The 72,089-nt window shown below is 32.1% G+C and overlaps 4 protein-coding genes across 9 annotated transcripts; 1 reads left to right on the top strand and 3 right to left on the bottom strand.

Moving 5' to 3' along the window:
- Positions 1-16,576: 16,576 nt before the first annotated feature.
- Positions 16,577-32,241, bottom strand: LOC123206386 (fanconi-associated nuclease 1 homolog). Of its 6 annotated transcripts, XR_006500003.1 has the most exons (16): positions 31,961-32,225; positions 31,720-31,861; positions 30,557-31,062; positions 30,363-30,467; positions 29,749-30,010; positions 29,596-29,658; positions 28,591-28,665; positions 28,390-28,505; positions 27,495-27,565; positions 27,178-27,265; positions 26,939-27,079; positions 26,635-26,861; positions 18,880-19,153; positions 18,487-18,720; positions 17,330-17,873; positions 16,577-16,872 (listed from the first exon to the last, which is right to left on the bottom strand). XR_006500003.1 is itself a non-coding variant. In XM_044623579.1 (15 exons), exons 1-15 carry the CDS (start codon positions 32,051-32,053, stop codon positions 17,421-17,423), a joined length of 2,838 nt encoding a protein of 945 aa, XP_044479514.1. In that variant the 5' UTR covers positions 32,054-32,230; the 3' UTR covers positions 17,146-17,420. The 6 variants fall into 6 exon arrangements, 5 of the variants coding, with proteins under 5 accessions (XP_044479514.1, XP_044479513.1, XP_044479515.1 ...); XM_044623579.1 differs by lacking the exon at positions 16,577-16,872 and having other exon boundaries at positions 17,146-17,873; positions 18,487-18,708; positions 31,961-32,230; XM_044623578.1 differs by lacking the exon at positions 16,577-16,872 and having other exon boundaries at positions 17,146-17,873.
- LOC123206387 lies at positions 21,946-22,988 on the top strand. The gene is made up of 2 exons (XM_044623583.1): positions 21,946-22,470; positions 22,755-22,988. Exons 1-2 carry the CDS (start codon positions 21,978-21,980, stop codon positions 22,790-22,792), a joined length of 531 nt encoding a protein of 176 aa, XP_044479518.1. The 5' UTR covers positions 21,946-21,977; the 3' UTR covers positions 22,793-22,988.
- A 6,504-nt stretch (positions 32,242-38,745) lies between the features above and the next one.
- Positions 38,746-63,106, bottom strand: LOC123206389. The gene is made up of 2 exons (XM_044623586.1): positions 62,440-63,106; positions 38,746-38,921 (listed from the first exon to the last, which is right to left on the bottom strand). Exons 1-2 carry the CDS (start codon positions 63,104-63,106, stop codon positions 38,746-38,748), a joined length of 843 nt encoding a protein of 280 aa, XP_044479521.1.
- Positions 63,107-67,682: 4,576 nt separating this feature from the next.
- Positions 67,683-69,260, bottom strand: LOC123206392 (probable xyloglucan galactosyltransferase GT12). Its single transcript, XM_044623589.1, has one exon. It carries the CDS (start codon positions 69,255-69,257, stop codon positions 67,698-67,700), a length of 1,560 nt encoding a protein of 519 aa, XP_044479524.1. The 5' UTR covers positions 69,258-69,260; the 3' UTR covers positions 67,683-67,697.
- Between the last annotated feature and the right edge of the window lie 2,829 nt (positions 69,261-72,089).

The following is a 72,089-nucleotide window of genomic DNA, read 5'->3' as shown; positions in this document are numbered from 1 at the left end:
TGAAATTTTAATTAATAAATACAAATTATAAAACAAACAGGAAATGTGAGACATGATATATATATTTATATATATAAATGCATGAGAAAATAACATGATGTTTGAGAATGAATGAAAAGAATAAGGAAAAATAACAAATGCGCATATTTCATATTATGGTTATATATGCATACATGAGGAATCATAACATATGCATGATTTAGAAAAAAAAATAAAGAAAAAGGAAAAATATTTTCTAAGTCATGCATGCTTTTAGAAAATGGAAAACAAGTATTTTTGGTTTTATAATGACTCATATGATACAGGAAAGCAGAAAACATACTTACAATCCCTACACGCCAGCTGTACTGTGTGGACAGCAAATAAAATAATCGGTTGTACTGTGTGGACAGCAAAGAAAAAAATATCAGCTGTACTGTGTGGACAACAAAGAAAAATATCAGTTGTATTGTGTGGACAACAAAGAAAAATATCAGCTGTACTGTGTGGACAACAAAAGAAAAATATCAGCTGTACTATGTGGACAGCAAAGAAAAAAAATATGCGTGTAAGAGAGAATTATACTTTGTATGGTGACTGCAAGTAGTATCATATGTAGTCTAGAACGATCAATGAGAAGGAGAGAGAAACAAATTAGTAAATATTTTATGAAAGTAAATTGCATTAGAATCATACATACAAGCCTATGTGGCCGATAAAGAATTGAGAAAGATGTATGATCAGAAAATAGAAAAGTCATGACACTCATACATGCATAAATCATAACGAATGAATCATATTTGTATAGTAAGAAAATGAATAAATTGGTGAAAGAAGAGAATTCTGATATGTGTTTAATGCGTGTCCGTGTCAATAATTTTATATATGAATAGCCCAGACACGTTGAGTATGAAAGAGATTAATACTGGTATGAAATACTTTAAGTAATTAGTATGATTTTCTTACTGAGCCATAGTTGCTCACTCCGTTTAATTTAATATTTTACAGGTAAAGAAATGCAGCAAAGGTTCCCGGGGAGCACTAATGAGACATAAGGCTAAGGGAGGAAGGCCCATAATTTTGTGATTTAAATGTTAGGATGTATATGTAATATATATATATATATATATATATATATATATATATATATATATATATATATATATATATATATATATATATATATATATATGACTAGTTTTGAAAATTGGTTATAAAGTTCTGTAGGTGATAATTTTTATAATTGTTATTATTATGTATTTATTTTACTAATTGTGATTAAGTTGATAAAAATCCAGTCGATTGGTAGGACTGGTTTGTGTGAATTATAAATTGGGAGTGTTACAGGGTATAATGAAAAAGAGAAAAAAAATTCCCTGGGCCCTCTAAAATAGGGGAACTTTTGCCATTTTTTCTGTAACACACCCAATGGTTAGGAGAGGTTACATTTGGCATTGACGCTTTGGACACCCTCATGCAAGTAAACTCAAAAACATGTTTCAGTCCAAAGTTCTTCCTGTTCAGTTAAATGTTAACTTTGATTTTTTAAAATAAGATTGTGAAAGTTGTTCTCTTGGCAAGGCTGCAAAGTTACCCTTTTCTCCTAGTTCTTCTAATGTTGAAGCTTCCTTCGATTTAATACATACTGATTTATGGGGTCCGTCACCATCTTTGTCTAGGTTAGGATATAGATTTTTTGTATTTTTCATAGATCATTACACACAGTTTACTTGGGTATTCTTTTTGCATACTAAATCTGATCTTACCAATATTGCAAAAGCCTTTATCAATATGGTTGAGACACAATTTGGCAACCATTAAGATTTTTCACTCCGATTTTGGCAAAGAATTTTGTTCTTCTCAACTTACTAATTTTTTTCAAGAAAAAAGAATTTTGCATCAATTCTCTTGTCCTCATACCCCAGAACAGAACGACGTTGTTGAAAGGAAGAATCATCATGTCGTTGAAATTGCTCGTACTTTCCTACTTGAATCTCATGTTCCATATAGTTTTTGGGTATAAGCTATTCATACAACTGTTTTTCTTATCAATCAACAACCTACCCCTGTGCTTAAACATAACACACCTTGGTTTTATCTGTTTAAGAAACGCCTTAGGTACTCTTATCTTAGAGTCTTTGGTTATGTTTGCTTTGTCCTCCTGCCTCCAAATGAACGCACAAAATTATCTCCTAAAGCAGTGAAATGTGTATTTCTTGGTTATAGTGACAAACATAAAGGATATCTTTGTTATGATTTTCAAGCAAAAGGAATGCGCATTTCTCACCATGTCATTTTTTTTTTGAGAATTTGTATTATTTTTCCTTTTCTGTTGTGACTTTTAACTTATCTCTTGATAACTGCATTTCTTTTCTATTTTCATTTTCTGATAATAATTCTACGAATGGTTTAGAAATTGATTTTTCAGGTTCATCAATGAATATACCACAAATGCCTTAACCTGATCACAATTATGAAGGTCCACAATCTTTGCAATCATCAGCCACACAGTCTCATTCCTCTAACTAACCACATCACTCAACCTGTTCTAATTTTGAATAGCTTCCAAACCAGTATGGTTACTTTCCAAAATGGTATGGTCATTCTATTGCTTATCTTAGTACTCTTGAATCCATTTCCATACCATCTACCTATAAGCAAGCAACAGATAATGCATGTTGGAAATGTGCCATGAAAGACGAAATTTTAGCTCTTGAGACAAACCATACTTACGACTTAGTTCCTGCTCCATCTGATGTCTCTTTAATTGGTAGTAAATGGATATATATTGTTAAACTCAAACATGATGGTTCTCTTGATAGGTATAAAGCCAGATTAGTGGCTCAAGGCTACATACAAGAGTACGGTATTGATTATGAAGAGACATTTTCTTCGGTTGCAAAGATGACCATAATTAGAACTCTATTAGCTATTGTATCCACCAAAAGATGGCCTTTGCATCAGATGGATGTCAAAAATGCTTTCTTGCATAGCGATTTACACGAAACTGTGTACATGAAGCCTCTACCAAGATACCTACTCTTTAATCCAAATTTGGTGTGTAAACTTCATAAGTCTCTTTATGGACTCAAACAAGCCCCTCGTGCATGGTTTGAGAAATTTTCATCTACAATCAAACAAGCTGACTTTCAACAAAGCTCTAATGATCACTCATTATTCATTTCTCATTCCTCTAATGGTATCATTGCATTGCTAGTATATGTCGATGATATGGTTATAACAGGTGATGACCAGAAAGGTATCAACAAGCTCAAACATTTTCTTCAGTCCTCCTTCCATATGAAAGATCTTAGGAAATTGACTTATTTTTTGGGTTTGGAAGTCTCTCAATCAGAAGATAGGGTATATCTCAGTCAACAAAAGTATACTGCAGATTTAATCAAATTGGCCAATCTTCCCAATAACCAATCTTGCGCTACCCCAATGGAATTCAATTTGAAATTAACCAAGGATGTTGATCCACCATTGCCTAATCCTACTATATACAAACGTCTTGTTGGCAGCCTCATATATCTTATAATCACTCGACCCGATATTTCATATGTTGTCCAAGTGGTGAGTCAATTTGTTTCTGAACCTCGTAAGTTACATCTCTCAGCCCTTCATTGAATCATTTGGTACCTTAAAGATACTATGGGACGAAGCATATTTTTTCCTTCCACTTCTTCTCTTGAACTAGTGACATTTGCTGATGTTGATTATGCTGGGTGTCTTGATACACGTCATTCTACTACTAGTTGGTATGTCTTCTTAGGGTTAACACCTATTTCATGGAAATGCTAAATATCGCTCCATGTCATCAGTTAGTTCAAAATTTGTTTGGCTTTGTCTAATTCTTTTGGATTTTGGTGTTTCATCTAATCAACCTACTTATCTTTATGTTGATAACATCAGTGTTATTCGCATAGCCACTAATCCTGTTCACCATGAATGTATAAAACATATTGAGGTTGATTGCCATTACATCTGTGAACTTGTGCAAGACCAAACTCTTCAACTTCATCACGTGCCTTCTCAAGATCAAATTGCATATTTGCTAACCAAATCTATGACATTTGCTCGACACAAGTATCTTGTTGACAAATTGTTGCTTGTTGACACCTAACATCAATTTGAAGGGAGGTGTAAGCTGTACTACAGCTTATTTAGGTTATAATACAACCCTGATTTTTACACAAATTATAACATATCAATAATCCCCACAATCATGTAACTTTCCTAATTTTTCTGTTTTACTTTCTATGTATAGTTTCTTGTTGTATATATTTAAGGCCAAACGACTATTTCCCACTAGGGATGGCAATGGGGAGGGGCGGGGAGGGGATATCAATCCCCGTCCCCGCCCCGTCCCCATTACGAGGATAAAAAATAATCCCCGTCCCCTCCCCGCGAAGGAAAATCCCCTCCCCATCCCCGCCCCGTCCCCGCGGGGAAAAATCCCCTCCCAATACCCGTAAATATAAATTTTAATTCCTTTATGTATTTCAATAAATAAAATAAATCATATTCTCCCAAAATATCACTTGCTACAAGAGCTACAAAATATTCATTATTATTTAGTTCAAATACAAAGTTTTCATAAAATCTAACAATATGCAATAATCAATCTCTTCATTAGTAGCTCTTCATATATGTGATTTAGGGTAATTTTATAATAACATTAAATTTAACACTTTTCATTCACTTCAATTGATTTTATCAAGTTTATAATTTATTTTTTTTTGTGTAAAACTTGGTGGATTGACTAACTAAGTTTTGAAGTTGAAATAAAATTAATTTGGTGCATTTGCATTTTATGATAATGAGATTCTGGGGTCTTTTTAATATATTAGATTAATAGTTCAGAAATTAGTAAAAGCTGATAATTGATAATTCAAAAATTAGTAAAATTAAAGTTATAGTTTTAATAAATCATAATGTAAAAATTTCTAGAACTTAATAGTTTAGAAATTATTATATTAATATATTTAACAAATCAACAATTGTATTTGTAGTTCAACAAGAAGCAACAGAGCTTATGATAATGACTAACAATCCAGTCTCTACAATCGCACAAAACATATAATAATTGCAAGTATCACTTTCTAGAAGAAATTGAAGCCAACAATTGTAAAAATAATATTTGTTTGTTTTTACCTTGAGAGCAGAGCTAAATTATTATTGTGGCATTTTAGGAGTTTTAGTAGAAGTACAGAATATGTTAATTAGGGTTGTGCACAATCCGATTTGAACGGCTTTAGAAGATTTTTAGGACAAAATTGAAAAAAAAAAAAATTTGAAAAATTTTAAACGAAGTCAAACTATGTTGTGCTTCAAATCAAACCAAGGTGGAAAACTGCGGTTTGGTTTGGGCTGGACTTATAATTTTTTCTAAATAAATTAAATTATTAAAATATGAATATCCTATCTTTTATGTCTTTGTAACAACCAATGAGTAGTAATGTAGTATTGAAGTTTTGAAATTGCTCACTGGGAAAGGGGAAATACCTGTATCTCAGAGTGAAGAACACCATGAAATGTCATAACCTCATAAGCATCCCACCTTAACATGCTCAGACCATGGATAAAAGAAGTGTCAAAATTTGCCATTTGGTAGTTCCCATTTTGCAAAAACACCCATCATATGAACCACTAAATCAATGTTAGTGTCTTCACTCTTTTATTATATGAAATATGTTGAAGGAAGAAAAAAAGAGCTAAGACCAAATATTTATATGAAATTTTAGGCTTCTAACCCTTCAGGCACATTGGAGGTCACATACTTACATGAAATTTTAGAAAAAGAGATTACAGGACTCGAAGTTGTTTAACTTCTTCACTTGTTTTTCTCTATTACAGGACGATGGTGTCGTGTAAAGAAAATTAAAAAATAAAATGGTTTACGGTTTGGTTAATCATTATTTCAATTTTTCTCAATTCAAACTTAAATGTTTTGAAAACTAAACCAAGTCAAACTATATTTTTCACACAGTTTAATCTAATTTTATTATTTGAATCATATTTTGCACGCCCCTAGTCAAGCCAACCTAAGAGAAGTGATCATGAAAAAATCCGCATTGGAAGATTTTTTTTTTTTTTTTTGGAAAAGGAATAATTATGACTTGAAACTGCTTTTTAATCAGTTATCTTTCAACACAAAAAGGTCTTCAATTTTGTGTAACTAAATGGGTGAGAATCAATTAATCTTGGTATTACTTATTATAATACATATATTAAGTTGTTGCTCTTATATTAAATTCTTATCCAATAATTATTTTTTCATATCATTAACTAAAAGCAATATTAATGTCTAATCTTTCTGTATATATAAACAAAGATAAACATCTCAAGTAATGCCAAAATTTTAATTTTTTGGAAAACAAGTGTATTGAAAAAGCATTTGTTTTCTTTTTTTAGTAATATCATACCCATACATTTTTTATATACAATTTGGTCAAAGGATTATTTTTCATCCAAGTTTTAGTCTATTCTCAAAAGCATACATGTGGCATTTTAAAAATCTAAACATCCACTTATGAGTCAACTGTTAGAATTTTTAGTTAAGGTAAAGTGTAAAATCGTTATTTTATCAATAATATTAAAATAATAAAGTTCATTTTATATTTCCCCTAGGTTCTAAAAAATAACAACTTTACCTCTGTCTAAAATTTTTTAATTTTAAAAAGTTACATTTTCCCCCCAAAACCTAGAATTTTGTTCTTCACCCCCCCCCCCCCCTCCAGCCATCATTTTTTATGCAAACAAACAACTTCCCCTTTTCACCCTAAACCATCATCATCTTCGTCTCTTCACCTCTTTGGCCAAATTTGCTTGTCAACAACATTATATTTAAATGATAAATTGACATCCTTAAAATTGATAAATGACATTTTCCACTTTTCGTCCAAAATCAAATGTCATTTTTAATAGTCACTTTTGCTAGGTTATAAAATATATAAATATCATTTGCATCTCTAAAATACAAAAGAACTGTATTTCCTTTCACTAAATTAAAAATTTATTACTTAGAGTCTTATATTCACATGAAAAAAAATCAAACTCCTAACTTTAACTGTGATTAGTCTCAAACTTGTGCAATTATAATTGCACTAAAATGGTGAAATTCAATAAAAAATTGCACCAGAATGGTGTGATTCAATCGCTTTGAAATGGTGAGATTCAATCAAAATGGCGTGATTCAATTGAAATTGCACAATCTTAGTGTGATTCCTACTTAATCACATTATTCTAGTGCAATTTTCATAGATTTAAGGGGTGGGAAGGGGTGGGGTGGGGTGGGGTGGGGAGGGGAGGGGAGGGGCGGGGCGGGGCAGGGCGGGGAGGGAAGGGGAGGGGAGGGGAGGGGAGGGGAGGGGCGGGGTGGGGAAATATGTATCCCCATCCCCGACCCGTCCCTGACTACGGGGATTTTTTTCATCTCCATCCCCGCCCCTTTCCCCGTTTTTATCGGGGAATCCCCTCCTCGTTAGGGTCGGAGAGGGTCGGGGCCCCTAAAATCGGGTCCAAATTGCCATCTCTATTTCCCACCCAAGGTTTGATGTTTTCTCAAGTTTCCACCCTTTAACTATGGAAACACCAAACACCCACCCATGGCCGGTTAGATTTAACAAAACCCTAATGGTGGTAAGGGTAAAATCGTCATTTTTGCTATAATATTAAAATTAAACTAAAATAGAATCTATTTTGCCCCCATAAACTTTAAAAACTAAAATTTTCCCCTAGCCTAAGTTTTAAAAAATGGCAGTTTCACCCTAGGGTTTGGTTTTGAAATCTCCGACGACCGTTCCGGCTCTATTGCCGATGGTCTCTCCCTCCCGAAGTAGCCTCTCCTTCCGACAAATGTTTTCCTCCCATTTGGAGGCTCGATCGGCTTCGTCTTCGTCTTGGGAGAAGAAGAACTTCGTCGGGAAAGATGAAGTTCTTCGTCTTCCCAGGCGAAGACAAAGTTCTTCGTCTTCCCAGGCGAAAACAAAGTTCTTCGTCTTCCCAGGCGAAGACGAAGCCATCATCTTCGTCTGGGAAGATGGTCGTCTTCCCAGAGGTCTTCTTCTGGGAAGACGACAACTTCGTCTTCATCTGGGGAGACGAAGAACTTCGTCTTCCCCAACGAAGTTCTTCGTCTCCCAAGGCATCTCCGACGTCGATCAAGCCTCCAAATGGGAGGAAAGCATTCATCGGAAGGAGAGGCTGCTTTGGGAGGGAGAGGTCGTCGGTAATGGAGCCGAAACGATCGTCGAAGATTTCAAAACCAAACCCTAGGGTGAAATTGTCATTTTTTAAAACTTAGGCTGAAGGAAAATTTTAGTTTTTAAAGTTTAGGGGGGCAAAAAGAGATAAAATTTTCAGGCGTTAGGGTTTTGTTAAATCTAATCGGTCATGGGTGGGTATTTGGTGTTTCCATAGTTAAAGGGGGCACATTTGAGAAAACATCAAACCTTAGGTGGGAAATAGTCATTTGGCCTATATTTAAAGGGTATAATGTATACAAGAGGTACGCAGATTCAGATCAACATTCTTTATATCCTAAAATAGTTGTCTTTCTTATAATTATCAGGCCTATCTCTAAAACCTAAGTAAGACTGGACAATACCCTCAAACCGAAAATATACGATTTAGTTTGATTTAAATTAATACATATTATTAAATTATAGTTATTTAAGACATAAAATAAACATATAAAATGAATATGAAATACACATACAATAAATATGTAAAGAAAAAATAAATAAATAAAAAAAGTGATGTAAACCTCTAATTTGTTGCATTTTGTTTAATTTTTTAGGATAAAACTGTTACCTTTGAAACTATTGAATACTATATAAAAAATTAAAAAAATTCATAAACTTCTCAATCTTCTTTTGAATATTCAAAAATCCCTTAAAAAATCATTAACACCCTTAGAATTTTCAAAAAATTTCAAAACACCTTCAAATATATGATTATATATATGTCATTGATACCTTTATCTACACTTGTATTTGTAATTTTTTTAATTTTTAATTTTTAATTTATATTAATATAAATTAGAGATAGAAAAATTATTTAATAAAAATTTGGGAACAAATTTTTTTTGTCTTTTTAATAATTTTATTGAAAAATTAACAATTGTTTTAATAAATTTAACATATGGGTGAGAAAATGGTTTTTTCAAACTTAAAGAGTGAAATTTGCATTTTATCAAATCTTGAGTGGAAAATATTTATTTGGCCTATATATAATTTTAAAAAATAATATTTGATTTAGTTTGAAGAGCACATAAACTATAAACAGTTTTTCTAAAATTTATCAACACAAAGCAAATTGTTTTATAAACTAAACAAAACAAAACTGTAATGTTAAACGATTCAGTCTGATTTCATAATTTGAACTTAATTAGACACACCCCTAATAATAATGCCACTTATATTATACTAAATTTTTTAATTTAATCGTTATCTAAAGATGAAATTATTGCAAAATTGTATGTCATAATTATGATATTATTATTTACATAAATAATTTTTTATGGAAAAAAAAATCCTTTCCATACTAGGCCTAAATAAAAATTTATAGGGATTTAAGTTTTTACTTTTATTTTTTTTTTACAATACGCTAAAATTATTTAGTCAACAGTGACACTTTTACAATTGAAAGGTAGTTATATGTTAATCTTAGGATGCATTTTGTTTAAGTAATGTTTTATTATCAAATATGAAATATTACCATAAAAAAATAGATTATATTGAAAATTATTAGATATAAATTATTATGATATTTGATAAAAATAGATAAGTATAAATAATTATGAGATTAAAAATTTTGCCACATTTTGGGCCTGCCTATACAAATCTACTACACTCTTTATACAATAAATATTTATACCACAAAGTTAGTTGAATGCTTAAACTACCATTGTCTTCGACTTTATAAACACAAAGAAAAGCCATCTTTTTGAACACAAAAAAGCAAATTTTTTTTTAGAGATATTGTAAAAAATTTATCTTAATCCAAGTCAGTGTTAATCTACACCCCTTATCTTACATATTATTTCATATAAAAATTGAAAATCAAAGATTGTATATTAAAGTAGATGATTTATGGTAAATTTATGTTAATATATTGTTAAATGTTGTTATTCATAAGTTAAAGTAGTTGGAGTATTGTTTTATAGTTCAAATGGGACTTAGATCTTGACTAAATAATGGATTTATATATTGTTAAATGTTTTTTGTTTTTTTTTTTAACTATGATTTAGAAATTGTAGGAAGAATGAATAAGCGAGATCGCCTAGTGTAGGTGATCTCACTTATCCATTCTTTCATAAACAAATTTGCAATTTACCATTCAGAGGTTTGTTTTACATTGCAAGTTTTAAGGAAATGAATGGAAAAGAGTTGCATTTAAGATTTGTTTTGAAAGATAATGGATTACAGGTGATGACAATGTAATGAAATATATCGGTGGGAATGAAAGACTGATCTATATTGACACAAGTGTTGATTTTGAAGGATTTGTGATGAAAATTTATTATAGTCTCAGGATCAATCGAAGTTAGTCAAATGTCCACATATTTATCCCAGGTGATGCATCGGTGGGTCCAATTGAGATTCTAGACGATGATGATCTTAAGTATATGATGGTGGTAATAAAAAGTTTATAAAGATCAATAAAGCTTTATGTTATCAAGAGTCCTATTAAAGGAAAGACAATCAATAAAATGGAGAGGTTCATGAGGAAGAAAATAAGGATCAACTAACATACGATTGGGCACAACAACAAAATTTCCAAGAGTATAGTGTGAATCATGGTGATGATGATAATGCTAACAATATGGATAAGGATTATAATCATGAGGGTAATGATGATGAATTTTAAGGGTTTGATGATGCTGACGACATTTACTGCGTACCGAGGCAAGATGTTGTGAGAAATCAAACCATTGCTTATAATGATGGGGCTGAGTTAGTGTGGTACGTCATGGTTTCATAGATATTGAAGTATATACAAGTCACATTCATAATCCTAATTTGTTTTAGTGAGTTCTTGAGCCTACCGTGGATATTGAGAATACAAATATTAGAAATTAGGAAACAAAAAAAGACAACAGTCTAAAAGTAGTGAGTTTTCATGATTCAAAGGTTGAATTGTCAGCTTTATTTGAAAAATATGCTTTAGAGATAGGTATTCAATGGAAATTTGGTTTCTCTAATAGAAAACTTTATGAGATTAGATGTATACATCCTTAATGCCAATGGCGAGCATGAGCCAAAAGGGAGGAAGATGGAGATTATTGGGTGTTACGACATATGGATAATGCATACACTTTTCTAAGGGATCAAATATTGCCACATTATAGATAGGCTGGTGCAGATCATTGGGTACCATCCTTAAACCAATGTTTATAGTTGATCACATCTATCGACTAAAGGAAATTATTTCTAACATGGCAAGTAGGTACAAGATTGACATTTCATATACAAAAGCCTAGCGTGCGAAGACATACACTTTAAATGCATTACATATATTGATATCGACATAGAAAATAAGTTTCAATTTTTCTTCATGGCATTAGGTTGTTCAATAAAAGGGTTCCAACAATTTTATCGTCTAGTGATTTGCATTAACGTTTCACATTTGAAGAGGAAACACCTAAGGTCTCTTTTGATTGTTGTTGCAAAAGATGACAATAATCAAATTTATCTACTTGCTTTTGGTATCGGGCACAAGGAGGGAATGGGTAAATGGAACCCGTTCTTAAGGTATCTACGTATATGCATCGATGATGTTCTAAACTTGGCCATTATTTTTTATCGACATCATTCAATTATTGCATCAATGGCAAACATAATGCCTCAGGGCCGCCATGGTTTTTGTAACTACCACATAAAAGGTAACATGCGCACATAGTTAAAAAAACTAAGCATATTCAATGGTTAGTTTGGAGAGCTACGAAGGCATATCACATCAATGACTTTGAATCTACAATGAGTATAAATAATCAGTAAATGTTGCTGCAACAACCTATTTGGTCAATCTTGGGTATGAAAAATAGGAATATGCCCACTTTGGAGGATGATAGTAAAACATTATAACAACCAATATTGTTGAGTCTTTCAACACTTTGACATAGATTGCTCGCACTTTGCCTATCACCATATTGGTTGAGTTTCTTAAGAGCACAATATGACATTGGTTTTACGATTGCCAAAACCTGATAGGTATATTTGCCTAAAATTGGTATTTATTTATTTTTTATTACAATGGATTTTATTAGTTTTTTTAACAGGTGAGATATCTCACCTATTAACACCATAGACAAAGGATAAGATTACAAAACAATCCACATAGTATGACGTTTTTGTATCATGCTTGAATACAAAACCAGTCACAAAAGCAAACTCTACTAGACTGAAACAAACATCCATGTTGTTTAATATGAACTATAGTTCTCTATTAAACGGAACAACACCACATGCATAAGAATAATGCTAAATCGATCTCCCCCAATCCCAAAAAGGGGTCAAAACAGGTAGTCTAAAACATCTCTTATTGCATCATCGTTAGTTTCTTGTTTATGATACTTACTACATCCATCTTCATACAAAGCATCACTTGCACTCGAAATGTGAAGCTTCGTGAAACCTGTATGCTTTCTCCTAATTATTGATTACCTGTTCCTGACAAAATGACAACACCAATAATTACTTTTTTTGAACACATCTTGTGAACAATCATGAAAACAAGTAGGTCTGGTAGCCTAAGGTAGGTGACGTAGGTGATACATCACCTACCATAGGCATCACCTACCTTAGGCGACTGTAAGCGATCTCGACTATGGTAGGTGAGGTATAGGTCACCTACGAGTTCTTCTTACAAAACCCATACCATAAACTGAAATCCAAGAATCCAACCACCAAATCAACTATAAAAGCTCCCACATCTCAACCGATTCATCAACCCACATAAACCCTTTATTTCTAACAAAAACTTTTCATAATTTTGTTATACCCAAACTCTAAATCCCTAAATCTAACAAATAAATAAACTTCAATCATCAATAATAATTTCAAAATGAATATTACTCACTTGGCCTACCATTAGAATGTCATCGACTCTGTTAGAGATCGTTTACGAATCATCATCAACTATGTGAGAGATCGTTAATCATTCGTTATGTTATGGCTATCAACTATTGCATCATCCTCAGTGGTTGTGCTTGGTCAAGTTGTTGGTGGTTTTGTTCAGTCATGTCATCGTCAACTACAAGAGTTTTGATTTAGAGAAGGTGGGTTCTCCTTCAAATTTTGTCAATGGGTGGGTATTACCAACTTTTGTTGCATTTCACCTACCAATTTTGCATATTTGCATGAATAATATCACTCAGAAAGTTCACATGTGATATGTTAGTTTGTACAACTTTTGCTTCATGGTCAAATGAGGGGTGTTTTAAGGAATATGCTAAACTTGTGGTAACATTATTTAAGGGTTTTTATGAGTGGTAGATTTGTATAAATAGACCCAAAATGTGGCAAATATTTTAATATCTCAATAATTATTGTGTTTAGTTAGAAATAATAAAACAATATTAAGATATAATCTTACTTAAATAACCTTGAGTATAATTATTTTAAAATATATTTCATATTACTTGTTATATTAATTAAAACTGAAGATATTTTAGTCCTAAAAAGTTAATAAGTAAGAATAAAATTATAATACAATCAATATTACCTTAAAAATCTTTTAATACATAAGGTAGAGGTGGTAATCAGATTATCATCTATATTATATTTTACATCATCATTGATAATAGAATATTACTGTAATCTTTCAAAACTGTCAAACATGATAAGACAATGTAAGTAATAAAATATAAATTATTAAGATAATCTTTCTTTACCACAAACTAAACGACCCCTTATAATAATTCAAGTTATAATAATACCACTTGTTGAAACTCAAATTTGGCCATCTCGCACTTCAACAAAACACATTAGACTTTATTTCAAGATATAACCTCTCAGCTCTTTTTTGAGAGATTGATAGGCCCAACCTATTTCTTCTTGCATTTTAGTAGGTTATTGTATGACAGGATACCATTGGATATGGTGCCCAATAAGACTTACAAGGGTTAGTGTATTTATTTGAATAATGTCCATTTAGAGGGATTCTAATTGAACTTCTCAAACTTAATAACCCATGAAACTTGAGTGAAAAACAAAACATTCAAACAATAAAGAGGGTATATATTTGAAATCTGTTAGGATATATCAAAATCAAAATTTTGACTAATCTAATATAGTAGTTATATGATTGGACATTGGACCTTATGTTTTACATGTTTGGAATTATTGTTTTAGTCTTGATTAGCTCAAAAAAAAAAAAAAATCCTAACTAAACTAATGTGAAAAGGATAATCTTATTCAAATAAGGATTTATGGTTTAGTCCCGAATAGCTCAAAAAAGATAATTCTTGACTAAACACATATGAAAAGGATTACATTATCCCACTGAAATAGGAAATTTTTTTACAATCATATGATGATAAGGGATAGAGATGAAAAATCATCTCTTGACATTAGGTTATTGGAATGACATATTGAGGAAATCATAGAAAACTGTAGAAATTGTCAAGTCTTTATGTTTTTGTTGTTTATAGATAAAACATCTTTTACAAGCAAGAGACTCAAGCTTACCAATCCATAGTGAAAATGACTTTAAATAATTGTTGTAGTATTTAGAATCAAATTTATTATTAAAAGACCTTCCTACTTATGTAGGATTTGGTATCTATATATGTGTACTTAACTCAAGTTTCAATATTAGATCCTCTAAAAATATAGTATGTGATATTGAGTGTTTGTGAGTATAAGAATGTCGATGACTTGATAACCACACTTGGACTTCATTATGGTTTTTATACACGAATTGGAGTGTTAATGACTTGACGACCACACAAAGATTTTGTTATGGTTTCTATACGTGAATTAAAGTGTTGACTCCATAAAGGGTTAGTCTATATCAAATGGTGGTTAAACAGGTTGACCAGTGATTAGATCGATAAATTGTTTATGAGTGATATACTTAAGAGTGATTTTGTTGCTTTCGTTTTGTGTTGGGATCAAAGTGATATTTTTGAGGGGTGTATTAAAAGAATGTGAGATATAAAAAAAAAAAAAAACCCCAGCTACAGACCACACAAACTTTAGTCATCGATCTCCTCTTTAGTGCCTCTTCTCAACATCGATCTTGTTATTTTTAGCTCCTCCTAATGTCAATATTGTCATTTTTTTGGTAATGAGAAAACTTTATTTAAGTTGAATTGTTCTTTCAAAGTAAAACTAATCACACTAAATAGGTGAAACTTCAGGTATATTAAGAGTTTAATCTTGAAATATTACTGGTGAAATTTGAACCCTTACTCTCATGCTTGGAACCTTCTTCTTTGCCACTTGAAGCTATCCCTTTGGGAAATATTGTCATTTTGGACTCCATCCCGTGCCAACCGCCCCTTAGAAAACTCCTCCCAACACCAATCTTGTCATTTCCAACTTTATCTCGCATCAATCCCCTCTCTTGTAGTTCCTCTATACATCAATAACACCGTTTTAAGTCTCTTATAATGTCAATCTTATTATTTCAAGTTACTCATTCCTACAATTGATCCAATAGTTTACCCATAACCTGATACGACTTTCTCAATTAAATCATAATTTAAGCCATTGGACCATTACTCAAAAAGTGCTATTATCTTTGGGTCCTAATCCATCTGGTTGAACCAACGATATGAGTTGCAAAATCATTGCCGTAATATTCAAAGGATATACAAATGGTGAAAGTTCCGAATGTATCATCTCATCACTAATTAATTAACTTTTATAGATACTAAATGAAATTTTCTCTATAAAGATTAATGTAAGATATAAAATACCCAGTAGCTGCCGGGAATTTATAACTGATTATTATTGCAACACTGAGATTATAAATTATACAAGCGAAGACAAGGTTTGATTGGAATAGAATGCATGAAGTTGTTTATGAGGTGGCGTTGAATTTGAATGAAATTATAGGTGGGGTTTGTGAAGGGTCAAATGTCAAATCATAGAAATAAGGTTAAAAGGTAATTGATGCAAGGCCATGCATGCGTGGTTTCTAATTTCAAGAGCACTTTAATTTGTAGAATTTCTAGTGAATTATTATGCCCAAAGCAAGTAGCCACCTATTCCCTCATTTTAAGTTCCAATGCATTATGTGATTCCCCACTCTAATTCATAAATAAATAATTATCTTTGTACAATGATTTTATGCTTGTGCAAGTTATGATGCTCATCATATTTTATATATGAGCAATATTATGTGTACCCACTTTGGATACACAAATATATATATACTCATATGATTGGTTATTGTTTTATTTTTAATTCAAAATCATCAAATCATATGATGACACATATAAATGTGTACACATTTTGTACCCAAAATAGGTACACATAGTTTTATTGATGCAATTAAATAATGATCATACATTTTTTTTAAATGAATTATACTTTTCCACCCAAAAACATTTTTCTATTCCTTGATAACATAAATCAAACTATTTCACCCAATTTGAACTCTATTAACATAAAAGAATTCTCACATAAGAATGTTAAATTATCATGTAATGTTTAACTATTTTACTTTTCAAAATTACATTATCATCCCAAATAAATAAAAAAAATTAAAAAATCTTTTTTAGATATCAAATTTACTCAACATCCTCTTTTCTCATTTTCATTTACTCTTCCCCTTGCATGCTCAGGTTGGCTCCTATCACTGCCAATGAGCTACCATCGCCTTAAATTGACAAGCCACCATCTTGAAAAAGCAGCAATTGGAGCTAGGGTTTCCAAACTAAAATACAAGTTTTTAACCGGGTTAGTTATCATGATTAAAATATTAAGGTTAAATCCATAAAAGGATTATTCTTTTTTTTTTTTTAAATTTGGATTGTAAAATTACTAAATTTTCCCTATAATATTAGTGTGAAAAAGTGTTTTTAGACTAAACTTTGGGTGGGATAATTAACTCTTTCATTATTTTTATAATCATAAAAAAAAAATGTTATTATGAAGTATCAAACCTCAACCTTTGAATTATAAGCAAATTAGATGAGACTACAACAGATCAAATGAATTGTGTTCTCACATTTACATAATCAGGATCTTATAAACCCAATACAAATTAGGATCAGTTATAAAACAACCTATTACTACTTGAAGGATATGTAAGTACAGATCTTTTGACTAAGGTAATGAAAGATAGAGACAGAAAACTAAAAAATAATGAATGATAGACACAGAAAACTAACCAGATATTTCTTTCAATCTTCAAATTTCAAATGGCAGAACAAACTTCCAACGTTTGTAAAACTCAATGTTCTTCAACTTTCTTCCAAGCAATCACAGCAATGAAGATTTTGGTGTGGTACTCACTTTACAGACCTCAACTTTGAACCCACTATCCATTAACACAAGTAGCCATGCTCTCTGCTGTTCAGAGAGTTTATCCCTGGGGCCTTTAACTTCAACAAGCTTCGCTTCACCTCTGTATTCTCCATGGAAACGCCATAACAACAAATCAGGCATTCCACTTGACCAACTCTGGTAATCTTGAGCGAGATGTCGGCACAATGAGGCCAAACAAGGGCCACCAATGCAGGTAACCGCTGCTCGAAGCTCAGACAGGGAATGTCGATCCCAATTAACTCCTCTGCAAGCTGTTCCCACATTTGATTCCCATGAAGTAATGAGGATCTCCTCAGCCATACCATCATGAACTTTTTGTAGCTGAGATTCTATTAGGTTCTTTCTAACTGGGTAAAAGCTATCTGTATCCAAATCCAAGGGAGCATTCTGCAAAATGAAAGATGAAAAAATAACAAAGGTGTTTATATTATGAGAAAAATTAAACATGAAACTGCAGGAGAAATTTAACTGTAATAATCAATATTCATAAGCAAGTTTGAGGCTTCATAAAAAGATATATAAGGCAGTAAAAGCAGCCAACAGGCTCTAGGCAGATGTTAGCAAGGGAAGCAGCAATGAGTGTTGTGTTGGCAAAAGTGAATATGATGATTTTAGGGAAACTTCTGTTTGGTCAGGAGAAGTTATACGAAGGCAAACACATGAAACTTCATTTACTCTCAATGATGACACTGACATATCACTCCCATGTATATAGAACGGATTTGCAGGTCCAGGGTAAAATATCTAACTTGTAAAGCACAAATCATGGGATAAGAATTACAACCATACAAACACAGGTTAAGTGTAGGGAAGAAACAAAAGAAAAGTTCTTTTCCTTGTTCATTTTATAGCTTTTATTAATACATCTTCCATAGTTCTTTATCCAAAAAAGAAATGGTAACCAAGTGCTAAGACATCACTGAGTAAACATGTGAGGCAACATGGTTTTTTTTATTTTTTTTTATTTTAAATATGAGAACTGAAAAGCTAATGTAGTCACCTGAAATTTGGAGCGAAAAACATCAGGTACATCAGAAAACACAATATCCCACATGAGAAGCCCAAAAATAGTCAACCAAATGCCACTCTCTGTATGAACACCCTCCCATCCACCGCCTTCCCCAGCATAATATTGTAAAGCAAGCTGCTCCACTCCACATTGTTCCCCATCTTCTCCATAAAATCTGCTTTTCATACCCATTTCACAATTTAATGGTCTCCCCTGAATATGGACCTAATTAAGTTTCTCCAAAAATGTCAAAATTATTAAATCGGTATTAGCTCAACTACAACTTAATTGCAAATTATCTATCAATAACAATATTTTGCAACCAAGTTCAACTTCAAGAAGCATGTCACTCTCAAAATCCCTAAAAATAAATTAATCACTTACCTCAATGATCTTCCTTTTAATGGATTCTGAAAAGCTAGGGGTTTTCCACCGCCTTGGTGGTTTTCCCAGGCGAAGAACCCTCCTTTGCAGGGCCATTTTGGAACCAGCACGAACCCATGGATCCAATAACCCAGCTTCAGCAACTAATAGGCTCTCATTTGAACACCCCAGATGCTCTAAATCAACTGACAACCTCAGTGTCCAATATCCTCTTCTCCCGTCACAAGGGAAATTACAAAGCAACCGTTTCAGTAAATTTACAGCATCATGATACCTGAAACAGAGAAAAGATACTTTTGGCAGTCACAGATCCCAGCTAAGTGCTTGAAATGCAGCAAAAACCTTTCCCTAAGAAGCATGTTTCCAACCAACTAACTGACATAAATTGTCCTAGTAAATTAATCATGTCATTGATGATGGTAAGAAGAACACTTCATCAAGATAAAGAAATTACTGAAGAAAGAATAAGGTAATATTCTAAAAGGTTTTCTAGAAAAGAAGAGGGCCAGAGTTTGCTCATGTTAACATCTATGCAAACTCAGCATGTGACTTCATTCTTCAAAGGCTAATTCATGTAAATATAGGGTTCCTTTCTGAGAAGCAGTGTCAGGTTTGTCGAAGGGGACAGAAAAATCTCCAATTGATTGCATGCAATATAAAGGATCCAACTTTCATGAAATTACCACTTAGGCAGTGCACTAAATATTTTCAACTCTTTCCGTACAAATCAATCAGGTCAGTGATGGCAAAGCACATCATCTTAAATAATACCAATACATTACAGAAATGTTAGATAATATAAAAAATATTAATAGTTATAATTGAGGTGAAAAAGGAACACAAGCTTAATTTGTGACCAATTTTAAAACATAATTCACTATGCGACAGTACCTCACCTGATCTATCCTATTAATGTTATCATAAGTTTGTAAATGCTTTACACAGGAGTATCAAAAAGAAGCAACATAGAACAGGACCATGCACTCTTAGAAATCATGCAAAGCTGAAACATCAGAATAGTGAAAATGTAAGCAAGCGGAAGAAAATCCTTTTCCAACAGAGTGGAAACGAAATGAAACTAGGAAGTAGAATTTGGAGAATGCATGTTTTAAATGGAAAAATAAAAAGAACAGTGATCTACCAAAGCAAGGCAAAAAGATCTTCTGAATGATCTAAGGACATTCAAAGTGTTTAGCTTGTGACATCCCCATCAAAAGCTGGCATAAGACAACCCAACCGATTTGAAAGAAAGCGATCAAACAAAGCAATCCATGCCTAATATGTTGACTTCAGCTATGATATGGAACAGGCAATAAAGAACACTACGCTTCAGCAGATTATAACAGCTAGAATTTCCTAAGAATGACCAAGGATTGAGAGATCCAGCCCATTTACATTAGTGATATCCCCAATTTGAGCCACTTAAACCAAAAACTCTTTCAACTGTCCTAACCACGGGGTGAACACAGGCCTCCTACCATGAATCCAGTGACTAAGAACAAAGATTATTATCTTCTAAAATATTATCTTATGTGACATCCATTAGTTCAGCCAACATTGAATTATTTTAATTCATGCAGAATCTATATCTACATTCAGGTTCTAAAAACAAAGTTATGAATGTTAAGAAAAATATTCATACTATTTAATATGAAAAGAAAAGCAATTGATCACAATGATCATGTGCAAGCTTCTTGTTTAATTAGACCAAAATCATAAACAAAGTACAACTGCCCAAAGAGCTGGTACAAAGTGATATAGAACATATAGGGGTGGATGCAAGGAATATTTAGTCTATAGTTTTACATTTTAGGGTACTTTTTTCCAAGTTATTTTAGTATTTATTTCGTTGTTCTATTAGAATTAGCATTATGCTTTCATTATTCTACAAGGATTATAATATATTTTGAATAGGATTTGGTTCCTTAAGTCTATAAATAAAGGCCTATTTCACTATTGTTGACTTGCTTGGTTCATGAATAAAATTAATTATTAGTTCTCTCCCTATTGATTATCTCTCTATGTCAAAGGAATTAGTTGGTCATTCAAGGCTAGCAGATTTTATGGCTGATTTTATGCCATTCATTTTATGGCAGATTTTATGTTTTATGGCTAATTTTATGTCATTCATTTTATGGCTGATTTTATGCCATTCTATGGCTGATTCTATGGCAGATTCTATGCCATTCTGTGGCTGATTTTGTGGCTGATTCTATGCCATTCTGTGGCTGATTCTGTGTCATTCTATGGCTAATTCTGTGGCAGATTCTATGGCAAATTCTATACCTTGTACAGCTGAAATTATTGTTGTAAATTCTCTATATTTTCCTTATTTAGGATATACTAGCTGTAGGCTATTTTTAGATAGATTTTGTATATGGTAGTTTAGCTATTTTTTAGAACTAAAATTTAGCTTGTATTCATAATATATAATAGCATTCTTCTCCAAGAGGAGGACACCATTTTTTGCTCAAAACTTTCTAAGATTATCATGGTATCAGAGCTTTGGTTCTGAATTCTCCTGTGTCTCTTCGTCTTAAATCCAACTCAGTCCTAGTTCAGTTCTTTGCTCTTAGTTATTTTGATCAAGTTATCTCAGCCTCATGTCTTCAGACAAGTATGATGTCTTCTTGATTCGTTTTAATGGCAAAAACTACTCAGCCTGGGCATTTCACTTCATGATATTCGTCAAAGGCAAAGATTTATGGGGTCATATTGATGGCAGCAAACCTGCACCTGACAAAGACAAAGACAAGGATGAGCACTCCAAGTGGGAAGTCAAGGATGCTCAAATCATGGCATGGATTCTAGGATCTGTGGAATCCAACATCATCTTGAATCTTCGACCCTTCAGAACTGCAGCTGAAATGTGGAATTATCTAAAAAAACTCTACAGTCAACACAACACTGCTCGTCGATTTCAACTTGAACATGAGCTAGCAAATCTTCAACAGGGCAGTCTCACTATCTCTGATTTTTATTCTAGCTTCATAAATCTTTGGGCTGAATATACTGATATTGTCTATGCTACCTTATCGCCCGAAGGTCTTAGCTCTGTTTAATGTGTACATGAAATTACTAAGAGGGATCAATTTCTTATGAAACTAAGATCTGAATTTGAAAGCACCAGGTCTAATCTGATGAATCGAGAAACAGTCCCATCCTTGGATGCATGTCTCAATGATTTATTTCGCGAAGAGCAACGACTTCTTACTCAAGCCACCATGGAACAACTTAAATCCACTTCTGTTCCTATGGCTTATGCAGCTCAAGGTAGGCCAAAAGGTAGGGACATGAGTACTATTCAGTGTTTTTGTTGCAAAGGATTTGGCCATTATGCTTCAAATTGTTCAAAAAAATTTTGCAACTACTGCAAAAAGGATGGGCATATCATCAAGGAATGTCCTATTCGACCCCCCAAGAGATCTGGAACAGCATATACTGTCTCAGTTGGTTCCTCTAGTGCTGGTAGTTCTGTGGATACAGCACATCTGACACAAAGTGCTCCTGCTCCTGCTCCTGTTCAATCTGTGACACCTGAAATGATTCAACAAATGATCATTTCTGCATTTTCCGCATTAGGACTCTCAGGTAAACCCTTCTCTAAACCTTCTCCTTGGTACTTTGATTCCGGGGCTTCCCATCACATGACAAACAATGTTAAATCTCTTACCAATGTGAGTAAATATCCTGGAAATCTCAAGATTTATACAGCTGATGGCAACTCTTTGCCTATCACTGCCACTGGTGATGTTTCTTCGTCTATAACCAATGTCTTTGTCTCTCCTAACCTTACCACTAATCTTGTTTCTGTCGGACAATTAGTTGAAAATGATTGTAAAGTGGAATTTTCTAAATCTGGTTGTGTTGTGCAGGATCAGCAATCGGGGAAGATGATCGCAAGGGGGCCTAAAGTAGGACGACTTTTTCCTCTTCAATTTCCTATGTCTCCATGTTCCTCTTTACCTGTTATCACTTGTAATTCTACTTATGTTGATTATCGAGCATGGCATAAACGTCTTGGACACCCAAACTCTAATGTACTTCATGCTTTGCTAAATTCTGGTTTACTTGGGAATAAAGGATCACCATCTCTTAGTACTGTTCAATTTGATTGCAATTCTTGTAGGCTTGGAAAAAGTAAAGTTTTGCCATTTCCCATTCACACACCTAAGATAGTCCAGCCTTTTGATTTGATACATAGTGATGTATGGGGAATGGCACCAATTACTTCCCATGCTAATTACAAGTATTTTGTCACTTTTATTGATGACTATAGTCGCTTCACATGGATTTATTTTCTGCATTCTAAAGATGAATTGTTTTCAGTTTTTAAGTTTTTTCATGCATATATTCAGACCCAATTTTCTGCCAATATCAAAATTCTTCGTTCTGATAATGGGGGTGAATACATGTCTCATTTATTCCAAGAATTTCTGCAAACCAATGGTATAATTTCTCAAAGGTCTTGTCCTTCAACCCCTCAACAGAATGGGGTGGCTGAAAGAAAGAACCGTCACCTTCTAGATGTTGTTCGTACCCTTCTATTAGAGTCATTTGTACCCCCTCGTTTTTGGTGTGAAGCTCTCTCCACTGCTGTCCACCTTATCAATAGGTTGCCTTCTCCCACCTTAAACCATGTTTCTCCTTTCTTTCAATTATTTGGTCATACTCCAAATTACTCTAACCTTCGCACCTTTGGTTGTGTGTGCTATGTTCATCTTCCTACACATGAACGCACAAAACTAACAGCTCAGGCTGTTCAATGTGCTTTTCTAGGATATTCGGTGCACCAAAAAGGTTTTCTTTGTTATGATCCCAACCTTCGACGTATTCGGATTTCTCGAAATGTGATTTTCTTTGAAAATCAGTATTTTTTTTCCACACACAAGGATGACCTTTCTCCTTCATTCTCTGTTTTGCCAATATTTACTAACTCTTCTACAGATTCCGTACCTTCTAAGCCTCTCATAGTTTACCAACGACGCAAGATTTCAGCACCTTTTGGGCCTCCTCCAACTCATTCCCTTAATGTTGATCCTGTTCCAGCAACTGCACCAACACCTCTAAGACAAAGTACTCGAGTTCGTAAACCACCAGATAGGTATGGTTTCACCTCTCCTTTATCTTTGACAGCCACTGTGTCTTCTATTCCTATTCCTTCATCATATAAACAGGCAATGGAGCATGAATGTTGGCGGAGAGCTATTGAAACAGAACTTCTAGCACTTGCAGAAAACCAAACCTGGGATGTTGTTCCATGTCCACCATCTGTGAACCCTCTTGGTAGTAAGTTTGTGTTTTCTATCAAGCTTCGTTCTGATGGATCCATAGAACGTCACAAAGCTCGGTTGGTGGTTCTTGGCAACAAGTAAGAGTATGGTCTAGACTATGATGAGACCTTTGCACCGGTAGCCAAAATGACCACTGTACGAACAATCCTCGCCCTTGCTGCATCACAATCATGGTCTTTACATCAAATGGATGTAAAGAACGCTTTCTTACATGGTGATCTCAAGGAGGAAGTTTACATGAAACTCCCCTACGGTATGCCTACTTCTTCCCCTAATGATGTTTGTAAACTAAAACGCTCTTTGTATGGATTGAAGCAGGCACCGCGAGTATGGTTTGAAAAGTTTCGATCGACTCTCCTTGGTTTTTCATTTACTCAAAGTCAGTATGATTCCTCCCTTTTTCTCCAACGGACATCTAAGGGCATAGTTGTTCTCCTTGTTTATGTGGATGACATTGTTATCACCGGTTCTGATATGGAGGCTATTTCTAAACTTCAGAATTTGTTGCACTCTACTTTCCACATGAAAGATCTCGGCCAACTTACCTATTTTTTGGGGTTAGAGGTGCATCATCAGCCTCAAGGTATCTTCTTGAATCAGCACAAGTATATTATGGATTTGGTTGAACTAGGTGGACTCACAAACACTAATTCTGTTGACACCCCAATGGAAATTAATGTGAAATATCGGCGTGATGAAGGAGAACTTCTTGAGGATCCTACTTTGTATCGGAAGCTAGTTGGAAGTCTTATTTATCTAACTATCACCCGCCCAGACATCTCTTATGTTGTCCATATTGTCAGCAAGTTCATGCAAGCTCCTCGACATCTCCACTTATCTGCAGTCCGCCGCATCATTAGATATATCCTTGGCACACCTAGTCGTGGCTTATTCTTCCCTATTGGTTCTTCCCTCAAATTACAAGCCTATAGTGATGCAGATTGGGCTGGCTGCCCGGACACAAGAAAATCAACTACAGGATGGTGCATGTTTCTTGGTGATGCTCTTATCTCTTGGAAATGCAAGAAGCAAGACTCGGTCTCCAAATCATCCACCGAGGCGGAGTACCGCGCTATGTCTACTGCATGCTCCGAGATCATTTGGTTACGTGGTCTTCTAACAGAGCTTGGTTTCTCCCCAGATCAACCTACTCCCTTACATGCTGACAACACTAGTGCCATCCAAATTGCTGCCAATCCTGTCTACCATGAACGCACGAAGCACATAGAGGTTGATTGCCACTCTATCCGGGAGGCCTATGATCGCCAAGTTATCACTCTCCCACATATCTCCACTACTCTTCAGATTGCAGATATTTTCACGAAATCCATGACACGTCAACGACATAACTTTCTTGTTAGCAAATTGATGCTTGTTGACTTACCAGCATCAATTTGAGGGGGGATGTCAAAGGAATTAGTTGGTCATTCAAGGCTAGCAGATTTTATGGCTGATTTTATGCCATTCATTTTATGGCAGATTTTATGTTTTATGGCTGATTTTATGTCATTCATTTTATGGCTGATTTTATGCCATTCTATGGCTGATTCTATGGCAGATTCTATGCCATTCTGTGGCTGATTTTGTGGCTGATTCTATGCCATTCTGTGGCTGATTCTGTGTCATTCTATGGCTAATTCTGTGGCAGATTCTATGGCAAATTCTATACCTTGTACAGCTGAAATTATTGTTGTAAATTCTCTATATTTTCCTTATTTAGGATATACTAGCTGTAGGCTATTTTTAGATAGATTTGTATATGGTAGTTTAGCTATTTTTTAGAACTAAAATTTAGCTTGTATTCATAATATATAATAGCATTCTTCTCCAAGAGGAGGACACCATTTTTTGCTCAAAACTTTCTAAGATTATCACTCTATACCTCTCAATTCTTCAAGTTTTCTCCCCTTTCTTCTTGTTCTAACTAATTTATCCTTCTCTATACTCTCTAATTCTCTATTCTCTTTCAGGTTATTGATCAGTGAGTTTATCCAAGAGAACAGTATATGACTTAGAAGAAGCTAATTTAATAAAAATTACTACATTACCCTCAAAAGTTTTGTATTTGCAGGTAACTACATACACCCAATATAAGGAGTGTGCAATTACATAAGTATATGACTTAGAAGAAGCTAATTTAACAAAAATTACTATATTAACCTTAAAAGTTTAGTATTTGCAGGTAACTGCAGACACCCAATATAAGGAGCGTTCAATTACATAAGTAGTACAAATTAGTCTTTCAAGTTATAATAAATGTGTACATGCTAAGATAACAGCGCCAGCATTGCTTGAGGACAATATTTTACAAGGAAAAGATGTATAAAGGCTATGAAGGAGACAAATTAGAATGGGAAACTACAGCAAAGAGCAATGATTATAACAAGAAAAGAAGCAAGAAAGAGGTTTAAAAAAATCCAAACGAGATATGCTATTATATAGTAACTGTAAAATGCCATACCGATGCTCACGTTCAAGGAAGGAAATTCCTAACAAGACCACTTTAGAGTACACCCATGATGCTGAAAAGCGGGAATGAAATGTACTAGCTAATTCAGAAGTTGTAGATTGAATTGTTTCTGAATAAGTGCAAGGCATAAAGGAGTCAGCTATCATAATACATCTTGACACTAATTCAACATTGTTTTCATCCAGAGATTGATCCATTATTTGCGCTAGTTCAATAGCCTGCAATGCATAATCCATTATCTCGTCAAAAGACACATTATGTCAATAATTTTTCCCACATACAAACAAATTGAAACCTCTTCATAAGCAAGAAGGTCACTTAGACTTGAGAAAATCTGTTCCGAAATTATGCGGTTGTAAGCTGGATATTTGACTATCCCTAAATCAACTAGCAGAAAAGCTGACAGATCCTGCTCTCCATTGAGGAAGAAAAGCCTCTGCACAAGCAGTTCATAGATAACTTTCAGATGTAAACCACACCGACAAATTTGGATTAACTCTAGCGCGTAGAAAAATGTGGAAGTCGTAAAGGCACCTCAGCACGCCAGATAAGGGACTCAGCTTTTGAAGATATTCTAATGCAGATGCCTGTTCTATCAAGAATCATGTCTGGCAGGAGCGTGCTAAAAATTAGAAACAAAGGAAACAATAAATTTATTAAATACTCAATGACCGATAAATGTCCCTGTATCTTCATAGTCTTTTCTCTTAATCTTTTTTTGGAAATAAAAATAAGTGCAAGAGTGGACTGGATGTCCACTATATAGACAGAACCCTCAATGAAAAGGGTCAAAAATCAATACAAAACCTTACAAAGCAAAAGATCAATCTCTTACGGTAAATCATTCATACCATAAACCATCTTCATAGGAATGAAGAAGAAACATGGCAAGATCCTGCTTTCTTGAACCACGAACACAATTCTGAAACCTCAATACAAGCATATTGAATAGACCCATTAGCAGAATAATAAAGACAAAATAACTATCATGTACAAAACAAGTTCACTACTAAAAAATGCAGTATAATTATGTTGATAATCACTCCAGAAACCCATAAAAAAGAGATGATGGAACATTAGCTAAATGCAATGCTTTCATCGCTTAATTAACTTTACAAGATGGGAAGGCCAGGGAAAGAGAAAAAGGTTTCAGATGACGAATGCTGACTACACAAAAAACTCACTTTAGCAGGGCCTGGACTATTGAGGCCTTCTGTGGCAATTACCAACTAAAAAAAGAGATTCAAAATTTCATTTGCCTCTTCCCCTCAAGTTCACCTAATCATTACCTAACTCCTTGGTTCGGAACAGAAGCAAAAACCTCCACTATTCTTTCAGAACAAAACCTTGTCAGAGTGGGCAAGAAAACTACAAAACTGATACAGACTGGTCTGTTTATCTTGCTTCTTAACCTGGATGAAAATATCCCTCATTGGTTATAACCAATAGTTAGTTAGGGGCTGTGGGGGAAAGACTGGACTAGAACCCATTCATGGCAATTCACTGCCTTTGATCTAGTTGGCTACATCCACCCCCTACACTATTTAAAATGTTAGGAAGAGTAAATTAGATTCAATTTCTACCATTGATCATCATATTTTATCATTATATACGTATTTCTACCCTTGCTAATTATGTTTTATCATTATTCTGTTTTTTTCCTATGATATGAATACAGTAGTGAAGATTACATAAAGTAAACATATCTGGAAATAAAATCACACACTAATAATAGCAAACACCAACCTTTTTAAGAACACTTAAAATTTCACGCAGCTCAGAGACAGTGAGCAAATTGCAAATCTCCTTCATGTCATCATGCAGTTCATTTTTGTCTCCAAAAGAGCATATATAGCCATTAGCTGCATATTGACGACATAATAAAAGTTTCCTTTAGAGAACTCATTACCTTTGAGATTGAAAGTATAACTAATGGTACTCAATTACCCAAGAGCTCCTTAACTGCTTCTTGAGAATCCAACACTTCACGATAGGAAATACTGGACAGTCGAAACCATGGACCTAGAGAGAAATCACTCAAGAAAAGCCTAAGATTAAACTCAGCTTATCTTGGGAAATATATATAAATAAATCATAATATTATAGCATCAGAATGGGAAAGAAAAAATCTATCCAAGTATAACATGAAACACCATGTGCACTAAAATTTTAATAAAGTTATCACAAAGTCCTCATTTTGCAATCTGCAAAGATTATTACAGATCTGAAAGGAAGAATATGACAAGTATCAATTTAGCAAATCCATTTTAGTTGAAAAACTCAGCAACAAATTTGCTGTCATCTAAGATGTAAATGACACATAATAGTATTTGTTAAATAAGCTTATTGGCAAAATTTATAGGCAGACCTTGAAAAATGGCACAACAAAGCAATCTAGTGCAATACTTAATCGTATCAAAAGATTAACTCTGGTAGTTGTGTCAGAATACAGTTTTACTTTGAGAATTTGGGTATTCATGTCTCGTTACATATTTCTTCTCTAACTAGATTTAAGTTATTTTCTTATACCAGTGAGGCAAGGGCTCAGTACTTGGCCAACTCAAATTGTCTTATTGGCTTCTCCCTCATTCTCCTTGTTTCTCATGTTCTCCTGTTCTCATTGTCTCCTCTTTTTCTTCCTAGCATTGATTATTATGTACAATCAGGCCTACATCAGTACTATGCTTTGCAAAAACCATAGCATAAGTACAAATGAACAGACTGAACAAAGTCCCAAAAAATTTTATCATTTGGCTGATGTTACTGATTTTTGTGACTTATCATAAAATTGAACTGGTCTATGAGCTTAAGCAATCCTATCTCCAGAGTACACAAATAAGTTCAGGTGATACGTAAAGTTTGTGGAGCATAACAGAATAATAGGATGAATGAGCAGATGAATAAAAGCTAACACCAAAATGCAAAAAGAACATATTCTGGTAGTGGATAGACCTTTCCTTGTATAAAGCCGAATAAAAAGCCTCTGACCATCGGCAGACAGTGTGGAGAATGATTCTGACAATAGAATATGGAGATAAATATCATAATCCAATTGAAAATATATGCTGACAGAAGAAAGAATGAAATTTAGTGATCGATCAATACCCAAGAAAACTCTTTCATCATCAGTGAAAAGGTGAGGATTACTTCTTAGTACTTCTTGTACTAACAGATTGAAGTTGTGCTGATATTTTATCATACTTGATGGATAATTCTTTGCAGATTCAACCACATGTAAAGCCCTTTTCCACAGACAATTGAAAACCTCAATATCATCATCTATCTCACAATCTGATACAAGCTTGTGACATGTAATTTTAATTGGAACAACATCATGAGAATGTTTGGGTGCTGAAGTCACATAACCCTGCAATCATGGTATATTTTGATGTTAACTAAAGGAATGATCATTTTCCCAGCTCCAACACACAAGTTAAACAACAATATTTGGCATCAGAATATTCAAAAAAACTACAGTCAAAAGGATTGTCACAGATGCAATTGAAAGAAAAATATAGGTTCAATCAAATTTAAATCACGCTTGGCTAGAAAAGTTAATTACACAAATGCACAAAGGAAATCTGTCTCTCCCATTACTATAGAAATGTATCCTTCATTATTACAAAAGGCATGCTTATAGCCAAATTAGAACAAGCAGATAAACAAAATGATTACAAAGTTAGCCAATATAACTCTTTTCTACTCAGGAGTTTTATCACCTCAAAACTCAGGCAGGACTTCTCAATTAAAGGAGACAAATATTGAGATAACTCTTGAGGAAGATACCCAAGAACTTTACAGCTTCCAGAATCTGCACAAAGTACCTGCCTCGAATGGACCGAGCATTAACTTTAGGATGAAAATATACATATTTAAGAAACAAATTCAAATTCAAATACATATGAAAATGAACCTTGATAGCATAGGGATCCTTAGGATTTTGAGGGTCTCTTAACAGAGAGATACTAGTTTCAAGATTTATCTCTTTTTCATCGCTAAACCTACGGCCTACAATAAAAGTTTGGAGAGTGGCCCCAGATATGCCATCAAAAGTGAAGTCTATGTCAGGTTTGGGAACCTCAGTATCTGGTGAAGATGAAGGCAACTCATCCTGGCAGTCGATCTTCTGATGGTTAATTTGGTTTTTGGTTAGACCAGCCTTGGAAGTATGCTCCATACATTCAAATTGTAGTGGAGATACTGCATGGTTATTATCATCTTCTTCAACTGCAACTGTGTTTTCCAATCCACAAATGGCATTCGGCACAAGACTTTTAGCAGGATCCTCAGTTACGACATTAGTAGTTTGCCGTTCTGTTACATTTGAATACATTGGACCTTTTGATTGTGTACAGAAGTTCAATTGCAGAAGAGTGCGTTGCGTCAATTTTCTTTTGGTTCCTCTAGACAGGCAGGCATCTGAAAGTCATTTATTCTAAACTATAATCATAAAATAAGGTAATTCAATAACTCCACTTAGCAAAAAACATAGGATGGTGAAATTAGTAATCTTCAAGAGCCTCTAATGATGATACAAATTCCTGGTCTTCAATCACCTATAATCAAATTGAGTTTTTTCCCCACACATTTAACAGTTCATGAGAACAAATATAATTAGTATGCACTTAATAATCCATACTTATAAATGTTCTTATCCCATTAAACCCTAATATATTTTTTTTGGCAAGTAATTTTTTCAGGGTTCCACAAGCCTGGAAGAGGCTTGAACCCAGGTCTTCTACTAAAAGTTTTAATACTCCACAAATTTTGCTAACCCCTGGTTTCCAATTAAACCCTAATATTACAATAGGCTTTCATTGAATCCTGATTCATGTAGTGTCAAATTATTTACATAGTCCAAACTAAAATAAAAAACCTACTTAACCACAATCTAATACTTCAGGAAGAATAAATTTATTTAGTTTCAGGGACCTGCAAAGACCACTAATTTTCACAAGTCCAAAAAAAGAAAAAAAAAACTCCCTCATTTAGACATGATCTAATCCGAAAGTTGCACAAACAATAACGAGTTTAGCAAACAACTAAGACATTAATATTGAGAAGAATTATGCATACCAAGATGAGTGTTGATGATATTATCATCAGCAGAGACATTGTTACCACATATAGGGCACTTTACAACATTAGAAGCTTTGTAATCGTCCGTTTTAGCCGAAAAGATTTCACCATTTTTATCAGTGCAAAGATTCAAAGAGCTCTAAAATTAAAGAAACAAAAAGAATGTAAATTCGAAAATCAGAAGCATTTCAATTTGATTTTGGAAAACACAAAACATATATAATTATTGAAAAAGTACCTGGATAGGAGAAGAGAGAAGAGATTGACGATTTAGCAGAAATCGCCTACGCCTGCCGATTAATCGGACCAAGCTCTCTCTTCCTCTAAGCATTATTTTTTAAAACTTTGATAAATAATTAAAATCTTCTATCATGTTTTATCGGTTGGTCTCTTGTGTCGTAAGAAATGCTGAGCTCCCGTCCCGCCAATTCGGTAACTATTGGGTGTGGCACAATGCATTGGTACAAATGGTTACTCGTACATCTGAACCCTTGATCTGCCAAAATTAGAGAGAGCAGAGTTGGCTCATCACAGTGAACCAGAGAAGCTCTGAAAATGTAATGAAGAATTCTTATTTTTCTTATAGCTTTAATCTTTACAAGCTATGATTTATATACTGTAATTCTAGTCTATATTTAGTAACATAATATTGTACAATCGTATCATGCTCTGAATGGAAGATAGATTGATTTGTTCATGATCTTCAGGGATGTGATAGCAATCAATCTGGGATATGATTTGGGAATTGATGGAGAATGATCTGGAGTATGATCTTTAGGGATATCGTAGGATTTCCAGGGATAGCAGGATTCCAGGAATATATTTTCCAATATGATCCATCCCCGTTTTTCAATCTCATTCTGTTAACGCGTGACATCTCGTTTGGTAATATACCTATTCACTTTGTTAGAAAGAATTAAATATACTCTTTAGTGTTTTAAATTTGACGAATTTTTTTATATTTATAGAAGGATTTTTTTTTTATATAAATTCTTACTAATAAAATGGCTGATATTGAGCTTTACGGTTTCTTCTCTACGTCCCTGAGCTTCTAGTCATGTGTTTACAAGAGAAAAGAAAATGTTTAATGGACATAGATGAAAGTACATATATAATAACACCAAAACTAAAAAGAATAAACAAACTGAACATTAATAAAGAAAATACATAATCAAATATTCTCTAACTGTCCATAATCTATTTTCATTATTTTTTAATAAAAATATTTGAATTTTTAGATGTAAATATACTATTCTAAAATATCAAATTTTGTATTTTAGGATATCTAGAATATAAAATATTTTATTTTAAAATATCTCACTATTTAGATAATCAGTAATTAGGCAAATATTATTTTAAGATATCTCATTATTTAGGAAAATGATAATTAGGAGATAATATATTTTTCATTTTTATTAATTTATATATTGTATAAATATTATACTCTTTCAATAGGAAAGACAAGTTGAAATTTTCATTCACCTCACAATCTTCTTTATGGTATCAAAGACATTTTAGAATTAGTTTTGTAATCGATTATCTCAAAATGACCTACACTTCATCAACATTAGGCAATACCCAAAATGAGTCTAATTACCCTACTTCATCTCAACTCAAGCCATCAATCATCAACTCCCTTGAAAACATTTTTCCTCTATTAATACTGTCATGCAAATATATTCATCAAACTCACACTTTCCAATTACACGTAATGACATTTTCAATTTCATGTCATTCTCCTGGGTTATGATCTTATGGGCTTCATTGATGGCTTACAACCATGTCCACCGCCTACTATCACACTAGACCATTCACTCTAGATTTGTCAAGATCAATTAATCTTGAGTGCAATTGTTGGTTCCAACTCTCCTAATATTGTCCTTTTCATTGCATCTGCAAAAACATAACTCGGGGCTTCAACAATTTTGGCTAACATATATGTCAAACTAACCTGTGGTTGCCTGAATCAGCTTAAGGAGGATCTTCATTTTCTTCAAAAGGGAACAAAATCAATTATAGAATATATGCAAGAAATCAAGGTCATCGTAGACGAGCTTGCCATGTTCAACACACTGATTGACAACAAGAACCTTATGTTAAAAATTTTAGCTGGCCTTGACGATGAGTTACATGAAAATCTCATAAATCATGAAGCATACATCAAGTCTACAGCACAAAAGAAGCAAAGTTTATCAAACATGATCATACTCCAAAATCCAACCCCTCATCCTTTAAAAATAACCACCAATAACGTCTAAATCAACCCTCTGCTTACAACCAAAATTGCATATTCTACCAGAAAAACACTGCCACTTCTTACCTCCCACATAACTCACCATAGTTCAACCTACAACACCTAAACCCTCGACCTTACCTTAGAAAATGTCAATTGTGTGCCAACAAGGACATTTTGCAAAACAATGCTCTACATACAAAAATGTTCCTTGGAACCACACTCCATAATCCAATGCATCATCAACCTACACTCCTCAAGCGCACTTTGCAAACCTTGCCATACCCTTGACCACTAAATGGCTCTTAGACTATGGTGCATCTCATCATGTCACCTTTGATCTTCAAAATTTGCCTCTTCACATTGAGTAACCCACCCATGACAACATCGTGATTGGAGATGGTACTAATCTTCCAATCACTCACATTGGTTCCACATCTCTACCTTTCTCTTCTAAATTTCTTCATTTAAATAATGTTCTTTGTGTTCTATCTATAAAACAAAACTTGACCTCTATTTTCCAATTATGTTTAAATAACAACGTTTTTATTGAATTTTCACCGACATCTCTTTTGTTGAAGGTTCTTCACATAGGGGCAATAATCCTACAAGGGATAACTAAAGATGGTGTCTAAAATTGGTTGTGTTCATCACCATCGAATTGTAGCCTTCTCCTCTCTCAAAGTTTTAGCTAACCAATGACATCACCACTTAGGTCATCCATCATTCTCCATTTTGTGTCAACTTATGTCAACCAAAACATTACTTATGTCAATGTTGATTTATCCAAATTTTCATGTGATTCATGTCATTACAATAAAACTCATAAACTCCCATTTTCTTCCTTATGTCTTACTAATTCACATCCTCTAGAATTACTTTACTTTGATGTTTGGACCTCACAGGTTACTTCCATTAATGACTATAAATACTATATGATATTTATTGATCATTACACTTAGTCCTAGCCACGGTTCATGAACCGACGATTTCGGTTCGAAACCATCGATTCACGGTTTGAAAAAATAAGGACCTTAAACTGAAACCGTAATAGGATGGTTTGTAACTGGTTCAGAACTGATGGTTCCGGTTCATGACCCCGATTTGAAACCGATAGTTTCGTTTCAAAACCGACATTGAACCATCAATTCTAATACATGATTTTGATTTAATTTTTAAATTATTAATTACAATAATTGAAAATTAAAAGAAAGGCTTGGACATAATTTTTTAATTAAGCTTTCTATGTATCTTCTTGGGGTTTAGAATAATCAAAGTCTACGTAGTTCTCTTACCTTTGCATATTTAATAGCTGACAGTACCCTCTTACCTTATCATTCACCTCCACTATCTTGAGTATTATTTCCCATCATCGAACTATCCTTAGTTAAATCAAGTGATTCTTCATTGAAGTCCACTTTTATTTCTTGTTGGCGTAATTCGGCTCTTGTCCAATCATCTATGCATACTTGGGCTTCAATAGATTCAGAAGCCAAACCTGATCGCCTCTTGTCCAATATATTACTCCCTTGACTAAAAGTTTGTTCTACTGCGATAGTTGATACTGGTGCTGTCAGAACTTGTTTAGCAATAACTGCTAATGTTGGAAAAATTGATCCATGTCGACTCCACCATTCTAGAACTGGAAAGTATTTACCTATATTGTTGTCACCAAACTCAAAAATAGTAGTTAAATAAATATCAAGTTCCGAGTTGGAGCCTAATGTTCCTCTTGGTCTTTTGCCCCTTTGCATTATAATACGATCACTATAACTTATATTTTGGATTGATGATGGGGCAATAGGTGGTAGAGAGGAAGAAAAACCACCTTGGTTATCATAAATTAATGAATATTCAATATAAATTTATTTAATTAAATTCATAATATTAATTATAGTTAATGGAATATTAACTTCATCCTCATAATTTAATTGCAAACATTCATAATATAATGTCAAATAATCTGTGACATCATCTAATTTAAATCTAGGATAAAAAAAACATGCAACAAGAAAAAGTTTTGGAATTATTTTATGTAACTTAATCATTTTGTTTTCATTAAAAAAACAGCTTCTTGTAGAATAATATCTTGTTCGGCTTCTTGTAAAGCCCTAATAATATTAATAGCTTCATTTAAAAACAAATGAAAAGTGGGATAATAAACCCAACTTAAAGTATAAGTTGCATTATTAAAATTTCTTAATACATTTAAAATTGTTTTACAAATATCCTAATGTTGGAGATATAATGTAACTTGTGGCACATATTGTGAAATAAATGCGCATAATAAATCCCTATAATCAAAAGACTCGTTAAATAATTCATATGTTGAATTCCAACGAGTCGACACGTCTTTAAAAAATTTTTTTAATCTTTTATTATGTTGTTTACAAAATTTACCTAATTCTTTCATAGTTTAGGAATGTGTCCATAAAAATGAAATTGTTGTTTTTATTGGACTAATATAATTATTAAGACAATGTAAACCATCTTGTACACATAAATTTAATACATGACATGCACATCTAATATGAAAAAATCTATCACCTAAATTAGGTTTGCAAATATTAATTAAATCATTTATTGAGACAATATTTGAACGTGGATTATCAAATGAAATTGAAAAAAATTTATAAAGTAATTTATATTCTTCTAATATTCCTTTAATTATTCTATAAATATTATCGGCTGTATGTCGGTCATCAAACATCCTAAATGCTAAAATTCTTTTTTGTAAAAGAAAATTGTCATATATCCAAGGACAAGTTATACCCATATAAGAGTGAATTTGCTAATAGTCACTTCAAATATCACTACATATAGATACATGCTCATTAAAATTTGTAAAAAATTAAATTATTTCTTTTTTTTTGTTTTCTATAAAAACTAAATAATGTTCTTTTTAATGTGTTTCTTGGAACAGTTTTATGTGCAGGATTTAATGCAGTTTTACAATAATTATTAAAACCTAAATTTTCACCAAAACTAAATGCTAAATGATCTATTGCTACCATTTTTGCAAATTCTTCTTTACTTTTATTATCACTATACATAAATAAAGATTTGTGTGTAGAACCATACTTGATTATTTGTGTTTGACCTCGGTTTTGCCCCATTTTTTTCGGATGCTTTGACTCCAAGTGCCTTTTGAACGTCTCGTATCCACCTCCTTATTTGAATTTATAAATTTGTCTACAATAATTGCAAGTAATATCGAAATTACCATCTTCCTTCTGTATTTTCTTGAAATGAATCTTGAAAATATCGAATGTAGGAATTTTGTGAGAGTGTTATTCTTTCTCCATCTGTTATTGATGTTGTTGTTGTTGTTTCACTTCTACATATTGACTTTCACTTTCTTATGTTGAAAAATCATCTATAAATTGATTTTCATTCACATTTGATATATGTGAATATTGACCAAATCTCCTATTACTGGAAGAATTTTCACTACTTGCCATTTTTTGATAATAAATAAAATTAATTATATAAATAAATTATATGATTAATTATGAAAGTAATAAAATAATAATAAATAAAATTAATTATAGAAATAAATTCTATAATTAATTATGAATTTTATAATAAAAATAGAAATTGGAATTAATAAAAAATTAAGAAAGAATTTAATTAAATTTAAGAGAATTTGATTGAATTGAAAGATTGAGAGAATTGAAAGAATGAGAATGAGAGTTTGAAGGATTGAGTGAGAGAGTGGAGAGATTGAAATTTGAATGGGTATATATATAGAAAAAAAATTTTTGAAAAAAATTAAAAAATAAGGGGGTGAAATGTGATTTTGAACCTCTGCACTTATAGTAGTGAGGGAACCATTGACTCTTTAATAAAAATTAAAAAAATTCAAAAAAAATTCAAAATTTTTTGGTTCAGTACAGTAAACTGCTGGTTTACATGTCGGTTCATAAATCGAGTGTGAACTGGCAGTTTCACGGTTTCATGCTAAAATCTGGTTTCGATTTCAGTTCAGTCCAGTTTTGAGTTTATCTGTTTCGATTCTGATTTTATTCGGTCCAGTTCATAGGCCAAACCAGCCCGTGGTTAGGTCTAATTACACTCATTACATTTGACTTTACAACCTAAAAAAAAAAAATCCGATGTTCACGACATTTTTATAAGATTCAAAGCACTTGTGGAAAATTTTTTTAAAAGCTCCATTGTTACACTTTACACTGTTAATGAAGGTGAGTATATTTTCCTTAAGTCTTTTCTTGCCACCAATGGAATATCACATCTCACCATTTCACCACATACACCTGAACATAATGGCTTCTTAGAACGTCATTATCGTTGCATAGTTGAAACTGGTCTTACTTTTCTCTATCATGCTCACATGCCACTCACCTTTTGGTCTTATGCTTTTAGATCCACAGTTTATCTTATCAATCACATGCTTAAGACCAATCTCTCCATGATGTCATCTTTTTAAAAACTTTTTAGGTATACACCAAACTATCTCAAATTAAAAATTTTTGGGTGTCTTTGTTAACCTTGGATTCGACCATATGGTTCTCACAAACTTGCACAATGCTATCAACTATGCATTTTTATTGGTTACTCCTCTATTCAAAGTGCTTACCAATGTCTTGATCCTTACTCTTACAAAATATTTCTTTCCAAACATGGCACCTTTGTTGAGTCAATGTTTTTGTTTTTATATCAACAATTAAAAATCTCCAATTTTTCATAAACATTACACTAGAATAATGATCCACTACCTAATCTAATATTCTAATTTATTCTCTAAATCGCTCAATTACTTTAGGTTTTCTTTAGCCATAATCAGCTACACATTCCAAGGATGGTGATAACTCATCGACTTCAACAATTCGCCCTTTAAGCCATTTATAAGGTAACCTCGATACTACCAGCCTTTCACTCTCTAAATCCCCATCTTCCTTAAGCTCAAACTCACCAAACTCACCAAATCCACCAATCTTATCACCACCTACCAATATTTATCCAATGCAAATTAGAGCAAAAAATAGCATACATAAGCATATACAGAAACTAAACCCTGTTACACTAACACTATCACTTAAGCCTTAAAACAGCAAGAATAGCATGAAACTATGTTCAATGAGTTTAATGCTCTTCTCCACAATGACACAAAGGATTTAGTTCCTTCTAACTTAACTCAAAATCATGTTGGTTGCAAGTAGATCTTTTGAGTTCAAAGGAATCCTAACAACTTTATTACTCACTCCAAAGCCTACCTTGTCGTAAAGGGGTTCTATCAAAGACTCAATGTTGACTTCCACAAGACTTTTAATCCAGTTATCAAACCTGTATCCATTAGACTGGTACTTAGTCTTGCTTTATCACGTGGTTAGCCTCTCACACAATTGGATGTCAATAATGTTTTCCTTTATGGTCATTTAACTGAAGATGCCTACATGTGTTAACCTCTAGGCTTCGTCAATAAAAATAATCCCAACTATGTGTGTCATCTCAAGAAGGCTCTTTATGGACTTAAATAGACACCTCGAATGTGGTTTATCAATTGGGTTTGTCAACACAAAGTTAGACACTTCACTTTTTGTTTTTCAATAAAAGCACTTGACCATGTATCTTCTAGTGTATGTGGATGACTTCATTCTTATAGGTAACAATGTAACTCTTCTTGTCAACTTCACTACTCAACTTACCTTTAAGTTCTCCATAAAAAATCTTGGTGATCTCTTTTATTTTCTTGGTATAGAGGTACTTCCTCAATCCACTAGAATCTTGTTATCTCAACGAAAATACATCCATGATGTCTTAGAGAAAACAAGAATGCTTAATACTAATGACATCCATACACCCATGTTTCCAAATAATGTTTCTAACCTTCAAGATGATACTTTTCTCATTGATGAAAATGAATATCGGCCCATAGTTAGTAGCTTACAATATCTCTCTTTTACAAGACTAGATATTGTCGTCACTGTCAACAAGTTGTCTTTAATTCTTGCATCGTCCTACAACTCAACATTATTCTATTGTCAAATGTCTACTTTGATATCTTTATGGCATAATCAACTATGGCTTGAAAAATCCTTAAAGGGAAATTAATCCTAAAAGGGGGTTGAATCAGATTATTAAAAAATTAAACATCAAATTTACCAAATTAGATTTTTACTCAAGGTGCCACAACAAAAATCAAATGAACAATCAAAACATAAAGTAAAAGAGAAGAGTTTAGAGAATGTTTATGAATTTAGAGTGGTTTGAAGCTTTTCTTCTTAAGCCTTCTAAGTCCACTCCTTCAAGCAACTGCCCTGAAGTTTCCATTTGAATCACTTTCAGATTACATTAGTTAACTCAAGATTGGGCCCTTTTACAATAGTGATACAAGATTTCATCGAAATGTAATTAAAATGAAGATTTACAAGTAGAAAGTGCCTCTGATAGACTAATTTTACTAATATGTACAATAGTTTCTCTAAAAGATATGAGATTTTGATTTCTAGAAAGAGATTAAGAGCTTACAGACTGAGATAAGATTCTTAAATGCTTTGGATATGTTCTCTAACCTTTTTGACTCCAATACAACTTGTTTATATAGTCTTGAGACTTGAAAGATTTGTTGGAATGATTTTTCTAACCGTTGACTTGTGAAAATGATGTTTTAACCTTGAAAATGCACGAGGATGGGCTTTCTCTTGCACATCCCTACTTTGGTGGCTTCAAAATAAGCGTTCGACAGTTGAATTCTTGAAATGCATCACTCGAAGGATGGGTGTCTTGCCTTGCTCCTTAAAATTTCAAAGAGGACGGGTAAGGGACAAACAAAGAGACTAGCGTCCAAGACCCAAAAAATTAAACATATACATTTTGTCTATCTTTCGGTCATTGGAATTTTATGTCGTGGACATTATTAGCTCAATAATTATTAATTGTCAACTTTAAACTTAGTTTTGACATAATCAAAACACCTAAGGGTTTAACAATCTCCTATTTTTTATTGATGACAAAACTTAAGTTTAAACATTAAAAAAAATTAATTTATACAGCTTATAAAACTTTGGAAACAATTTAAAGCTCCCCCTCACTTTAACAATACAAATCAATTTGGTTTTAGCATATTTCCTTTCAATTTATTTATCCATAAACTTATTTAACTCTTAAAAAAAAAGCCAAACTCGTTTAACTCTTTTCAAATTCATTAAAACATAAGTCATTATCATTTAAATAACAACCAGTCTTTCCCTTTTTTTTGTCATAAATCAAAAAACATTGTGACAAAGTTTCTTCTATTTTTCAAATATCCCAAAATGATAAATAAAAGAAGAATACTCTCAATATCAATAAACCAACTTGTCAATATCATCACCAACAGTCAACCAACTTATCAATATCATCATCAACAACAAATCCATAGTAGTTATAATATGAATCATAACATAGCATCATAAAAAAAAATAAGTTCAATATCCATATAAGCAAGCATAATGAAATAAACAAAACAATGTAATTAAACATGAATCAAAATATGCATCAATACATTATCCTCAAAAGACTATGCAAAATGAGGATGCAATAAGATGAAAAAAAAAATATGAATGGAGAATCATGGCTCATCCTCTGAAGGTGGAGGCATACTGTTGGAATCGGGGTGACAATCACGAATATGCTACTAAATGAAAGATTCCATATAATAGAGACACTGATCATAACCTTGCATATCATGACACAACCCAAGCAATGATTCATTTATGGAGCTCATGAATCTAAGCACATGGTTTTAAAAGGTAGATGACTCAATGTCTGAAATTGAATTATGACAAGGACGCATTTGCCTACAACTAAAGGTAGGCTGAGAAGGACTTAAATGATGAAAATGAGCCTCCTCATCTTAAAGAGTGACAGGTTGAGGATCCGGTTAAATAAGTTGGTCAGGTTGCGGCTAAGCCTAAATAAACTACCACCCTCAACAATCATTGTGACAATAGTACCAAACTCGATAACTCTCTCGACAACATCCTTACTTGAACTGATCTTAGCAACAATCCAATGAGTTGTATCTACCTTATGACCATGAAGGGCTGCATCTAATAGAAAAAGATCTTTTAATGTCACTTGACCATTCGGTTGATCACGTGCATTTAAGGTATAAGTTATCGCATGATGAATAATTTACATGATTGGATTATGCAAGGTGCTCGACTTTATGGTCTTTTTGTATATCCCAACATCGTTTAATGTTTTCTAAACTACTTGAGCATCAAAATTGCTGAGAATATTCAATAAATCCTCATTATCACACTCAAGTCATCAAGCTAAGTCTTCCAATTTCATTTAGTGGCACACGCCTGTGTATATAGATTAGAAGGCACACGAGTGTGTATGGAGAAACACATGACTGTGTACCCTAGACAAAGATAAAAGATTATTATACCCCTAGGCTATGTGCATAAAATGGGAGAGTTAAATAAGAAGAATAATAAGTTATTAGAGGACAAGGAATTCAAGACATATATGAGATGTCCGATTGTATGGATGATGACGCAAACTCAGATTGAATCTAATCTAAGTTAAAAGTTAACGACCTTAAAACAAGTATCATATAACTAGGTAGTGACCAACTATGTGTGTAAGTGATGGTAATTATGAAAGCAATAGAGTTAAATACCTATGAGATGTATCATGCACTTGACTTTAAGACGTATGACCACCTAGTTTAGTTCAGGTGTGCATGGTAAGAATATGGCTTTAGATAGTCCTCAAGTGATTAGCAAGATGCATCATATATGTACCTAAGGTAAGGGTCATCTTTAACGGATTAGTCAATAGTTCTGATCAACTTATGTGGTAAGAGAAAGAGCTACTATAAAAGATTTTTTTTTTGTGATCAAAGTGTCCTAGTTAGATAGCTTAATAGGATGTTTAACATATGTATAAGGCATAATAGTAACTTTCATAAAGGCATTAGATATGTTAATTTTAGCGTAGGTCTTCACACATTCTGTGGACGATTTATGTTAGGGCACTAGGGTGTCATAATATGACCACATTTAATTTATGAATAGAATGCAAGTTTTACCATTGGTTATTTATAATAGTTTTGGGTGCCAAAAGGTCACCACTTACTGAGTTTTATTCACGCATTTCTTTTCATATGTTTGCATGTACAATTAAGAATGGGGCAGATGAGGGATCTAGTGGTCTAGCTAACAACTGCTCGAGGAGATAGGCCTTTTGTTGTTCAGTTTTTAATAGACCTGTAGTTTTATTATTTTATTATCATTTTTATTATTATCATGGTTGCTAGTATTTTCAAACACATGATATTATATGAGTATTGATTAATAAAATGTTTCTATCACATAACTTTTTTACACGCTTTATAATTATAATCATGCATTAAAGTTTTTAAATAATTCAATTGTGCATGCCTCTTTTGGTATATTCTTATCAAGGCTATATATCTGAAGAGGGGTGTTACAGTGAACAATCAGATTATGAGTGCCAAAATATAATGTAAAGTATGAGGATGTTATGTATGATGGTGAAACATGCAAGACATCACCAAAAATGGTGATTTGAGCTATCAATGATGTACAACACGATGAAGAATTACAACGGCTGTGACAAAAATGAATGAAAAGGATTGTATGGATGCTAGTGATGTAAAAGAAGAGTGTTTTATGTGACAACGATGATCAGAATAGTCATTTCAAGCGACGACAGGACAAGGGGATCAAGGTCCTTGGGTGAGGGCAGTTGGAAAAATATGGTAAAAAGTTAGGGTTTTTGTTTTATATAACCCTAGGGATGGTCATCTCAATAAGTGAGATAGGTGTCCTTCTCTATTTTAGTTTTTTTTTTTTTAAAGACATATGGGACAACCGTCACAAGAAGATTGAGACAGACATCTTTTTCCTTTTTTTTTAAATAAAACAACTCATGAGATGATCATCATAAGAAGATTGGAGTAGGTGTCCTTTCTCTATTTTTTTAAAAATAAAACGACTTATGGGATGGTTGTTACACAAATTGGGATTGGTGTCTCATGCTTGAAGTTTAGTTTTTTGCAAAAACCTTTTGTGCAATACATGTGCAATTTAAATCAAAACACCTAAAGAAATAATTTTTGGATATTTTGATCATTTTGAGGATATTTTCAATGTGTTCCATTGTTCAAATGACTTTGAACACATGTTCAAATCATCGAAACTTGAATATTAATGAAAATACATAGTATAACATATGTACCATAAACATATATTGCAACCAAGCACTCACGACCACATACAAGCATGTCAAAACATTCAAAATCATCAAAGTGATATGTAACATGCAACTAAATATCATAAATATGCAATGTCACACAAATCTATATCAATATGCATAAATGTGCATTTAATCATGTCATAAGCATATATACAAATACACAAGTGCAAAAACATGTCAATGATTATCAAGACTTTCCAAACACATCATAATCAACATCTTAAGCATATAAATGTATTAAACAAACATAAAATCACTAAATCACAAATACTTATTCTCAGACATACCAACCAAATACAAAACATCATCATATCAAATAAACATGATAAAAACCAAGTAAGTATATTAACACAAATGTCATTTCAATCATGTTTCAAGACATATAAAAGTTTATGCACTTACTTGACTTACATCGATCATGCCAAACTCTCTTCGAATAAAGCAAAATCTTTTTTTATCAAGAGGCTTAGTTAAAATATCAGCAAGTTGATAGTTAGTATCAATAAATTCAATTTAAATATAACCCTTGCTAACATGATCACATAAGAAATAATGTCTAATATTTATATGCTTTGTTTTGGAGTGCAAGATAGAATTTTTGGAAAGTTGAATGACACTTATATTATTACAAAATATAAGGATGTTTTTCATTTCAAAATCAAAATCTAAAAGTTGTTGTCTCATTCATAAAAGTTTGTAATACCCTCAAGTATGTTTCAGAGGTATTTATATCTTTAAGCCCTGCTTTGAGACATTTTCAGTCTTAAATATATATGTCCAAATGTATGTGGATATATATAGATATATAAAAAGAAAAATGAAAAAAAAAAATCTATATAAAATAAGCCAAAAGGGCTAAAAGACAAACCAAAAGGCATTTTCATCTTCTTCTCCCATCCTTTCCAGAAGCTTAGCCTTCTTCATGCTTTTTTCTTTGTTTTTTGAAGAAAAAGTGAGGATTTGAAGGGGTTTTGGAAGACAAGGTAAGGAAAAAAAGAAGAGGAAGTACTTTGGAAGCCTTGGTAACCAAAATATCTCTTTCTTTTCCCTTTACCTATGTTTATATATATTGGATGCATGTTATTTGAATATGTTAGTGTGTTTTGGTGTTGATTTAAGGTGGTTTTAATGATAAAAGAAGCAAGACGAATAAGAGAGAGCCAACTTGATAAAGATTGGCTTGAAATAAGGTAAGTGGAATCATTCTTAGTATGTTTCATGTTTTATGCTTTTGGTTCCGTAGCTCTATATTATAAATTATGTTTTTGAAGTTGAGAAATGTTGTTTTGCCATTTGGGATATCTATGTGTGTGATTTTGTTCACGACAGAGAGTTGGATAATATTTACAGTTTTACCACTAATTTCATCCCATGTTTTGACTATCTTATCAGATGAATCATGAGTGTTGTTATATTTTGTTAGAAAGTTCTTTGAATCCTCTTTTCAATGATATATAACTTGCATGAATTATAGACTGTTTGGACTATTAAATTGCATGAACAAAAAGACTATCTTACCTAATAAACAGTAAATACAGTTTTTTGCCACTAATTTCATCCCATGTTTTGACTGTCTTATCTAATGAATCATGAGTGTTGTTATAGCTTGTTGGAAAGCTCCTTGAATCCTTTTTTTAATGATATTAGCTTGTATGAATTAGAGACCATTTGAACTGTTAAATTACATGAACAAAAAGATTACCCTACCTAGATGAACAGTCTAATAAATAGTAATTTGCAGTTTTTGGAAAGAAAGAAAGAAAGAAAAGGAGAAAAATAAAAGGAAGAAAAGAAAGAAAGGAAAGGAAAGAAATAAGAGAAAAAGAAAAGAAAAAGAAAATAAAGAAAAACAAGAAAAAGAATTTAGGGCTCAAGATTTAGGGGTCGTTCTAAGAGTATGGTCAGATGAATTATGGTTAATTTTAGATGGAAGCAAGATTAGTAAGAGATAATGCACGCATGCATGCTACGAACTATAATAGGGCACTTTACACTAAACTGCCCACAGTATGGTATGTCTGCAGTAGGATACGTTCGTAGTAGGATATAGAACCATAGCAGGGTCTGCTCGCAGTAAAACATGCTTATAGTAAAACACAATTCAGATTTAGAAATGGTGTAGTGAAAGAAAAGAAGAGAGCTTAAGCTTAGAAAAGTAACAAATCCATGTAGTCAACTTTCAAAAAGTATGAAATGGATACAAGATGGGACAAAGTATGACCCAAATAGTAAATGATGAACTAGATTATCCTCTTAATTCCTAGTTGTACACAACAACTAGTAAATGGACACTAGATGGGATTTTACAAAGTTGTACACAATAACTAGTTGTACAAACATATTATGCTTCCATAGTAGATGTTGCCACCGAATTTTGTTTATTTGAAAATCATGTGACAATCATATTTCCTAAAAATTGACAAGTATCACTTGTTCTTTTACTATCTATTCGACATCCTCCGAAATATGTATTTAAAAATACTCGTAATTCAAATAAGGATATTAGGGTACCATAAACCAATATTTGGGGTTCCCTTAAGGTATCTCAAGATTTGTCTCATGACATTTAGAAGTGATTCTTTAGTATTCGCTACAAAACATGCACACATGCATACACTAAATATGATATCGGGCCTAGATGTAGTTAAATACAGTAATGCACCTATCATGCTTCCATATCTTTAGTTTTGACACTTTTACTTCCCTTATCCATATCCAATTTGAGTGAAGTGCTCATAAGAGTGGGTTGCTCCTTGGCTTCTTGCATGTTGAATATTTTAATAATGTCTTTGACATACTTGGCTTTGTTAAGCAAAATTCCTTCCTTTGTTTATTTGATTTGTAGTCCAAGGATGTAGTTAAGCTCTCCTATCATGCTCATTTCAAATTCACCCTGTATTATCTTAGAAAAATCTCTACAAAGAGACTCATTAGTAGCACTGAAAATAATGTAATTAACAAAAATTTGAACAACTAAGATGTCTTGCATTTGTCTTTTCATAAATAAGTTGGTATCCACATTTCCTTTGGAAAAAATATTTTTAATTAAGAAAAGACTTAATATTTCATACTAATTTCTAAGAGTTTTTTTTTTTTAAACTATATAAAGTTTTTCTTAATTTAAAAACTTGATTTAGAAATTCATGATTTTTGAAACTAGGAGGTTGTTCAACATAAACCTCCTCTTGAATAAAATCATTTAAGAATGCACTTTTAACATTCATTTGAAAGAGTTTGAAATAAAAATAACATGCATATATAAACAATATCATAATTGCTTTTAATCTAGCTATGAGTGCACAGGTTTCATCAAAATCGATACTTTCCTCTTAAGAGTACCATTGGGTGACTAGTCTTGCCTTGTTTCAAACAACAACTTTGGACTCATTTATCTTGTTTCAGTATACCCATTTTGTGTTGATGGTAGGATGATCCGTTGGCCTTGCAACTAGTTCCCATACTCGATTCCTCTTAAATTGGTTAAACTTCTCTTACATGGCCAACACTTAACTCACATCTTGCAATGCCTTATCTAGTCTCTTTGGCTCCATTTGAGACAAGAATGCCATAAATTAGCATGTGTTCTATAGAGAAGCATTTGTCCTTAGACCTTGGAATGGGTTTCTAATGATTTTTCCTTTCTTGACTTCATCTTTTACCTTGGAAAAGTGGATTCCCTTTGAACTTCTTGAGATTGCATGAGATTGTCTTCATATGGTACTACCTCAAGTTGGTTTTCTTCTTCTTTAGGCTTAGGACCTTTTTTTATTTGCAAGTCTTCTATAAGCTCCACCACTTCATCTTTATTGTTCCTATTAGCGCACTTGGAAGAAGATTTATCAAAAATAACATGTATAAATTCTTCAATACGAAATGTCCTTCTATTGAAGACTTGATATGCTTTGCAGGTTAATAAATAGCCTAGAAAAATTGCTTTATTTGATTTGCAATCAAATTTTTCGAGGTTATCCTTTCCATTGTTTAATATAAAACACTTATAACCAAAAGGATGAAAATGTGCAATATTAGGTTTCTTCCCTTCGAATAACTTATATGGAGTTTTTTTAAGTATCGTCCTAATCATGGCCTTATTGATGATGTAACATGTGGTATTGATGGCTTCACTCCAAACAAATTTTGGCAAGTCATGTTTAAACATCATGGTCCTAGCTTTATTATAACCTAGAATTTCATATTGAAGATGTAACATGAAATTTTGAAGGGTTTGTCATTCCTAATTGGACATTCCCTAATGGTGTGACTAACAAAAATAGAAAACTTGCATTTCATGTGCAATGCATGAGGTTTCTTTAATGACCTATGATTTGCAATGAAAAGGTTAGCCCTATTATAACCTAAACCTTCTATATTTATCCCAAACCTTTATAATGCTAATATCTTTTTGTGCCAATTTTAAATTTATCCGATATTTTATTTGAACTATTAGGCTTTTTCTTTAATTCAACAATTTCATTTTTTATGTTATCCAATGCTTTAATTAGTTATTCTTTTTCATGTAAAGCTAGTTCTAGGTCCTTTTTAGTTTTATCATGTTCATTTTTGCTACTTTCTAGCTATCTTTTTATGCATGTAAAGTTTTGCTTTAAAGATTTATTTCTTGAACTAATGCATTTATATTCCACTAGTAATAATTCAAATGTATTATGTAATTCATTAAATAAGTAAGAGTTAGAATCATCTACTTCTTCCTCTGAGTTGCTCTTGGCCATGAAGCAGTATTTTCTTCCTCTTGCTTCCTTTTATCACTTAAGTCATCACTTCCACTTTAACTGACAACAAACTTTTTTTTTTTTAAATTTCTGCTCTTTTTTCTATGTTCTTTTCTTCTTGAGGAGAGGATATTCTTGTCTAATGTATCTCATTTTCTTACATTCATAGCATATGATCTTTTTCTCCTCTACCTTTTTTCCTCTGGATCAATTGAAGCTCTTTCCTTTATTCTTTTTGGACTTGGAGAGAAATTTGATAAATTTGCTAGCTAGATGGCTCATATCCTTATCATCCATTGAAGATTCTTCATCTTTCTCATTTTTCTCAATTGCCTTCAAGGCAATGTCCCCTTTTTGGTTTAACTTCCTCTTCCTTTGGTTTTCTCTTTATTTCTTAGGTCAAAAGACTTCCTATAAGCATATCCATTTACATCTTAGTGAGGTCTTTGGATTCCTCAATTATCGTTACCTTTATAGTCTCTTTTTTTGGTAGTGACCTTAACACCTTTTTTACTAATTCTATGATTTTGAATCTTTTTCCAAGGCCTTTCAAGTCATTTATCAAGTTAAAAAATCTCTTATACATGTTTGTTATGTTTTCCCCTATCTTCATTTCAAATAGCTCGTATGCACGAAAGAGAAGTTTGATTTTCAAGTTTTTGACTGGGCTTGTGCCTCCATGTGTTGTTTGGAGGATGGTCTTAACTTCTTTCACTGTTTCACAAGCAAAAAATATATTAAATTTAGTTAAGTCTAATACACAAAATAATATATTTATGACTTTAGCATTTAAACTCAACATTTTCTCATCTTCATCATTAAATTCCATTTCATCTTTAGACTCATTTGTTGAGGGATTCCTAGATATAAAATCATCATGTTCAATAACTTTCTACAACTTGTAGTATATTGATCTAATGTGCAATCTCATTCTAATCTTTTTATTGGGTCTAATTTACTCCACAAAATAAGGGATGGTCTAATAGTGTATTGTCCTTCACTAAAATCGGTGTAGAGGTGCTTGCCATTGTCAAATAATCTTATAACTCTAAAATTCTTTAGAATTTATTAACCTAGAGTCTAAGCTCTAATATCAATCGAAAAACTCTTAATGGAAAATTAATCATAGAGGTAGATAAATAGGATTATTAAAAAATTAAACACCAAATTTACCAAATTGAATTTTTTACTCAAGATACCACAAACAAAAATCAAACGAACAATCAAAGCATAAAGTAAAGGAGAAAAGTTTAGAGAATGCTCAGGAATTTAGAGTGGTTTGGAGCTTTTCATTCCAAGCCTCCTACATCCATTTCTTCAAGTAATTGACTTGAAGTTTTCACTCGAATCACTTTCGAATTACACTAGTTAACTTGAGATTGCACCTTTTACAATAATGATATGGGATTTCATCCAAGTGTAATTAAAATGAAGATTTACAAGTAGAATGTGCCTTTAATAGGTTGATTTTACTAATATGTCTAATAGTTTCTCTAAAAGATATGAGATTTTAATTTCTTGAGAGAGATTAAGCGTTTACAGATTGAGATGAGAATTCGTAAGTGTTGTGGATATGTTCTCTAACCCTTTTGACTTCAATCCAACTTGTTTATATAGCCTTGAGACTGGAAAGATCTGTTGGAATGATTTTTCTAGCCATTGACTTGTGAAAATGATGTTTTAACCTTGAAAACATGCAAGGATGAGGGTCCTCTTACACATCCTTACTTTGGTAGCTTCAAAATAGTCGTTCAACAATCAAATTCTTGAAACATGTCACTCAAGGGATAAATATCCTTTTTTGGGGGATGGGCATCCTACCTTGCTCTTTAAAATTTCAGAGAGTATCAAACACGCAAGGACAAGCAAGGGATTGGCATCTTATTTGGAATAGGTATCCCACATATGAGGACTGGCATCCCTGGCCTAAAAAATTAAACATGTAAATTTTTCCCATCGTTTGGTCATTGAAATTTTATGCCATGGACATTATTAGCTCAATAATTATTAATTATCAACTTTAAACTTAGTTTTGGCATAATCAAAACACCTAGGGGTCTAACATGGTCTATTTCTTCGATGTCACTCTCTTATGCAGCTTCACGACTTCACTAATATTGATTGGGCAAGAAACATTAACAATTGCACATCTACCAGTGCTTATGTTGTGTTCCTCGATCACAATGATATCCTTTAAAGCTTTAAGAAACAAAGGACAATTGTTAAGTTCTCTATTGAAGCTAAATACTAAGCAGTTGCCACCACAACCATTGAAATCGCATGGCTCCAATCATTAATACATGAACTTGGTGTTCACTTGCCAGCTATTCCTATAATTTATTGCGACAACATTAGTGCTACTTATCTATATGCTAATCCTATATTCCACTCATGTATGAAACATATTGTCATAGAGTTTCATTTTGTTCAAGATAAAGTGCAACGTGGTGAAGTATGTGTCTCTCATGTCTTATCTAATGATCAACTTGTCGATACTCTTATTAAGCCTTTTCATCACCAACAATTGCAATCACTACGAGTCAAGATTGTGTCCAACCAGCAACCACCATCTTGATGAGACATAATAAGGAAAATGCATAATCAAAGATTCTCCAACTATCCACAATCTATTTCAACTATTTTTTAGAATGTAAATATTTTAATTTTTTGATGTAAGTATATTATTCTAGGATATCAAATATTTTATTCTAGGATATCTCATTATTTAGGAAGTTGATAATTAGGAGATAATATCCTTTCCATTTTTATTGATTTGTATGTTGTATAAATATTGTACTCTTTTAATTGAAAATGCAAGTTGAAAATTTCATTCAACTCACAATCTTCTTTAAACATAAAGGAAAATATAAAATATTTATTCGAATTGATTTTAAAGAGTCCAAATTTTCTTTTCTTGTACAAAAAGAGGATTGCTATAAGTTTAAGCTTTGGTTTGAAAAGAAAAGTTATCAAATTTCATTTGCATATGATAAATCTAATATGGTGCACTTGGTGAATTTACTTTAGTTCTACAATCCATGTTTCAAATACCATCATGTTTGACATAATTATCTGATAAACAACTAAGAGTATAACTTGCTTTTTTTTCATTTTTATTTTCTCATTTTCTTTACATGTATATCATATATATATATTTCATATTTATTTTACATATGTATATTATGTTTTAGAAAACTATAATTCAGTTAATTTTATTAAATGATATATATATATTTAAAAATAAACGATTTTAAAATGTTGAAATCATGGTAGTCGAATCGTGTATCGTATTGTATAATATGCTTTTTAAAAATAAAATAATAAAATATTATAATTGACATGCTATCATTTTAAGAAATATTATAAATACCCTTAAAATTAAAAAAATTTTCATATACACCCTGGTTGTATTACAATTTTCTCTAAAAAAGTATATCGATTCGTAATAGTAATATATATCTTATTGTATGATACATTTACTGTATCGTATTAATTTGATACAACTTAGGATACATATCATTTTTTACCTATATTATATCTTATCATACGATATATATATAATGTATCGTAAGATACTGATAACTATGGTTTAAACCATAATCTAAATCGGATCAAATTGTATTTTTTAGTTTGGTTTGGTTTAAAATCTAAAATAATTTGATTTAGTTCAAAAATTTTTCAAAAATTTTTTTAGTTTAATTTGAAAAATCTCTTAATTCATATTAAATTGAACTATGTACACCTCTAATAGCTCAAAAGCAACTGCTTTTCTAACTAAATACAAATTGAAATTCAAACTTGAACCTTGACCGAAAAGTCCGACTCAAAACACAAAAAATGCACTAAAATAGAAACCAGTAATTTACCAAAATTAAATCCGTTGTTAAAACCAAAATCCCATCTCCATTTTAATAAAATCATGCATACATATTTTTGGTAGATAATTTAAGTATATAAATAATATATCATATTATGATTAGGTTATTTTAAATTAAAGATAAAACAATATTCAATAACACGATTATACATCATCTGCGTATCCAAATTATATACAAAAAAATGTATACACATAATATTGTTCTTTGTATTTGCACCAATAAAACCATAATTAAACACCAAATCATTTGAAACCCATTTCCACGTCAACATAATTGAACATAAACTACAAGAAACAAGATCAAACTTGACAAAAAATTCCAACAAATGTAGCTTCGATGGTATAGCGTAGATTTGAGGAGAATTAATGAGATCTACTCGACATTCAACTTGTATTAACTCTTTTTGTGCATTTATATGGGAAATTGAAATTTTTACCCCCTTTTTTTTTACTGTGTATACATATATGTCACTCATTCTAAAGTTTAAACAAATATACCACAACAGTAATCTACTTTCCTAAAATACCCTTCTTGAAATGACCCATACAAAGATTCTCTGTTTTTCTCTGTAACTTTTTCTCTCTTCTTCCTCAACTAAGGAAGGAATCTCTGTAGCATGAAAAAGATAAAATAAAATATTAATAGAAGAAGACATGTGATTGAACAATAAAACCCGTGAGAAAACCATTATAAAAGATTCAACTTGGACACAAGGGATGGAGAAACAAAAATTGGTAAATTTATTAAGAGAATTAACATCTGCTGCAAAGACTTCATAGCAAAATCATCCACATTTAAATCAATCTTGACTTAAGCTCGTATGTTATGTGTTTTCTTTATGGATAATTGAAAATGAAATAAGTATGGTAGATTCATGTTCATAACTTAATGTAAAATTTAATTTTATTATGATTTCATGTTGTTTCTATTGTTTAAAGTTGTTATAATATTATTTAATGTTTTTGTGATGGTTATAAAATACCAAAATACAACCCAGAAATAATTCCAAATGATAAATAGGTTAGCGTTAATGCCAAGGGTTAACGTTAAAGCCAACCCCCCAGGCCCAAGTGAATTTATTTATTTATTTTTTGTTTTCTTCCATTGCACTCAATTCCTTTACTTTTTTATGCTTGTTTATGCCAATTTGGTGCTCGTGTGTGTATTGTTTTCCTTGTCTTGGTAGAGAGTTACATAAAAAATTACAAAATTGCCACTATCATTTTCTTCTGTTTTTTATTGTCTTGCCTTGATCAATTTTTGTACATCACCTAATGATATGGTAGTTTAATGTGTTATAAATATATATCTATAAAGCTTGGTTGCATTGGTGTTGCATTGGTATTGCATTTGGGGCTTAATTTGAAAAAAATTGTAAAGTAGTGTAATTTGGAGTTTTTATGTTTTTTAAGTTTATTTTTAGTCAGGATGAAAAAAACTGCATTTAAGATTCGCTATGGAGCCCAATGGGTTAAAGGTGATGATAATGTCACAAGATATACTTGTGGAAATGAGATAGGGATTTGTATTGACACAAATATTAATTTTGAAGGATTCATTGCAAGAATCAGCTATCGTCTAAGACTCGATCGAAGTCAGTCAAATGTGCGCGTATTTACACTAAGTGATGTGGGTCTAATGGAGATGTAGATAATGATGATGTGAAGTTTTTGATGGTTATAGCAAGAAGTTCACAAGGATACACAAAACTTTTTGTTACCGAAAGTCAAACTGACAGAAGAGATAATCAACAAGGCGAAGATGTTCATGAGGAAGAAAGAGAAAATCATCTAACAGATGAGTGGGCACATCCACAAAGTTTTTAAGAGTTTGGTGGGAATTATGGTGTTGATGATAATAATAACAACGACATGGATGAGGATTATGATGTAAAAGGTAATGAGGAAGAGGAAGATGATGATGATGAAGATGAAGAATTCTCGAGGTTTGATGACAACATGTACGGTGTTCCGAGCCAAGACGTTGGCTGAAGTTAAAGTCATGCTTGTGATGAAGGGGCTAAATATAGCACAAGATGTCATGGCTTTTTGAATATTGGAGCATATCCAAGTCACATCCATAATCAAAATCCATTTCAATGGGTTCTTAAGCCTGTTGTTGATGTTGAGAATGCAAGTATTACTAACCAGGCAACACAAAGGGGTAACCATTTACAAGTGATGGGTTTTTATAACTCCAAGGCAGAATTGAGAGCATTATTTCGAATGTATGCCTTAGAGACAAGAATTCAATGGAAGGTTGGTCACTCCGATAACATACAGTATGAGTTTAAGTGTGTACACCCACAATGTAAATGACGGGCATGAGCAACGAGAGAGCAAGATGGAGACTATTAGGTCTTACGACGTATGGACAAGACCCACACTTGTCCGCGAGATCAAATATTTCCATACCATAAACAAGCTAGTGCAGAATCGTTAGAGAATATATTTAAGTCAATGTTTGTGGTTGATCGCATTTATTGACTAAAGGAAATTATTTCAGGCATGACAGATAGATACCGAATTGACATATCCTACACGCAAGCATGACATGCCAAAACATATGTAATAAATGCATTACGAGGATCTCTGAAAGAGTCTTTCAATATATTACGTGAATACTGTCATAATTTGGAGCTTAAGAACCCAGGAACTGTGGCACGTATTGATGTCAATCTGGAAAATAGGTTCAAGTTTTTTTATGTGTATGAGATGTTCTATAAGAGGGTTCCAACAATTCTGTTGTCTAGTGATCTGCATTGATGCTTCATATTTAAAGGGAAAGTATCTTGGGTCTTTTTCATTGCTATTACGAAGGATGGTAATAATCAAATTTACCTACTCACATTTGGTATTGAGCATAAGGAAGGAATAGATACATGATTGCCCTTTTTGACATACCTTAGCATGTGCATTGGTGATTTGTCAGATTTGACCATTATTTCTGATCGTCATCATTCAATAATTATGTCGATTGTGAACGTAATGTCTCATACCCGTCATGGGTTTTGTAATTACCATATAAAGGGTAATATGTATTCGCAGTTCAAAAAAACTAAACATATTGAAGGATTATTTTGGAAAGCTACTAAGACATATCCCCTCATGGACTTTCAAGCTACTATGAGTAGAATTGCAAGAGTGAATCCCGTTGCAGCAACTTATTTGACTAACATTGGGTATGAAAGATGGGTGCATGCCTACTTTAAAGGATAACGGTACAATATTATGATGACCAATTCTATTAAGTCCTTCAATGCTTTGACATAGACTGCTCGTTCTTTGCCTATCACCATATTGGTTGAGCTTTTTCGAAGCACAATACAACATTGGTTTTTCAATTAGTGAAACATAACTGGTTCGTATGACTATAATTTTAATGATGTTTCTGTTTTTTCATCGTATTTATTTTAGTTGTTTTTTGCAGGTGAGATATCTCAACCGTTAACACTATGGGCTAAGGACAAATTTACTCGACATGTGTTCAAATCTACAAACATGGTTAAACCAATCAACATGCAACAATACGAAGTTCATGATTCATGACAACAAGTGTTCATCGTGAATCTTCTCTATCGAACATGTGATTGTGGAAAATTTCAACATTCCCAGATTCTGTATACACACGTTGTAGCTATAGCAAGGTATAATAACCTATTAGACTGTGTATGTTGGGTCAGTATATACTACTCTATTGAATATTTACGTAGGGTGTACGAAAAAGATATTAATCCACTAAGGTATCAATCAACTTATGTCCCATCAAATATGTCTGCGATTTATCCTCCAATGATGGAGCAATGAAGGTCCAGTCGCCCTTCCAATCATGCAAGAAGACCTTCACAAAGAGAGAAAGTTCAACAACAATACTGCAACCGATGTCATCAACCTGGTCATACTCACTTGAAATGTCATAGTCCAACTCCAGTGCCTATGGTTAGCTTGTCTCGCACACCAAGTAACACAAGAAGCTGAGGTCATCATAGTCACGGTGCAACCCATACGGCCGAATAGGTTATCATGGTTAATTTATCTATTAGGTTTTGTACATGTATGCGATGGCAATGAATTTTAATGTATTGCATGTTTAATTTTATGTAATTTATCTTTGTACAAATTTTAATGTATTGCGTTTTATTATTTTTTATGTTCAAACTCTTACATGTACGCCATGGCAATGGATCAAAATAGTAGAATAGAAGTACCACAACATATATTTGTTAGCCTATCATTTTATGTATATATTTGAATTTTTGCCTATACCATACATCAATAAAACAATAATAAAATATACCATTCAAACAATAATAAAATTACATCATTCAAACAATAATAAAATGCACCATTCAAACAATAATAAAATGACATCATTCAAACAATAATCCAATACACCATTCAAACAATAATAAAATGACAGTGTATTATTTCATCTTGATGCATTATTTAACTTTATGTTAGTACATTATTTTATTTGGAAGTACTTTTTAAAAAAATTATTCATAACAGTAAAATAAAAGGGTTGGTGTCTCTAATGACGCCAACCCTTTTTAATATTAAAAAAGGTTAGCGTCTGACCAACCCTTTTAGCAAGTAAGCTCCAACCCTTTTATTGAAAGGTGGGCCCATGCCAACCCTTTTCTAACCTTTCTTTAAATTTTTCAGTAATTGTTTTTTTCCAGTTAAACGTTAACCCTTCATTTTTTTCAGTTAAATCCTATCAAATGATTTTTTTTTTATCATCATAGTAGCTGGGGTCTAATATAAGGTATGATGAGTTGCTCTTTTTGTTTTATATCCTTACTTCGAAGAATTCTTAATCTAAAAAATCCGTTTCATTTTTCAGTTTTTTCTTTGTTTCTTTTATTTTTGAAGCATTAGCTCCATTCTGAAACACTTATTCTATTTTTCATAGTACAGTTCTAAAGTTGTAGAGAAAAAGAGAGAAGATCTCTCTACATGAGTCCTCACTTGAAAGTTGAGGAAGAAGAGAAAACTAATTTCCAAAGGATGGGTCATTTAAAAAGGAGTATTTTGGAGAAGTAGATTACTGTTGTGGTATATTTGTTTAAGTTTTGAAATGAGTGGCATATATATATACACGGATTAAAATAAGGCTAAAAATTTCAATTTCCCCAAGATCAAACTTGACCAAAAATTCCAACAAATGTAGCTTGGATGGTATAACGTAGATTTGAGGAGAATCAATGAGATCTATCTCAACATTCTGCTTGTATTAACTCTTTTTGTGTATTTATATGCTATTAACACTAAGTTTCTACTTTTGGTATCTGTGGGATTTGGTTTTTGGGCTTGTAGAAATAAAATACAAATGAAAAATGAAAATAAAAAAAAAGGAAGAAAAACCTATAACAATGAAAACATTGTTTTTGCTTTAATCTTCTCCCTCGGTTTTATATTACTTTAAGTATACCTTTCTTCCTCTATTTGTTCTATCTATGTACCTCGTCTTAAAGATACAACTAAGAGAGATAGATAGTGTGTTTTGGCTATTGAGTTTCAATAATATCGATTTTGGTGCCATACATATGATGGTTTTGCTCTCCAAGACCATAGCCATGTTTTTTGAGACCAAAAGTCTCACATTTAATAAATACAATATAAGTGAGTGATACATAAGTGTGAGAGATTGGACTTTAACATAAGCCAATTGGTTTTGTGTAATATGTTTTTCAATCTCTATACTTATAGACTCAATATATTTCAATATAATATCAAAGCACAAACCAAACGGTGAACTTATCAACTTAAAGTGTTCCTGAATATAAGTGACAAGACACCCATATAAAAACGGACTTACTAAACAGTGGACCAATGATTGATGGTGGTTGGGAGGGTGTTGAAGACTAAAAGTTTCACATCTAATAAATACAATATAAATGAATGGTATATAAGTGTGAGATATTGAATCTTAATATAAGTCAATAGGCTTTGATCTCCATACTTATAAACCAAATATATTTCTGACATCTTTAACAAATGATCTCTCACCATGTCAAATTTAATGATTTAGTGAGACTATTTTGTTTTGAAAACCTTTTTAAGCTTTGAAGGAGACTTGAATTAAATAATACAATAACTAAAGAGAAAATTTATGGCAAAAGTAATCAAACCAAGATGCACAAATTTATACGTGGTTTGGCAATGTTTCTACATACATGGAGCCATCATTCTTTTATTTACTCTAAAGAATATATGTCTAAATTTGTTATATTGTATAAACTAGAGTTTCTCTTATATAGTAGAACCCAAAATACAATTTTACCCTTATTCAAATTCTTCAATCTTCTCTGACAGTATGGGCATTTCAAAGTGGAACGCTTGATCCACACTTCTAGCTTCCTCATTTTACATGGTATGAGCTTGTTTCCATTCTCGTTCTCTTTCCTGTAAAACTTCATGCCTGGAACAACTAACGGGCTAACTATTACAACAACCTATTCCTCCTTGGAATAACCACAATGCTTCTAAAACCAACAATGACAAAATCTCAAGATTTTAATACTTTTCTATGATGCCTGGAAATAATTGTTCCAAGCTTGGAACAAATATGCTTTTCCACTTTGTCATTTGGAATGCTTGTTCACCTATGATGTAATGCTTGTTCCATTAATCCTTGAACTTTAGGTGAATTGTTATTTGAATATGAGCCACATTTTAACAATCTCCACCTTAACGAATATTCACTCCCTTAGAAGACTTCATCAATCCTGAAAACACTAGCACTTCCATTTAGATCTCCAATCCCATTACTACTTAGCAAGTAATGACTTGGAGCAAGTCCAAACAATGTTTAACCTTTTCTAATAGCAACACCTTTGTCAACATATCCATTGCATTCTCTTTTGTGTACACATTTACCAACAAAATCTCACCTAAAGAACTTAACTCTTAAACCTTGTGATAACTCGCACCAACATGTTTGGTTCTGGCACGTACACTTGATTTCTTTAACGGTTCTATGACATTTTGACTATCACAATATAAACTAAGGACCTATTGATCAAATCCAATGTCTAACATCGACCCTTTAAAACATACTACTTCTGTTACCTATTTCTTATTGTCATGTATTTAGCCTCAATGGTGGATAATGCTATTGCACTCTACAAAGTAGATCTCCAACTAAACAAACCATTTGCTAATGTAAATATATAGCCTGCAGTGAACTTCCTATCATTTATATCTTCAAAATTATTCAAATCTAAATAATCAGGTACAAAGACTAAAGTGTTAACTCTGACAAAACAAATCCCTTAAATAGTTATACTTTTGAAGTATAAGAGAATCCTTTTAATTGCTTGTCAATGTTCTTTTCCGAGATTAGTGATAAACTTGCTAAGCACACTAACTAGGTGTGTTAAATTTAGCATGTGCAAACTATAACATAAATCTTACACATGACTGCTATTATATTCAAAACCTTTGACATGAACTGCACCTCATGATCTATGCTTGGGCTCTAATAACAAGCCAACTCAAAATGATTAGCTAATAGAGTATTGACTAGCTTAATTTTGTCCATACCAAATCTCTTCAATACTTTCTCATTATATTGCTTCTATGAGAGCCATAACTTTCTATTTTTCCTATACATATTAATCTCCACACAAAGAATTTACTTTACAACGCCTAGATTTTTCATATCAAATTCTTAACTTAACAAAGACTTAAGGTGACAAACATCATCCAAAAATGCAATAGCAATCAACATATCATTATCTTAAGTAAACAAATATATATAGGAGCCATGATTCATACTTAGTCAACATTTACATATATATTGGGCCAAATTGAAGGTCGATTTTTGGTTTAACCAAGTGAATTGACTAGTCCAGTTTGTTTTTTAAATTTGGATAAAACACAAAAATTTTAGGTCTAAACGTAAACCAAACTAATTTAAATTGTAATTTTTCAGTTTGCTTTGGTTTGAAGCACAAAATAGTTTGGTTTGGTTTGAGATATTGTCAAACTATTTTACATGTTTGGTTTGAAGTATTCCTAAATTAGATCAAATCAAACTATGCACACTTCTAGATATATTACACCAAAGAGTTTTAAAAAATAACAAACACATGCAAAATTTGACAATATTACTCAGACTTTAACAATAAAAGGGTAGAATGATCATTTTTATAAATTATAAAATAAAAGAGAAGAAATTTGGCCAAATAACCGTTAGTCACTTTAAATGATGCAAACCAACTCCTCAATCTCTCACCAAAATCATCTCCCAAGTATCGTGATGACTTATACTCAGAATATGGAAGTGACATATATGCCCTCTTTATATAAAGTAAAGAAACCTTAAATCCGATTTTCACTTTGTTCACGGAGTCTCTTTACAATATAAAAGGTCTTACTTAAATGAATCTCATTTTTAAACAAAAAAATTGATTAAAAATCCAAAGTAATTATTAAACTGAAATCCAATTTTTGGGTTAAATATATGGGAAATGTATGGGGATGGTGTTTTCATAGGGCAAGAAAATATCTATCACTGTCCCCACTTGTGGGGTTTTTTTGGTTCCCATCATTTTATTCATTTATTTTGGAGAATCCTCACCCCATATTTGATAGTGTCATGTCCCTACTTCAGGAAGGCTGTAAGGGATTTCCCTTTGTAGTTTCATTCGTATACATCATCAAAATAAGAAATTAGAGTAGAAATTGAAGAGCGAAGCTTACTTATCACACTTTTCTAGACATATTAGTGGCTTGTTTCAGGTTGAATTCAACCCTTACTATTGTGCTTATAGATTGTGTCGTGCCAAGGCCCATCAAAGGGTAGGGTGAGATGGCTAAACCGACTCACAAAATGGAAAAGATTGGGCATGACCCAAGACCCATATTATATAACTTTTTTATATGTTAAATTATTTTTTTTATAGGTCGTGTCAGTTGGCTTGCAAAGTTACTCTAAAGTCATTCGACACGACCTGCATAACTTGTAAATCTAAAATTCCTTAGAAAATTATAAGTTATGGCCTTGTGAGTTGGTTTTTTTTTTAATCCTTTAAGCATATCTACCCCTCTTTTTAGAGATGACCAAAAAATTAAGGGTAACTTCATAAAAATTAGGGATATTAATTAAACCAGTCACCTTTTTTGCCTTTTATACATATGTAGTCACCTTTTCTTTCATTATACAAATATGGTCACCTTTTAGTTTAATTTTATCTTTAAAAAGAGAAACGTTTTAGAATTTAGGGTTGGTTGGCCGGCCATGGTAGGATATGTTGGAAGGCCAGCCAAGTTTGTTATTTTATGTTTTGACTGGGTAAGTAGAAACCTAAGAATATTTTAGATATTTTATATTTTCGGTTATATATATATATATATATATATATAATAGGAAAAAAATGAAAAAAATGAAACTATTTTAATTAATTATATATCTGTATTATTATAATTCAACGTTCATTCCCTCTTCTGTCTCTTTGGATATTTAACTATTAAACTTCCATATTCATGCCCTGTTATTGTTGCCTGCAACAAGATGTTTTGCTCTTTTGAGGCCAATTAAAAAGATTAATAATAAAAAAAATTCTTTATTAACGCGTATATATATTAATCTAGCTAATATACATGCAAATTCTTACTGTTACAACATGGACAAGTACGTCTAATCTGATCCAATTCTTCTTGGAGCTCTTTTATCACCTTATCTTTCTCACCGATCATCTCTTTAAGTTTGATATTCTCATCTTTAAGAGCTTCAAATTGGCATAAAATAACTTCAATTTGTGCCTCAATTGCCTCATCACTCAACTCAAATGCACTCTCCACCAATCTTAGAACTCGCCACAAACTCACCACAACAATCAACCCACCTCCTTTTTCCTTAAAAAATATTTCCAAAATCATCGCTCCAATCACAACAACTCCATCAATCACATAGCCCGGACGGCTAAAGAATGAGCTGCCTAGTCCTATTGCTAAACCAACTATTTTAACAGAAAGTAGAGTTAATATAACAATCTCTACCCAATGGTACCAAACTTGCTCTAAATGGTACTTTTTTTCAGGTGTGCAAGACAGCAATGTAGAAGAAAGTTCAAGAATCGTGACAATGAGATCGACAAGTAGCAGAATGATTGTGACTACGCGAACCATGGTTGATTCTAAAAACTCAACGAGGCAATTTCTCCATGGCGCTTTGTTCAGGGTTATTTGTGTAGGAATATTAAACAAGTTCTTCCATTCAAGCTTTCTGTGGTAATTTTTGATTAGTTTTGTGATGGATAATTCAACAGATTCAATGGAGGAGGGAACATTTGAGGGGTTCATTTTGTAAGAATATAAGCTTTTGAGCTTGCTAGGATCTTAAATATGGCATTTATCATGAAGTGGAGTTATTTTAAAGGCAAGTAAAGTGCAATAAGTTTCAGATTTATATGCTTTGGGGTCACATTACGGTTATTGTTGCTATATCTAATGAAGATGCGTCACGAATTATAAAAGATTATAACTTTATATCCTTTTTCAGTTGTCCGTGCCTAACCAATTCAATTTATTATACAAAATAAATTACATAAAAAATCAACTCTTATACAAGTATGAAATCTTATGAATCATGGTCATATCAACTTGGGAATGAAATACCAGACTTCAGAATTGATTAGGTTTTTTTTAATTATTATTATTACCATGATATAATTATCAATAAATTTTGAAATTTCCTACCTCTGAACTTATATCGAAATGCATCTCGGTTATATAAAGATCATCTGATTATAGGAACTTTATCTGGTTTGAAAGAGATTTCTACTATGTACTTAAAAGCTAGAATTCTTATATCTGGAAACCTTCTTAAAAATTGTAAATTAGATGGTTTCATCGCAAAAGACTTTTACTGGTTGTATTTTGTTGAGGGGAATATAATTATTCATGATTGGATTTACCAAATCCATCCAAATAGTTTAAGACAGATTTTGCCTTTCTCTCTGTTTTTTTTTTTAAAGAAAGAACCTTACTTCAGGCATCACCTATTTTGTGTCTATTCAAGAGGTATTCTTTCAATTTAATTAGATCTAAATTAATTACACCAAATAAGAGAGAACTCAGAATTTAGTGACCAACCTCACAATTACTTAACTACGGAAGTCGAAAGTTTGATATTAATTTTTAGTAAATTTTGAATGCATATTCTTTTACTTGGGTGTTTCTCTCTTTATTACTCAAGTTACCCATAAAGGTTTTTTATGGCTCATTTTATATTTGTTGGCATGATCTACAAATTTGGGCACAACCCACAAATAAAGCTAGTCATGTTAAGCTTCATTGAAAGGCTCGCAAACTGACACAATATAGCCTGGAAAATCTAATTGAAAATTATATTTTTACTCGTTAGCTTACATGCCTTAATTTATAACTCAAATAATTTTCTCATAATCATAAATCAAAAATATTTTTCACATTCTCTAGCCTATTTTAATTTTATCTCAACCTTTAACTTTCACCCATCATGTACATGCTCATGATTATCATGCTTTCTCTCTCTTAGGCATCTCTTGGTACTTCCATGTACCATATATGTCCCTAAATATCTCTTAGAGCATCTCCGCTAACAATTTTCCATTACTTTTGGACATGTGCTCAACATTTTTTATATGCTTGACCATGCACTAACTTTGTACTAGCATGCCTCTAATTTTGGCATGACTTGGTATTATTGCGTACCCTATGTGTCCATACAATTCTTCGAGATATTATAACAAACAATTAGGTATAAATTGTGATCACTCATTTGTGTTTTGTTTGGATGTATGATTGTAATTCATAGATTAATGGGCATGTATTCCTTTCTCTTATGCACCAGCTCCTCATTCATGGGCAAATTTAACTATGACATAATGCATAGTTGTGTGTCTCATGAATAATCATACACAGTCGTCTTATGCACAATTTCCTCATGCATGTTATGCCAAACTAAGTCCCTATGTATGAGCATATATTTCCTTTGCACGATACATCTCATGTCATGAATAACTCCTTTCCTTCTCCTTCACGATTACACTAATGCTAGGGGTAAAATTGTCTTTTCATCTTTATGAATCTTTGTCCACCCCTTACACATGATCATCCACCACAATCTATCCTACATGTCATTGACGGTTGTACGTGTCCTTTTTATAATTGTTTATTAGATTTCAAAATTTTAGTCGTAATAGTTGTATGAGAGTTCATGGTTATAAAAATCATGAACAATACATGTTACAGTCGTTTTTGTCTTTGGAACAATTGTGCATACGCATCTAGAACGTTATTCTATGACTGTTTACTTATTTTCTCATAACATAACTCAACCGACTGTATTTCTTAGTGTTTTTAACACATATTAAGCATAAAAAGAATCAAATAGTCTTGTTACGACTTAGAGTATAGTCTCTAAGTCAACCCTAGATATTTCTCATTCATCCAACATTCTTATCAATGGAATAATGAACTTATACTGTCTATTCCTATATCTAAACGAGCCTGTTATCAGATTTTATTAAATATCCTCTTTACTCAACCAACATATTAAGAAATACACAGGTCCAACAATCAACTAACATCTCATGCATTGATTTCCATTATTTGATATTAATATGTGTATAAACATCCAAATCAATATGTAGTCCATGTGACCACATGAGCTTATACTACAAATCCATCATCATAATACCTATTCCATTACCACATGAATTTTACATACATAAAATCGAATCCAAGCTCCAACTTACTGTAAGTCCTAACTAGTGAAGTTTGGTGCAATCTTTCCTCTTCTGTGATTGTCAAAAAAATTCCTCTTTGGTGGTTAGAATCTTGTTGGAATTCTCACTTAACGTTTTGGGATAAGGATGTGCGTGATAACTAGTAATGACTTAATGATTTGTTGCTTAAATCTTGGAACATGATTCTTTAAATAAAATCATTCAAAAATTGATGTTGATGTACAATCGTTCATCAGGATAAAAGTCAGATTTTTAGCTTTGGTCAATTTCTTCCAATACATAAACATACCTCATTTATAAAATGACTAATTGAACCCTAAATATTGCTTATGGGTGTTACACCATCTCTACCACATACTTGAAAGCATCCCAAGTCGAGACTTTATCCTTTAGACCATAAATCCATTCCTTAACAATTGCAAAAAACTCTACATTGAGAAAATCCTTTAGATCTTCATCATCAATATCAACTTTCAGATTGCACATTTCTTCTTCATTCAAGTCACATTGTGGTTATGTCATTTTTGTATTAGTTTACAAACAATAGTGATTGTTCTTTCACTAAAGTGGAAGCTTTATTTGTTTTTAATTCCTCAAAATGATTTTCTTGAATTTTTGCCCTTCTTTTCCACGACTTACTGTTATATAAAGAGGTGTTGCTTGTTTTATTTTTCAAGCTAATTTTATGAGATATAAAAAATTATGATCATCTTAAATTTCGTAAGATAATTTGTTGATTGAGTTTTCACTATTCATTATAATGTTGATACACTTTCATAGTAGATTGATCCAAATAAGAGCTCAAAACCTTAACCAATAATTTGTATATAGTTTCTTGTTCAATTATCAACATTCTCTAACTTCTATCAACGTATATTGTAGTGTTGTCAACTGCAAATATCGATCTATTGCCTTTTGTATCTAATCATAATATACTAATTCAATCATTTAAAAAAAAATTCATGCGATTAGAAAAACAAAATTGGTTATAACAATATTTGTCAAAATACATGAATATATAATAATATTTTACCAATAATAATGTAAGATAACCTACAAATTTCATATGGTAATAAATATATATATATATATATATATATATATATATAAGCATAATTTATAAAACATCAATAAAACTATATATTTTCATAAATTTTTAAATCACCCTTAATGGTCTAAAAACTTGCATTGAAAGTGCTCATGCCTACCCTTACGTTGCCCAAATTACTCTTACCCTTAGTTCCTTCTACTTTTGCAAAAAATATAACTCAAAATCACATCAATCTATTATTTAAATGTATAAATGAATTAAATAAAAAGTTAAGTACTCTTTTTATAACTAAAATTCAATATAAAATAATAGAATTGATGGAATAATAAGTATGAGTAATTACTCTTATCTTATAAATAATTAGAGAATTTACTCTTATCTTAAATTTATCCAAGATTTTTTAATGTTTTGTACAAAATCTAACTATAAATCATATAAACAAGGTTAATAATCATACTTATAATTTGGATTAACAACAAAAATTGAGAATTTAAGAAAAAATAGGGTAAGATCAAGAAATACAGGGTAGACACGATTGCTTATACCATCCCTTCAACACATGATTTCTTCTATTTTCAAACAAATTTCGAACAAAATTTTAATAAATCAAACATGAAATTGTACTTCTAATTAAAATTCACAGTAATAACGAAGAATTAATGAAAAATTAGAATTAAAATTAGAGTTATTCATAGTAAGAGCAAATCAAGCTAACCCCCATAATTCTTCAAATTTTTCTCGATTCTTGAAAGTATAGAAAACAATTTAATGAAATATTTACTTCCTCCAATGAAGATGAATTTGTTATTTTCTCACAAAACCTTATTTAATTTAATATCTTTTAGTTCGGAGGTTAAAATAAAGCAACTAATGCAACTTACAAATGCAATATGAAATATATTTTGCTTTATGAATTCCCTATTTATTACACCAATAAAATTAGTCGTACCCAATTTTAAGTATCTAATTAAGTACTTCATTATCATGTAATTATGTAATTTTTAAATTGATGATAAAATAATATTTAGTTATATGATAATATATAATTTGAATACTTGATTAAACACTTAAAATTGAGTGTGTATAACATTACTCCTGGTACACATTGTCCTTAACAAAATTGAAGTAAATTGTGCTCTTCAAATGTTCCGGACAATTTTAATTTCCAACTGTTCTCTTCTGCAAATCCGATGCTTGGATCTTTCCCATCTTTCATTTTCTTCGTAACTTCCTCAACCCTTTTAAGAACTCCTCTAACTGCAATGGAAAATGCATCTTCAAACTCCTTGTTCTTACTCCCCCACGGATCTCCATAAACTATTTTTGGAATTAGTCCTATTACCTCATTTCTCATACTTAAAATTTCTTCTTTAGTAAATTTAAGCAAAGTATCATTGATACTTTCTCTCCTATCCCTTGGGCCGTTCTCTGGAATAAACACTGAATATTTTGTGTAGTTCTTGGGTAAATACCATATATATTGAGCGTAAGCGGAACCCGGGTGAAAGAAAACTGGAATGCACCCCGCTAGAATTGAATCGAACGTTGATCGCCTAGTGGGCGAATCGCCTGGTGGCTGTAGGCAAAATACTGAATCTTGAAATACTTTCATCACTTCAACTGGATTGTCACATACTTTATAATCAGAAGAACAATCAAGAAGCTTGCAAAGTCTCCTTGAGGCTAGACATTGGCTAATAATCTCACCTCTAATTGAATCGTTATAAGGCCGAGGTGCCCCTACAAAAGAGAACAAATAGTTCCTTTTGGTATTTCTCACTTTGTTTTGCCATTGAAGCACTTTACTTTCACTTGAAGGATGAAAATATGTGGGGTATGGTATAGCAAATTCATTGCTCCACGAAGTTGTTTCAATTGTCAAAATGGTCATGTTCATAGATTCAGGCAAACACATAAGCTTACTACCCCAGTCTGAATTGGCATCATTTTCTCTTCGAAAATCCCAAGCAACTCTACCGGCGACAAAGAAATGATCTCTACCCCACATTCTCTTCCATTCAGGTTTTGCTGCGACCCACTTCGCCATTTCAATAGCCAAAGAATCTTTCACAGTAGAATTGTAATCCCAAAGATAGCGACCCACATCAAGACCAGCATAAAAAGGTACATAAATTGCAGAAGCTAACGATGAATTACTCGTTAAGCATTTATATTGCTTCATCCTGTTATGAAATATTACTTCTAACATGAATTGATTGGTCGAATACCAACCATTTTTTTGTAAAATTCCTTTCTGATTCTTCACTCGAGGACCAAGACCCGAGTTCCTTATAAGCGGGCACATATCGAACCATTTGTTAAGTTTTCGACAATTCTTAAGAATGTCGACGTTGAATTGGCTTGGAAGATCATGAATATAAATGTATTGGCCTATACATGAATCTGCTACATGATGAGATATATTTTTCATTATCTCTTCCTTACTCCATGGATCATGATTTGTTTCATTGTTAACAAACCTTGTGACATTGCCTGTAGCTAATTGAGAACTCATGCTGTTACCAAAGTTGATAACTAAATCTGTAGATCCAATTTTTTCACTGATTACAGCGAAATCACCAAGGAAAAACAACACCAAGCTGAAAACAATGGAAAAAAGGATGACTAACCAGAGTCTTTTTCGGCACTTTTCGACGATTTGTTTCTCCATATGCCCTTTAAGAGTCTGTTTACTTAGTTCCTGGTTAAATGTAATCTTCTGTAGGATCAATGAAGAGATTGGGATGAAAGAGACTTAAGAATCATAGAAAGTTATTCTTGAGCATTTCAAAAGAAAACAAAAACAACTGATGATAATGGTGTTTCATTCGAGAATGACAGATATGCGCAAGCTGGTTATATAAGCCATTAAATTACGGCAACGACAGCTTCAAGTGGACAAAACGTAACCGGCGACTGATTTTTTTTTTTTAAATTAATTATTATCAAAAATTTGACATAACATTTTCGTTAACGACAAGAACCTAATAATTTTTTTTTCTTTTTTTGGAAAATTTTGGAAAATTTTCAAATTAAAATAAAAAACAATATGTTAAAATCTCAAATCAAATTAAAAAATTTGTATACTTCAGACCAAACTGATCTAAATATTTTAATCCTTGAATTATAGTTTGTGCTTAGAAAAACTTCCAATAAAACTATATACAATTTAAATGAGCATCGAATTGGCTACCAATGATAATATATTATTATATAATTAAATAATTTTAAATTAAAAATAAAATATTATTCAATTATATAATAATCATCATCATTAGTATTTAAATTGATTTACATGTATAGTTGTATGTATGTAGAGCAAGATCCATAGTTTAGCACTTTAACTCAACTTGGTCAGAGTTTCAAATCTATGTATTAGCTTAGTGCGATAGACACAAAAGACAATTTAGAGTTCAACGTTTAAAGTAAAGTTGGCAAAAAAGTTTTCACTGCATAATATTTTAAATGCATAAGCCTCATTTGAATTTGTTGCGTTACTTGCCTGAGTTATGCTAAGTTAAGGCTATGTAGGGGACACACGTGAAATAAGTTAAGTATGGATTTAACCTTTTTGATATGGTGGGCAAGAGACATCTTTGATGAAGTGTAAACTCTAATAATATTTAAATGGTATCATTTCGAAGCTAACCAAGAGTCACTATAAGGTTGTCGTCAAGGGGTGAAAACCCCTAGTGCGGGTTAAAGGGGAAAGAGCCCCCTTGTGAGGGTCTTATTGCTTGATCATAAGATAAGACTTTGATCACGCTTAAATGATATTTAATAAGGGATTTATAGGAAAAAATAAAAATAATAATAATCTAGACCTTACTTTAAAAAAAAAAAAAACCCCTTAACTAGTAAAATTTTAATTTATCTCGTGTGCAAAATATAAATTTACCCTATAAATATTACTATCTAGTTAAATATCATATAACTTTTACTACATGTTATGCCTACGATTAATTTTAATTTTCCCCTTAAAATGTCTGGTGTCAAATATCATTGAACAATGTTGACAAACATGGTTTGCCCAATAGGCGTGATCACGCTTTTGGGCAAATCACACCTATCAACAGGTTTTTTAACATTCATCTATTAGAATTTCAAAATCCATACCCCAAATGTAAAACATAGTTTTTAACAATCAACAACAAACTCTAAAAGATACATCCATTTACCTCTTTATACTAAGCCTTACACCCATTTACAACAAAATTTAGTTTGGAAATTTGTGATTTTTGACCAAGATTTCCCTGTCTTCATTCTATTTATGGATTTAGTATGGTTGTGCTTACTACAATATCTGCTTTATATGGAAGGTAAAATCCTCTAATCCTATTCTAATGACCATATCCTTATAATTTATGAAGTGTTCGTTAAAATTTATGAACTTCCTAAAATACTTTATTTAATTAATTACCCCTCAAATCAAGCACTTATATTATACAATAATGTTATGTGTACTTATAATAAGTATTGATTTAGATATTCATGATAATGTGTCATCATGTGATTATATGTTATTTTTATCTTTAATTAAAAGTTACTCAATTATACAATAATGCATTATCATTAATAATCAGTTTGATACTTATTATAAATATATATAATTTTATTGGTCCAAGATATATTAAAAATGAATATTAAAAATTCAATCTTGGAGCATGAGTACTTATATAGGTTATAAGTGGCTTATATGATCTTCCTTTTGTAGAATTCTTTCCTTTTTAAAATGGTAGAATTTGTATAAGGTAAGATATCAAAAAGAAAATAGGAATGTGGAAATTATTTCATATTAGGATAGTACTAAAGAGTCCATATATGACTAGAAATTCATTTGAGATTTATCCTTCTTATAAATACGGTAATTAATAAGAGAATACTATTTATAAAGGAAACAAGATCTTTCCTTGTAAATTGTTCTCTTTTAACAAAGATTTTATATATGGTAATAAATCTTTGCAGCTATAGAATTCATATGGTATAATGAAAAAGTTACTTATATTCCTTTTATGATAATGTAATTAATATCTGCCATTAGATAATAGTAATAATATGAGACCCACTTTATTTGGCCTAGGAAAATCCGGTATCTACACTATTTATGTTTTTTGGTAAATAATTTTTTTGAGTTTTCACATGCAGAACAGAGGTTTGAACCCAAATTTTTTTTTATGAAAATTCTATTTATTGCCCATTTAAAAAAAAATTATGAAAAAAATTTCAATGAATCCCTCATTCATAGAATCATATTCAATAAACATATCTAAAAAAACTAGAAATATAATTGAATGACAAACTAAATCTTCTATCTGGTTTAAAATCGTTTTTCAAGCTTAAGAACAATTCAAAATTTGATCTTTGATTTAGCTAACAATTTTATTTGAGGATAAAAAAATGGGAAATTAAAATAATTGCCCCAAAGATGAGGGGGCAAAACGAAATTACCCCTGCATTTTACCATTAAACGAAACTACCCCAAAATTGTGAAGAGACGAAAATG

The sequence above is a fragment of the Mangifera indica genome, unplaced genomic scaffold (genome assembly GCF_011075055.1).
Source record: "Mangifera indica cultivar Alphonso unplaced genomic scaffold, CATAS_Mindica_2.1 Un_0034, whole genome shotgun sequence".
Lineage (NCBI taxonomy): Eukaryota > Viridiplantae > Streptophyta > Magnoliopsida > Sapindales > Anacardiaceae > Mangifera > Mangifera indica.
The sequence above is the reverse complement of the archived record's forward strand: the minus strand, read 5'-3'. Positions and strand labels throughout refer to the sequence as shown.

Excerpts from the sequence above, each read along its gene's own strand:
- LOC123206392 (XM_044623589.1), bottom strand. The coding sequence starts at position 69,257 with ATGGAGAAACAAATCGTCGAAAAGTGCCGAAAAAGACTCTGGTTAGTC.
- LOC123206386 (XM_044623578.1), bottom strand. The coding sequence starts at position 32,053 with ATGCTTAGAGGAAGAGAGAGCTTGGTCCGATTAATCGGCAGGCGTAGG. Across the intron at positions 31,063-31,719 it reads TATCATCAACACTCATCTTG|ATGCCTGCCTGTCTAGAGGA; the intron begins GTATGCATAATT and ends AATGACTTTCAG. Across the intron at positions 27,566-28,389 it reads TTTTAAGTGTTCTTAAAAAG|AATTGTGTTCGTGGTTCAAG; the intron begins GTTGGTGTTTGC and ends TTGAGGTTTCAG.
- LOC123206387 (XM_044623583.1), top strand. The coding sequence starts at position 21,978 with ATGAAACTAAGATCTGAATTTGAAAGCACCAGGTCTAATCTGATGAAT. Across the intron at positions 22,471-22,754 it reads TTCCGCATTAGGACTCTCAG|GATCAGCAATCGGGGAAGAT; the intron begins GTAAACCCTTCT and ends TGTGTTGTGCAG.
- LOC123206389 (XM_044623586.1), bottom strand. The coding sequence starts at position 63,106 with ATGAACCCCTCAAATGTTCCCTCCTCCATTGAATCTGTTGAATTATCC. Across the intron at positions 38,922-62,439 it reads AGAATTGGATCAGATTAGAC|GTGGTGATAAGATTGGTGGA; the intron begins GTACTTGTCCAT and ends AAATATTGGTAG.